Below are 72089 nucleotides of genomic sequence, written 5' to 3'. Positions count from 1 at the left end.
ATACTACGCTCTGTTGTTGCTTGGCTCGCTAACCCACCAGTGTGCTGTACTAGTGTACTACACTATACACTACACCATACACTACACTATACACTACCCTATATATACTACACTATACTATACACTACACTCTACACTATACACTACACTACTCTATACACTACACACTATATATACTACACTACACACTATACACTACACACTATATATACTACACTGCACTATATACTACACTATACTACTATACACTACACTATACACTACACTATATACTACATTATACACTATGACACACTACATTAGTAGGATCCGTCAATAATTGTTCACATTGTTTTGTGATGTTCTTCTGCCTGTTCACCCAGAGTCTTACCGTTTATTCATATTCTCTGGTTCTTTCAGTAAAATCACGTAGATAGAACAAATAAAGTGAATAAAAAATACCACGATGTTTAGATCGCAACACAGAGAGCCATCGACTCACACGGAGAGCCACAGAATCACAGAGACATAGACTCACACGGAGAGCCATAGACTCACACAGAGAGCCACAGAATCACAGAGCCATAGACTCACGCAGAGAGCTACAGACTCACACAGCTACAGACTCACACAGAGAGCCACAGAATCACAGAGCCATAGACTCACACAGAGAGCCACAGAATCACACAGAGAGCCACAGAATCACAGAGCCATAGACTCACGCAGAGAGCTACAGACTCACACAGAGCTACAGACTCACACAGAGAGCCACAGACTCACACAGAGAGCCACATAATCACAGAGCCATAGACTCATACAGAGAGCCACAGACTCACACAGAGAGCCACATAATCACAGAGCCATAGACTCATACAGAGAGCCACAGACTCACACAGAGAGCCACAGAATCACAGAGCCATAGACTCACACAGAGAACTACAGACTCACACAGAGAGCCACAGAATCACAGAGACATAGACTCACACAGAGAGCCATAGACTCACACGGAGAGCCACAGACTCACACAGAGCCACACAATGACAAAGCCATGGACTCACACAGAGTCACACAATGACAGAGCCATAGACTCACACAGAGAGATACAGACTCACACAGAGAGCCACAATCACAGAGACAAACTCACACGGAGAGCCACATAATGACAGAGCCACACAACGACAGAGTCATAGACTCACACGGAGAGCCATCGACTCACACAGAATCACAGAGCCATAGACTCACACAGAGAGCTACAGACTCACACAGAGCCATAGACTCACACGGAGAGCCATAGACTCACACGGAGAGCCATTGACTCACACAGACAGCCACAGATTCACAGAGCCATAGACTCACACAGAGACCCATAGAGACCCATAGACTCACACAGAGACCCATAGACTCGCACGCAGCCAAAACAAACTACAAAACAATTCACGGCCAAACACATCCGAAGAGAGGCGCCCGACAGACACCCGAATTTGATTCCCGCTCACGGATGCGCCCTACCCAACACCATCAAAGACGTAACCGGTCAAACTGGGGGGGGGGGGGGAGACAAAGGCGGCCGGGCGTGGTTGCTGGCCCACACCCCCGTCTTGTGTGACGTCTTTAAATGCAAAAGCGCTGAAGCTGGCGCGTGTCTTGACAATGGCGCCCTCTAGTGGCTGCTCACGCGTGGAGATGGCGCTTGGTTGATAAATTAGAGACAACGATCCCCCGCGCCCCCCCCCCCCCACCGGAGGGGAGGCGGTGGGCGGGTCTCGTGATGGGGGGAGGGGCAGTCACGTGCCTATGGGTGGGGGTGGGCGGGTCTCGTGATGAGGGGAAGGGCAGTCACGTGCCTACGGGTGGGCGGGTCTCGTGATGGGGGGAGGGGCAGTCACGTGCCTACGGGTGGGGGTGGGCGGGTCTCGTGATGGGGGGAGGGGCAGTCACGTGCTTATGGGTGGGCGGGTCTCGTGATGGGGAGGAGGGGCAGTCACTTGCCTACTTGTGTGGGGGTGGGGAGTTTGGTGATGTGGTGTGACGAGAAGGGAGTGATTTGAGGTGCGGAGTTTAGGCGAGAGAGAGGAGGTGTGGCGAGAGAGAGGCGTGAAGGGGCTGAAATCCGGCAAGTGGAGGGAGCCACATTGCATTCATGGCTTTTATTTTGGTGATTTCGAAAACGTTTTTTTTGGTTTTGGCCATGTTTTTGTTTATTGTAGTACGGAGTTAGACTGATGGCCTTAATCTTAGTTGTCTTGTGGTTGTTGTTATTTGACTTGCATTCCACTGGGATTTTTGCACACAGCGTTGGTGTACGGTGCTATTTCAGGAATATTTTGCTGTTTTTCCCTGGATTTTCTGTTTGCACAGTCACACAAAGTCACTTCAAGATGTTTTCTTGTTCATGTTTGTTTTGTTTGTTGCGATTGCACCCGATTCAAGAGCCGAATGGCTCACAGGGCTATACCAAAATAAATGAAACTATGAACTAACTATGAACTATGCTTCGTTGTTCTTACCCTCACCGCGATCACGGTGGCAGCAAGCAGCGGCAAGCAGGGGCGGCACCGCTCCCCCATCGCCATGAGCCTCCTCCACTCAAGCCGCCGGCCGCGCCCGCACCGCCTCGTCCAGGCCCCGGCGTGGCTGGCGCCGCGCGCCACGCTGCGGTGCGATCCCCGCTGGGCCAGGACACTCCGCGGCTCCGAGCTGATGGAGGCGCCGCGGTTCGCGTGCGGCACCGACGGCTTCTACGCGGCGCGGCGGGGCGAGGGCCGGGGCGCCGGGGGCGCCGGGGCGGGCGGCGTCGTGGACGAGTGCCGCTTCCGTTGCCGCTCGCCGACGCGACCGGAGCGGTACTGCGCTCCGCCTCGCGGCACGGGGGGGGGCCTCGAGGCATGGGGGGGCCTCGAGGCACGGGGGGGCCTCGAGGCACAGGGGGGCCTCGAGGCACGGGGGGGCCTCGTGCAGGCTGCTGTTATGCTTCATGGTGGGCAGCTCTATCATCTTAATGCTCCTGCTCTCACCATAATCCTCACAACTCACATGGTGGAAAGCCCTCATCCAGTGGTGAATTAATAAAGTGATGTACAAATATACGACAACGGTCTGATTTGCTCCCCAAAAAGGTAAGATTAAATCCCCATTAGCCTAATAAACTTAAAAAGCAATGTTTAAACAACCAAACTCGTAATTTGTTATATTGCTGGGGAGATGCTTTATCGCTAGCCATGCTATCTTAATGTTTTACAGCTGTAATCCTCTTGTTACGTGTGTAAAGTCACGTAAATGGCAACATGTAGTGTAATTTAAGGTGAATAACGTTAGTATCAATATTATGTACGAGAAGTAATACCCACTGTAGATTGTAGTCTGTTTTTTTATCGTAGCGAGTGTGTAGATTCCTATGTTAACTTATTCTTGTTTCGATTTAAAGCTTTCGTGACTGCAAGGATTCATCTTCTTTGGTTCTTTCGGTAAAGTCACCACGTAGAATGAGAATAAAATAATAAATTGATAAAATAAAATAACAATAAAATTCTCACGACGTTTCGGCCACAACACAAGCGGCCTTCATCATGTGAAGGGACGAGACTGTCTGGGGGACAGCGCTGGAGCGAACACAGCCAAGCTCAGACCGCGACCTTTAAGCTGTGTGAGAAGAAACAGAGCGCCTTGACAAAGGAATTAGCATTTGGTATTACCTTAGAGTCGCGGCTTTAAATCTAAATTTAACCGCCTCTATGGGGAGGGATTCCACATAACCTTAAGATCATTCAACAGACTCCGGGATAAGAAGGCTCAACTAATCGAGTCTCTCACCTTTCTGAAGAGATGCCGCGACTTATTCTTGTTGCTGAGTTTTGTCCTATTTCGTCTGATGTAAGTGTGTTTGTTCTATTTTATTGTGGTGATGAGATGTCTCATCAAGGCCTGGCTCCTTCCTTCGCGGTCGGGTGTCGCCTTTGTCTATCTCGGTGGGAGTCGTGTTCTCTCCCTTTGTCGTTTTATTGCTACCGCATGTGGCTAGGAGACAAGGCGGCCGATAGGCTTCCTCTATGGAATCCTTTTCTCTCGGTCCCGTGATCAACCCATCTCGCTCCATCTCCTCTGGGTGACCCTTGGCTTAACTCTAATAATCATTATTTGCTTTATGTTTTCCAAGATTCATCTTTAATTTTTAATTTGTTTACCCACCTAAGGTGTTGTTAACAACTTCACTGATTTTGATTTAAAGCTGTCGTGACTGCAGGGATTCATATTCTTGGTTCTTTCGGTAAAGTCACTACGTAGAAGGGAAACAATCAAATAATATTGTTTTATATTGAGTATAATTTTGTTGTTTCCCTTCTACGTGACTTTACCGAAAGAACCAAGAATATAACTTCACTGATACCGAGATGTCTTCGATGGCAGATTATCAGTCATCTTTAAGTGCAATAACCTCGACTTAAAGCTTTCCTGACTGAAGGAATTAATATTCTTCTGGTTTTTCGGTAAAGTCACGTAGATAGGTTCAACGAAAATAACAAAAATATTTTTTTAACACAAAACATTTTTTTGTTATTTTCTTTGAACCTATCTATGTGACTTTACCGAAAGACCCAAGAATATGCAATGACCTCGTTTAATAATAATTATCATGACAGATTAAGAACAATAATGGTAACAATGATAACATTAACAATAATGAACAATAAGGATAACAAGGATAATTTTAACAATTTATGATAATCGTAATGATGATAGCAATGATACGGATACTGATAATACGGATGATCGTGATAAAGATATTATAACGATACAGATAATGACAATAATACGGATACGGATAATCGTGATAAAGATATTATAACGATACAGATAATGACAATGATACGGATACTGATAATATGGACAATCGTGATAAAGATATAACGATACAGATATTGACAATGATACGGATACTGATAATACGGACAATCGTGATAAAGATATAACGATACAGATAATGACAATGATACTGATAATATGGATAATTGTGATAAAGATATTATAACGATAATGACAATGATACGGATACGTGGCTGTGTTCCACTCCAGCGCTGTCCTCGAGAAAGTCTGGTCCCTTCACCTGATGAAGGCCACTTGTGTTGTGGCCGAAACGTCGTGATTTTTGTTTTATTTTTTACCTACGTGACTTTACCGAATAGAACCAAAGAGTATGATAATAACTCTTATATTTTATTTTAAACAAACCCCCCGCCCCCCAGGAAAGAGAATGCCGTGAATGTTGAAGCAATGGATCTCCCAAACGACGTGGAGACTCACCACGTCGGCGGCGGTGCTCACACCCAGCTCCACTTAGCCCAGCGGAGCATTACCTTGGAAGGGCTTTGTGTGGTGGTGGAGGAGAAAGAGGAGGAGGTGGAGGACGAGGCAGAGGAAAAGGAGGAGGGACAGCAGATGGAACGTGACCCGTGGGATGAGTTAGACAAGCTGGAGTGTGCCTCGTGGGATGAGTTCGACAAGCTGGACGATGAGGTGCAGCGTATCCTGTGTGATGAGTTAAACGAGGTGGGGGAGCGTGTCCTGTGGGATGCGTTTGACAAGGTGGGGGAGCGTGTCCCATGTGATGAATTAGACGAGGTGGGGGAGCGTGTCCCGTGGGATGAGTTAGACGAGGTGGAAGATGAAGTGCAGCGTATCCTGTGGGATGAGTTTGACAAAGTAGGGGAGCGTGTCCTGTGGGATGAGTTTGACAAGGTGGAGGAGTGTGTCCCGTGTGATGAGTTAGACGAGGTGGGGGAGCGTGTCCCGTGGGATGAGTTAGACGAGGTGGAAGATGAAGTGCAGCGTATCCTGTGGGATGAGTTTGACAAGGTGGGGGAGCGTGTCCTGTGGGATGCGTTTGACAAGGTAGGGGAGCGTGTCCCATGTGATGAATTAGACGAGGTGGGGGAGCGTGTCCCGTGGGATGAGTTAGACGAGGTGGAAGATGAAGTGCAGCGTATCCTGTGGGATGAGTTTGACAAGGTAGGGGAGCGTGTCCTGTGGGATGAGTTTGACAAGGTGGAGGAGTGTGTCCCGTGTGATGAGTTAGACGAGGTGGGGGAGCGTGTCCCGTGGGATGAGTTAGAAGAGGTGGAAGATGAAGTGCAGCGTATCCTGTGGGATGAGTTTGACAAGGTGGGGGAGCGTGTCCTGTGGGATGAGTTTGACAAGGTGGAAGAGCGTGTCCCGTGTGATGAGTTAGACGAGGTGGGGGAGCGTGTCCCGTGTGATAAGTTAGACGAGGTGGGGGAGCGTGTCCCGTGTGATGAGTTAGACGAGGTGGAGGACGTAGGCTACAAGTGCTCTCCCATGGAGTCGATTGGAGACGAGGCTTTGCCGTGTTCCGACGGAGGGGACCCCTGGGAACGGATCTTTGACGTCGCCTCCGCCGTGACCTCCTCCACCGCCTCCACTTCGACGTCGTCGACTCTCGGAGGTCTCCCCTCGGAGGCCATCGACGACGCGACCCGAGGGGGCTCCTCCTGGACAGAGTCGGATCTCGTTATTTTCAAGCTGATAGAAAACGCCCGGCGTGGCGGCGGCGGGGACGACGACGATAGCCCCGGGGAGGTCGCGGCCGCGTCTCTCTGCGGCCCCGGCGCTCCGGGCGAGCCGTTTGAGGACGCTCGGCGGGGCACCTCTTTCCGCGGGGAGGACGCCCACGCCGAGGAGGAGGCCGGGGTCGGCGGCGCTTGTCGTCTCGCGGCCGCCGCCTCGGGCGCGAGGACGCGAGCGGCGGGCCGACCTCCCCCTCGGCGGAACCTTGGTGGGCCGCGACTGGACGCCGGCCGGGCCTCCGCCGCGGAGCTCGCGAGCCGAGGCGGAGCTCCGCCGGTCCACCCTGGCGCGAGCTCGGAGCCGGCGCGGCCCATCGTCGGCGGCGTCCGTCAAATCGTGCGGAACCCGTGGGGCGCGTTTCTTCCCGTCGGCCCGGCGGGGTGCGGTCTCTCACGATTCGACGACGCGGAGGCCGCCGCCGCCGCCTCCTCGTGGCGCTCGCCCGACGCCGGCCGGCAGCGCCGGCGGCTTTGGGAGGAGTTGTGCCGGGCGACGCGGGGCCCGCCGCCGCCGGTGCCGGCCGGTCTCCCCCCCGCGCCCCCGAGCCAGCCAGGGACGCACGCTGGGGGGCGGCCTGCGGATGACAGTCCCCGCCGAGGCTCTGGGGAGGTTGCAGCCGAGGCCGCGGAGCCGCCCAAGGAGAGAAAACAGCGAGCCAGGAGCGTCTTCACTCGGCGTATGTGTACACGGTGACGGTAGCGGTCGCAGCGACGGCGTCGGTTGTTTTGGCGGTTTCCGTTTGACTCGGGGTGCAAGATGGAGGAGAAGTGAAGCCAATCACCAAGGCAGGGAACTCCTCTGCTTACAAACATCACTTCAGATAATCCCCTACTTATGAACGTTACTGCGAGGACTCCCCTACTTACAATCATTACCGCAGATACTCCCTTATGAGCATCGCCAGAGGGATTCTTCTATTTACTATCACTGCTGCAGGGATTCCCTTACATTACCGCAAGACGCCCCTGTTTACAAGCATTAATGTAGAGACGCCCCTACTTACGAACATTACTTCAGAGATTCCCATACTTGAGAGCGCTACGACGTGGATTCCCCTAGCTACGAACATCACAGCATGTACTCTATGTACGAACATTACTACAGGGACTTCCTTACTTATGAACATTCGACTTACGAACTTTCAGAGATGCGAACAAACCTGGTCCGTATGTCTACTTGCAGCTGCTCGTACCGAGAGTCGTAAGTTCAACCGGCGCGCAACAGATGGTGGTGGCATCTACAGTGAGGGAAAAAAAAAGTGTTTGATCCCTTACTGATTTTGTACGTTTGCCCACTGACAAAGAAATGATCAGTCTATAATTTTAATGGTAGGTTTATTTGAACAGTGAGAGACAGAATAACAACAACAAAATCCAGAAAAACGCATGTCAAAAATGTTATAAATTGATTTGCATTTTAATGAGGGAAATAAGTATTTGACCCCCTCTCAATCAGAAAGATTTCTGGCTCCCAGGTGTCTTTTATGCAGGTAACGAGCTGAGATTAGGAGCACACCTGTCCACAGACGCAATCAATCAGATTCCAAACTCTCCACCATGGCCAAGACCAAAGAGCTCTCCAAGGATGTTAGGGACACGATTGTAGACCTACACAAGGCTGGAATGGGCTACAAGACCATTGCCAAGCAGCTTGGTGAGAAGGTGACAACAGTTGGTGTGATTATTCGCAAATGGAAGAAACACAAAAGAACTATCAATCTCCCTCAGCCTGGGGCTCCATGCAAGATCTCACCTCGTGGAGTTGCAATGATCATGAGAACGGTGAGGAATCATCCCAGAACTACACAGGAGGATATTGTCAATGATCTCAAGGCAGCTGGGACCATAGTCACTAAGAAAACAATTGGTAACACTACGTCGTGAAGGACTGAAATCCTGCAGCACCCACAAGGTCCCCCTGCTCAAGAAAGCACATATACATGCCCGTCTGAAGTTTGCCAATGAACATCTGAATGATTCAGAGGACAACTGGGTGAAAGTGTTGTGGTCAGATGAGACCAAAATGGAGCTCTTTGGCATCAACTCAACTCGCCGTGTTTGGAGGAGGAATGCTGCCTATGACCCCAAGAACACCATCCCCACCATCAAACATGGAGGTGGAAACATGCTTTGGGGGTGTTTTTCTGCTAAGGGGACAGGACAACTTCACCGCATCAAAGGGACGATGGACGGGGCCATGTACCGTCAAATCTTGGGTGAGAACCTCGTTCCCTCAGCCAGGGCATTGAAAATGGGTCGTTGATGGGTATTTCAGCATGACAATGACCCAAAACACACGGCCAAGGCAACAAAGGAGTGGCTCAAGAAGAAGCACATTAAGGTCCTGGAGTGCCCTAGCCAGTCTCCAGACCTTAATCCCATAGGAAATCTGTGGAGGGAGCTGAAGGTTCGAGTTTCCAAATGTCAGCCTCGAAACCTTAATGACTTGGAGAAGATCTGCAAAGAGGAGTGGGACAAAATCCCTCCTGAGATGTGTGCAAACCTGGTGGCCAACTACAAGAAACGTCTGACCTCTGTGATTGCCAACAAGGGTTTTGCCACCAAGTACTAAGTCATGTTTTGCAGAGGGGTAAAATACTTATTTCCCTCGTAAAAATGCAAATCAATTTATAACATTTTTGACATGTGTTTTTCGGGATTTTTTTGTTATTCTGTCTCTCACTGTTCAAATAAACCTACCATTAAAATTATAGACTGATCATTTCTTTGTCAGTGGGCAAAGGTACAAAATCAGCAGGGGATCAAATACTTTTTTTCCCTCACTGTACATCTGTAGAACGTGAATAACCAGTGACATCTACATCTGTAGAACATGTAAAACCAGTGGCATCTACATCTGTAGAACATGAAGAACCAGTGGCATCTACATCTGTAGAACATGAAGAACCAGTGGCATCTACATCTGCAGAACATGAAGAACCAGTAGCATCTACATCTGAAGAACGTGAATAACCAGTGGCATCTACATCTGCAGAACGTGAAGAACCAGTGGCATCTACATATGTAGAACGTGAAGAACCAGTGGCATCTACATCTGCCGAACGTGAAGAACCAGTGGCATCTACATCTGCAGAACATGAAGAACCAGTGGCATCTACATCTGTAGAACATGTAGAACCAGTGGCATCTACATCTGCAGAACGTGAAGAACCAGTGGCATGTACATCTGCAGAATGTGAAGAACCAGTGCTATCTACATCTGTAGAACGTGAAGAACCAGTGGCATCTACATCTGTAGAATGTGAAGACCAGTGGCATCTACACCTGCAGAACGTGAAGAACCAGTGGCATCTATATCTACTGAACATGAAGAACCAGTGGCATCTACATCTGCAGAACGTGAAGAACCAGTGGCATCTACATCTGTAGAATGTGAAGACCAGTGGCATCTACACCTGCAGAATGTGAAGAACCAGTGGCATCTACATCTGCAGAACGTAAAGAACCAGTGACATCTACATCTGCAGAACGTGAAGAACCAGTGGCATCTACATCTGCAGAACGTGAAGAACCAGTGGCATCTACATCTGCAGAACGTGAAGAACCAGTGGCATCTACATCTATAGAATATGAAGAACCATTGGCATCTACATATGTAGAATATGAAGAATCATTGACATCTACATCTGCAGAACACGAATAACCAGTGGCATCTACATCTGCAGAACGTTAAGAACCAGTGGCATCTACATCTGCAGAACGTGAAGAACCAGTGGCATCTACATCTGCAGAACGTGAAGAACCAGTGACATCTACATCTGCAGAACGTGAACAACCAGTGGCATTATGAGACCTCCTTTGCCAGTAACAAGATATAGAAATAGGTGTTACCCTTTTAACTGGCACAAAAACTGACACCTTTATTCAAGGCATCATCTTTGCAATAACCACAACACAAGCAGTCAAAATACAAACAAAAAAGACAACTCTGATAATATGCACTGTCCTTGAATTTGATTGGTCCACACCCGAGACGGCTTTTCTTAGAGCCTAGTCTCCATTGGTGTTGGACCAGAAGACGCAAAAAGGCGTACAACTCAAAAACAGTGCATTATCAGAGTATTGAGGGCTCGGGGTGAGCATTTACATTATGAGACCTCCTTTGCCAGTAACAAGATATAGGAATAGGTTTTACCCTTTTAACTGGCACAAATAACCACAACACAAGAAGTCAAAATGCAAACAAAAAAGACAACTCCGATAATAATATGCACTGTCCTTGAATTTGATTGGTCCACACCCGAGACAGCTTTTCTTAGAGCCTAGTCTCCATTGGTGTTGGACCAGAAGACGCAAAAAGGCGTACAACTCAAAAACAGTGCACTATCAGAGTATTGAGGGCTCGGGGTGAGCATTTACATTATGAGACCTCCTTTGCCAGTAACAAGATATAGGAATAGGTTTTACCCTTTTAACTGGCACAAAAACTGACACCTTTATTCAAGGCATCATGTTTGCAATAACCACAACACAAGAAGTCAAAATGCAAACAAAAAAGACAACTCCGATAATAATATGCACTATCCTTGAATTTGATTGGTCCACACCCGAGACAGCTTTTCTTAGAGCCTAGTCTCCATTGGTGTTGGACCAGAAGACGCAAAAAGGCGTACAACTCAAAAACAGTGCACTATCAGAGTATTGAGGGCTCGGGGTGAGCATTTACATTATGAGACCTCCTTTGCCAGTAACAAGATATAGGAATAGGTTTTACCCTTTTAACTGGCACAAAAACTGACACCTTTATTCAAGGCATCATGGTTGCAATAACCACAACACAAGAAGTCAAAATGCAAACAAAAAAGACAACTCCGATAATATGCACTATCCTTGAATTTGATTGGTCCACACCCGAGACAGCTTTTCTTAGAGCCTAGTCTCCATTGGTGTTGGACCAGAAGACGCAAAAAGGCGTACAACTCAAAAACAGTGCACTATTAGAGTATTGAGGGCTCGGGGTGAGCATTTACATTATGAGACCTCCTTTGCCAGTAACAAGATATGGGAATAGGTTTTACCCTTTTAACTGGCACAAAAACTGACACCTTTATTCAAGGCATCATGTTTGCAATAACTACAACACAAGCAGTCAAAATGCAAACAAAAAAGACAAATCTGATTAATAATATGCACTGTCCTTGAATTTGATTGGGCCACACCCGAGACAGCTTTTCTTAGAGCCTAGTCTCCATTGGTGTTGGACCAGAAGACGCAAAAAGGCGTACAACTCAAAAACAGTGTACTATTAGAGTATTGAGGGCTCGGGGTGAGCATTTACATTATGAGACCTCCTTTGCCAGTAACAAGATATGGGAATAGGTTTTACCCTTTTAACTGGCACAAAAACTGACACCTTTATTCAAGGCATCATGTTTGCAATAACTACAACACAAGCAGTCAAAATGCAAACAAAAAAGACAAATCTGATTAATAATATGCACTGTCCTTGAATTTGATTGGGCCACACCCGAGACAGCTTTTCTTAGAGCCTAGTCTCCATTGGTGTTGGACCAGAAGACGCAAAAAGGCGTACAACTCAAAAACAGTGTACTATTAGAGTATTGAGGGCTCGGGGTGAGCATTTACATTATGAGACCTCCTTTGCCAGTAACAAGATATAGGAATAGATTTTACCCTTTTAACTAGCACAAAAACTGACACCTTTATTCAAGGCATCATGTTTGCAATAACCACAACACAAGCAGTAAAAATGCAAACAAAAAAGACAACTCTGATAATAATATGCACTGTCCTTGAATTTGATTGGTCCACACCCGAGACGGCTTTTCTTAGAGCCTAGTCTCCATTGGTGTTGGACCAGAAGACGCAAAAAGGCGTACAACTCAAAAACAGTGCACTATCAGAGTATTGAGGGCTCAGGGTGAGCATTCACATTATGAGACCTCCTTTGCCAGTAAAAATATATAGGAATAGGTTTTATCATTTTAACTGGCACAAAAACTGACACCTTTATTCAAGGCATGATGTTTGCAATAACCACAACACAAGCAGTAAAAATGCAAACAAAAAAGACAACTCTGATAATAATATGCACTGTCCTTGAATTTGATTGGTCCACACCCGAGACGGCTTTTCTTAGAGCCTAGTCTCCATTGGTGTTGGACCAGAAGACGCAAAAAGGCGTACAACTCAAAAACAGTGCACTATTAGAGTATTGAGGGCTCGGGGTGAGCATTTACATTATGAGACCTCCTTTGCCAGTAACAAGATATGGGAATAGGTTTTACCCTTTTAACTGGCACAAAAACTGACACCTTTATTCAAGGCATCATGTTTGCAATAACTACAACACAAGCAGTCAAAATGCAAACAAAAAAGACAAATCTGATTAATAATATGCACTGTCCTTGAATTTGATTGGGCCACACCCGAGACAGCTTTTCTTAGAGCCTAGTGTCCATTGGTGTTGGACCAGAAGACGCAAAAAGGCGTACAACTCAAAAACAGTGTACTATTAGAGTATTGAGGGCTCGGGGTGAGCATTTACATTATGAGACCTCCTTTGCCAGTAACAAGATATAGGAATAGATTTTACCCTTTTAACTGGCACAAAAACTGACACCTTTATTCAAGGCATCATGTTTGCAATAACCACAACACAAGCAGTAAAAATGCAAACAAAAAAGACAACTCTGATAATAATATGCACTGTCCTTGAATTTGATTGGGCCACACCCGAGACAGCTTTTCTTAGAGCCTAGTCTCCATTGGTGTTGGACCAGAAGACGCAAAAAGGCGTACAACTCAAAAACAGTGTACTATTAGAGTATTGAGGGCTCGGGGTGAGCATTTACATTATGAGACCTCCTTTGCCAGTAACAAGATATAGGAATAGATTTTACCCTTTTAACTAGCACAAAAACTGACACCTTTATTCAAGGCATCATGTTTGCAATAACCACAACACAAGCAGTAAAAATGCAAACAAAAAAGACAACTCTGATAATAATATGCACTGTCCTTGAATTTGATTGGTCCACACCCGAGACGGCTTTTCTTAGAGCCTAGTCTCCATTGGTGTTGGACCAGAAGACGCAAAAAGGCGTACAACTCAAAAACAGTGCACTATCAGAGTATTGAGGGCTCAGGGTGAGCATTCACATTATGAGACCTCCTTTGCCAGTAAAAATATATAGGAATAGGTTTTATCATTTTAACTGGCACAAAAACTGACACCTTTATTCAAGGCATGATGTTTGCAATAACCACAACACAAGCAGTAAAAATGCAAACAAAAAAGACAACTCTGATAATAATATGCACTGTCCTTGAATTTGATTGGTCCACACCCGAGACGGCTTTTCTTAGAGCCTAGTCTCCATTGGTGTTGGACCAGAAGACGCAAAAAGGCGTACAACTCAAAAACAGTGCACTATTAGAGTATTGAGGGCTCGGGGTGAGCATTTACATTATGAGACCTCCTTTGCCAGTAACAAGATATGGGAATAGGTTTTACCCTTTTAACTGGCACAAAAACTGACACCTTTATTCAAGGCATCATGTTTGCAATAACTACAACACAAGCAGTCAAAATGCAAACAAAAAAGACAAATCTGATTAATAATATGCACTGTCCTTGAATTTGATTGGGCCACACCCGAGACAGCTTTTCTTAGAGCCTAGTGTCCATTGGTGTTGGACCAGAAGACGCAAAAAGGCGTACAACTCAAAAACAGTGTACTATTAGAGTATTGAGGGCTCGGGGTGAGCATTTACATTATGAGACCTCCTTTGCCAGTAACAAGATATAGGAATAGATTTTACCCTTTTAACTGGCACAAAAACTGACACCTTTATTCAAGGCATCATGTTTGCAATAACCACAACACAAGCAGTAAAAATGCAAACAAAAAAGACAACTCTGATAATAATATGCACTGTCCTTGAATTTGATTGGTCCACACCCGAGACGGCTTTTCTTAGAGCCTAGTCTCCATTGGTGTTGGACCAGAAGACGCAAAAAGGCGTACAACTCAAAAACAGTGCACTATCAGAGTATTGAGGGCTCAGGGTGAGCATTCACATTATGAGACCTCCTTTGCCAGTAAAAATATATAGGAATAGGTTTTATCATTTTAACTGGCACAAAAACTGACACCTTTATTCAAGGCATGATGTTTGCAATAACCACAACACAAGCAGTAAAAATGCAAACAAAAAAGACAACTCTGATAATAATATGCACTGTCCTTGAATTTGATTGGTCCACACCCGAGACGGCTTTTCTTAGAGCCTAGTCTCCATTGGTGTTGGACCAGAAGACGCAAAAAGGAGTACAACTCAAAAACAGTGCACTATTAGAGTATTGAGGGCTCGGGGTGAGCATTTACATTATGAGACCTCCTTTGCCAGTAACAAGATATGGGAATAGGTTTTACCCTTTTAACTGGCACAAAAACTGACACCTTTATTCAAGGCATCATGTTTGCAATAACTACAACACAAGCAGTCAAAATGCAAACAAAAAAGACAAATCTGATTAATAATATGCACTGTCCTTGAATTTGATTGGGCCACACCCGAGACAGCTTTTCTTAGAGCCTAGTCTCCATTGGTGTTGGACCAGAAGACGCAAAAAGGCGTACAACTCAAAAACAGTGTACTATTAGAGTATTGAGGGCTCAGGGTGAGCATTCACATTATGAGACCTCCTTTGCCAGTAAAAATATATAGGAATAGGTTTTATCATTTTAACTGGCACAAAAACTGACACCTTTATTCAAGGCATGATGTTTGCAATAACCACAACACAAGCAGTAAAAATGCAAACAAAAAAGACAACTCTGATAATAATATGCACTGTCCTTGAATTTGATTGGTCCACACCCGAGACGACTTTTCTTAGAGCCTAGTCTCCATTGGTGTTGGACCAGAAGACGCAAAAAGGCGTACAACTCAAAAACAGTGCACTATTAGAGTATTGAGGGCTCGGGGTGAGCATTTACATTATGAGACCTCCTTTGCCAGTAACAAGATATAGGGATAGATTTTACCCTTTTAACTGGCACAAAAACTGACACCTTTATTCAAGGCATCATGTTTGCAATAACCACAACACAAGCAGTAAAAATGCAAACAAAAAAGACAACTCTGATAATAATATGCACTGTCCTTGAATTTGATTGGTCCACACCCGAGACGGCTTTTCTTAGAGCCTAGTCTCCATTGGTGTTGGACCAGAAAACGCCAAAAGGCGTACAACTCAAAAACAGCGCACTATCAGAGTATTATACTCTGATAGTGCGCTGATATACTCTGATAGTGCGCTGTTTTTGAGTTGTACGCCTTTTGGCGTTTTCTGGTCCAACACCAATGGAGACTAGGCTCTAAGAAAAGCCGTCTCGGGTGTGGACCAATCAAATTCAACGACAGTGCATATTATCAGAGTTGTCTTTTTTGTTTGAATTTTGACTCCTTGTGTTGTGGTTATTGCAACATGATCCCTTGAATAAAGGTGTCAGTTTTTGTGCCAGTTAAAAGGGTAAAACCTATTCCTATATCTTGTTACTGGCAAAGGAGGTATCATAATGTAAATGCTCACCCCGAGCCCTCAATACTCTGTATCTACTTTATGTATTTTTGGTAAGCCGTATAATCTTGGTGGCCTGGCAGCAGAAGGTTTCAACGAAAACTGTTTAGATTGATCAATTAATGCGGTTGAATCAGAAATTATTTTGTTGGTTTGTGTGACGAGGCTGTTGGTGGGATCTCTTTATTTTTGTAATACATTTTATTTATTAAAACATTTCATTTAATTTAACGTAGGTATAAAATAAAATTAATTTAAATAAAGTAATGTAATATATTTTAAAAATAAAATTAAACGTAGGTATTAAATAAAATAAATTTAATTTAAATAAAATATATTTAATTTATTAAACATTTGAATTTAATTTTACGTAGGTATGAAATAAAATAAATTTAAATAAAATTTTATTTATTACTAAATTAAATTTAACGTAGGTATAACATAAAATTAATTTAATTTAAATTATAAAAAATATTCATTTATAAAAAAATACGTAGGTATAAAATAAGTTTCAATTAACTTAATTAAAATTTAAAATTAAATTTAACGTAGGTATAAAATAAAATGTATTTAAATTATAAAAAATTATTCATTTATAAAAAAAATACATAGGTATAAAATACATTTTAATTGAATTAAAATTTTAAAATAAAATGTAATTAAATTTAATAATAAATAAATTTTATTTTCTACCTCCGTGACTTTACCGAAAGAAACAAAGAGTGTGGACCCACGTGACATCAAGGCTGTCCTAGTCTAGGCAAGGCCTCAGGGTGTACCGGGCCTTTCATAACAACAGCCGCAGCAGCAACAACGGTTCTCTTGAGAAAACGCTTTAAAAAAAAAGTCAACGTAGCTTACCTTGACACTCGCGAACTTTAATGATTAAAATAATTAAAACTAAACTAAACACTCACACGCACATGGGCGCGCGGTGGTCAGCGTGTAGGGCATTAAAATGGTAGCGTCCTCCCGTGATCTGATTGGTCGCCGCGTGCCAAAGTGGGTAGGGGGGGAGGGCCAGCGATCTGATTGGTCGAGAGGAAAACCTGGACGCGTCTCCAGCGATGGTGCGCAGCGATTGGTCAACGGTTGTCCTATGCTAATTTTGGTATGCTAATTAATGTTAATATGAATGCTAATGCGGAATATTTATCCATACTCATTAAGTTTAATGTTTATCCTAAATTAGTTAAAAATGTATGCTCATTTAGTTAACATTCTATGATAGTATCGTTATATTTTTTTTATGCTATGATAACAGCAGTGCATACTGACTGTGGTGGTACCTGCTATGATTACAGCAGGCATACTGACTGTGGTGGTACCTGATATGATTACAGCAGTACATACTGTGGTGATACCTGCTTTCACTACAGCAGTACATACTGAACGTAATGGTACCTGCTATGAATACAGCAGGTATACTGACTGTGGTGGTACATGCTATGATAACAGCAGGCATACTGACTAGTGGTACCTGCTATAATTACATCAGTGCATACTGTGGTGGTACCTGCTATGATTACAGCAGGCATACTGACTGTGGTGGTACCTGCTATGATAACAGCAGGCATACTGACTAGTGGTACCTGCTATAATTACAGCAGGTATACTGACTAGTGGTACCTGCTATGATTACAGCAGATATACTGACTAGTGGTACCTGCTATAATTACAGCAGGTATACTGACTAGTGGTACCTGCTATAATTACATCAGGGCATACTGTGGTGGTACCTGCTTTCACTACAACAGTGCATACTGACTGTGGTGGGTACCTGCTAAGGTTACAACAGTGCATACTGCTTAAATGCTTCATCACGTGTCGTGAATGTGATCGTTTCATCCCAGAAATGGTGTCCTTGACCGGCCCAGAGCAGACATTTCACTTTGCCTTAGAACCTGAGGTGGCACAGCATTAGCAATTCCAAGTTCTTTATGTGACCAATAGCGACGAATTATGTGGCAAGCATTTGAAATGAGTGGGTTATGACGTACTGTACTTCACTCTTATCGACCATTAACATAAGTCTGTGTTACTGGCATTGTGCTGCCTCGGCTGGTACCAACTTCTTCTTTGACCACGTGGACCACGCGGATGAATGGTCCACGCGAGTTGAGCGACCGATGGAGAAGACCTATGGGGGCACGCGGCGGGAGACTCTCAGGCGAAATCGTGGAAGTCGCGTGACAGAAACCACGCGTGGAGGATAGATGCATGCTGGCGAGACGTCGTCTTCAGTTTAATTTAAGTTTCATGTGTAGAGCCCTGTGAGCCGTGCGGCTCTTGACTCGGGTGCAACCGCAACAAAACAAAAACGTGAACAAGAAACATCTTAAAGTGACTACGCGCAAACAGAAAAATCCAGGAAAAAACCAGCAGAGTCTTCCAGAAAAAAACAACCATATTTCAACGCTGCGTGCAGAAATCCCAGTGGGATGCAAGTCAAACAATAACCATAAGACAATTTAGATTAAAGTTATCAGGCTAACTCTGTACTACAACAAACGTTTTCAAAATCACCAAAACAAAGCTACAAAAAACAATGTAACAGTGATCGACATAGGCGAGGCCATTACCGATTCAGACAATCGTCACCGGTCTTTGCCGTGAGCGGGAAATCCAACTGGTTGGCCGACTTCGTGGCGAAGTGTGTTCATCACGACACTACCGCTTCCCACATTTACACACTCACGCAAAGACAAATATCCCGCAGCACCTGCCCCGAGCACCTTAACAGACTGTTGGGGCAGGTGCTGTTAGCAAGCACCTGCCCCCGACAACCTTAACAGACTGTTGGGGCAGGTGCTGTTAGCGAGCACCTGCCCCGAGCACCTTAACAGACTGTTGGGGCAGGTGCTGTTAGCGAGCACCTGCCCCGAGCACCTTAACAGACTGTTGGGGCAGGTGCTGTTAGCGAGCACCTGTGCAGGCCAGCACGGCTTGGTGAATGAGTTATTGTGTGTGTGAGAACTTGAGAGGGTGGGTAGGTGGTTTTGTGAGCGATTGATTGGTATAAATAAATATTCTGATGAATTTGCAACTTGGTATCTGAATTCAATATTTGGACGGCAGAACGTGTATTTACATTCGTATTCATGCGTGTTATGTATGAAGTGTATTTGTTGGGGTGTGTGTGTGCACCTTCTACCAACAGTCTGTTCAGAAGGGTGCGCGAGGCACGTGCTAGTGGTTCGTGTGCTGGGCTCCTCTCTGATTCGTGCGCCACGGAGCACGTGACGTGCCGTGCCGTCAGCCAAATAGCCGCGTTCTTGCGACGCTCAAGATTCCTGAAGAATGACCTCGTACAAGAAGATTGCACAGAAAGACATAGACATGGCGAGTGGAGCGAGTGTCGCTGTGTGTGTGTAGATTCCCGTGTGGGGAGTAGGCAGGGCTGTTGCGTCGCTAGAGGAATAGCGCAAATTTATATTCCAGTTGTTGAGTTCTTTTTTTAAAAGGTCATGGGCCTCCTCTACATCCACTCAGACTCAAAACGATTGCAGCATCTGATTCAACGTGTTAAAACATTACCAATGTGGAGACCTCCCCTTGAAGGCATCAGCGTAGGGGAGACAAAGGTGGCCAGGCGCGGTGTGCCGTGCTGGTCTTCAGCACAGCTCTGGCCCAAGGCTACCAGGGGGGGATCTTCGTCTCTGCAGCTGTACGTGAGGAGCGTGCTTAGCGACACGCTTCACAATTTTTTTTTCCTCCGCCCCCGGTTCCCTCCCTTTTGACTCCGGATTCTGAGAAGCCTGCGAGGTCCTCATCCACAGCCGCTTGGGCCGAAGCGGTCGCGGTCTACGAGGCGAACCAAGGGTACTGAACATCTGCGAGAACGAGCTTTATAGTTCATCGTATTCCTCCAGTGTGAATATTGATTGAGATTCTGATTATGACCAAAGGCAAGGACAGAAACCCCCCCCGTGTAGCCATAACAGACTTGGGGCAGGTGCTCATCGCGAGTAACCAATCAACACCCACCACTCACTTGCTTCAGTGGGAAACAACTTGGACGTGCCCGCCCTTGCTCGACACTAAACAATGATTTAATAGCGACGACGAGTACATTCATACGTAGAGTGACGCACCTTGAATGACGACATTCAAGGTGCGTCACTCTTCGGCCTGTGGCCGTATCTCCCAGCAATTTGCCTCTTTGGTTTCTCCTCTTAAACACCTGGCGAGTTGCTATCTCTTAAACAAGTAATTTGGCAAGGATAGTCTCGGTAACAATAAGTAAATCAATGGTAAACGAGCGCTAATTTAACAAGTGTAGAGGATTCTCACGACGTTTCGACTGCAACACAAGCAGTCATCATCAGGTGTGAAAATCAACGGCAAGAAACATTTGAGAGAAGTGGCGGTTTGTATTTATTTATTTTCTTGAAATGAAAGATGTCGAGCATCCTGAGCTAGCTAACACTGAGTGGCTCCTGAAGTTGTACTATCTTGTGGACATGACTGGACATCTGAACCAGCTCAATGTGAAAATGCAAGGCATTGGAAATACAGTCTTATCCCTTCAACAAGCAGTGTTTGCATTTGAAAACAAGCTGGAACTCTTCATCGTGGATATTGAAAAAGGTCGTTTACTGCACTATGAAAAACTGAGAGAATTTAAAGATGCGTGCACAGCAAGTGACCCCGTTTAACATTTTGATCTCCAGCAGCTAGCTGGCTTCACATCTGATCTCCAGCAGTCATTCAAAGCACGCTTTGGAGAATTTCCTGAGCACACTCGTCTTTTCAAGTTCATCACTCATCCACACGAGTGTTCAGTGGACAAAGCCGACCTGAGTTACATCCCTGGTGTCTCCATCAGAGATTTTGAGCTGGAAGTTGCTGACCTGAAGGCTTCAGACATGTGGGTGAATAAGTTCAAGTCACTGAATGAAGCTTTGGAAAGACTTGAATAGCAAGCAGAGCTGGCGAGCACACACAAGTGGACAGAAATGAAAAAACTTCAACCTGCAGACCAGCTGATTGTCAAAACATGGAACGCGCTTCCTGTCACATACCACACACTGCAGCGTGTGAGTATTGCTTTATTGACCATGTTTGGTTCTACGTATTCATGTGAGCAGTCGTTCTCACATCTAAAAAACATCAAGACCAACCTACGATCCCGTTTAACGGATGAAAGCCTCAACGTCTGCATGATGCTTAACCTCACCACGTAACAACCAGACTACAAAGCCATCAGCAAAACAATGCAGCACCAGAAGTCGCATGAATGGTAAGAAGTATTTTATTTATTACTAGTTGTTGGTATAACGTTATTAAAAAGGATACATTCAGAGACTTATTATATTCTAAAATTGGTGGTCTTAGTTAAAAATACACGCATTTAGTTGTATTCAGTGTTAAAAAAGTATATGGCTCTCACGGAATTTTATTTTAAAATGTGGCTTTCATGGCTCTCTCAGCCAAAAAGGTTCCCGACCCCTGGTGTAGTGTATAATAGTGTATTGTATAGTAGTGTATATTGTAGTGTATAAGTGTATAGTGTAGTGTATAATAGTGTAGTGTATAATAGTGTAGTGTATAGTGTAGTGTATAGTGTATAGTAGTGTATAGTGTAGTGTATAGTGTAGTGTATATTGTAGTGAATAAGTGTATAGTGTAGTGTATAATAGTGTATATTGTAGTGTATATTGTAGTGTATAAGTGTATAGTGTAGTGTATAATAGTGTAGTGTATAATAGTGTATTGTATAGTAGTGTATAGTGTAGTGTATAGTTGTATATATTGTAGTGTATAAGTGTATAGTGTAGTGTATAGTAGTGTATTGTATAGTGTATAATAGTGTTTAGTGTAGTGTATAGTGTAGTGTATAGTAGCGTAGTGTATAGTGTAGTGTATAGTAGTGTAGTGTATAGTGTAATGTATAGTAGTGTAGTGTATAGTGTAGTGTATAGTTTAGTATAGTGTTGTGTATAGTGTAGTGTATAGTAGTGTAGTACGCACACTGTTGCACATGGTTTGCTCATGTGGGTGTGTAGTGGAACGCACTGCTCATTAGAACATTGCCTCGTTACGCGGTAAATGCTGCGGCACAACAGGAGGGAACTGCAGGGATGAGGCTCTCCGCTCTTTGTGCTGTGAATTAAAACAGCGCCAGGGTGGAGCGTCCCGTCCCTACAGCTCATAGCTGTGACGGAGCGAGAGTGATCAGCGGACAGCCACCATGGTTGCCAGGTAAGGGGAGACTTCACCCGGAACTCTCCTCCACACGTGTTCCCTATGAACATTGTCGCAATAAACGTACGATCAGGAATCTTTAAAATATCAGACCTTTGTTGTTCCGCAAGAATATTAACGCTCAAACTCGTATCGAACTCTTCATTAATTCACTTGGTCAAACAGTTCAGGTACTCGGCAAAGCATTTCACCACCCGGTATGCAACAGTTAAACAATCTACTCCAAATGAACACCGAAATGTCAAATCATCATCCACCATTGACTTCCACATCGATGGAAGCCGTTTGCCACGACGTCCAAGCCATTAAACACCGGAACAATGCACGTGCCATTCAAGTACATCTTGAAACCCATTATCTGAAGTAGTTGGTATTAAACAACAATAACTAAATAATAGAAACACGTTTACAATATTGAGCGAAGTTATAGTCACGGACTCTTTCCAACTTGATCTCAACAGGACCACAAAAGCTCAGATATGTGTTGCATAATAATGAATCAATCTGATTTAAATCATCAAACACTTTCCGATTTCAACATCACCTTATAAAAGAATAACATTTTAAATATAAGCGCACAACTTTATCTATCTGTGATGAGCGCTGCACTTTCCGTTGTTTTCATGCAGGGGGCGCTGCAAACCTACGCGCCCCCTGCATGGACGACGGAGGCGCAGGGACAGACGTTCGATTACGTTGGAATCGATCTGCAGACGGCGGTCTTCTCGCACGGCCAGCTCCGTGTCGCCTTATCTCGATCCCGCAATCCCAACCAGGTAAAGGGCCGCATCGAACCGAACCCCCGGCAAGACCGTCTACTTAACGACGAGAGAAAATTCACACGAAATGTCCTTTTCAATGAAGTCTTCCAGATGTAAATTGAGACAAGCTTTTAATGAAGAAATACAATTATCTAATTCAAAACACAACACAATTCAAACATGCTTCATTTTAAAACTTCAAAACGGAGCATGGGGTACTTGCGTGAATGCGTCCTTCGTGTGCCGTAAATGTTGTGACTTTCCTGGCCTGAAGGCCGTCAATGTGTTGGACCATTATTGGTGCACAGCGTTTCAACAACAGCAGTGGGGTTTGCTTCAAACGATAGGTATGAACATCCAGACGTGAATCAGCAAGGTGCATTTCTAGTCCTAGTTAGACAAAATCTACGTCAACACGTAAGACAAAACTACAATTCGTGTTGTAGAGAATGTACCTCCTATACGTGTAACTTTTAAGTGGTATGCCTTGTAACTGATGAATGATCCGAGCGTGCTACCTATTTCAAAGACAATGAGTTGCTCCAGATGCTTCGTGGAACACAAAAGTACCCTTTGACCTGTATCACAAGAACAACGGGTCTCACCTGAGTAATCTGTACAGGTTACTTTCAAACACACACACACACTTTGTCCTAACATCACTTAATCAATGTTTGACCCTTATAGATCAAATGTTACAAGTATGCACAAAACCAGACAAGTATACATTCTAAATTATTGACAGGCATATTAACAAAATTGGATTACTGCAGTGAAATATACTGCATCACGTTACATCATATTAACAAGAAGCTTTTTTAAAAAGTTGCACAGTCTGCTTCACCGTGTATGTAAAACATACTATTGTGTCATTCAAAACGAGTAGGCCATTGCATGCTGGCGTCTGAGTGAAAATGTAGCAAATTCTAAACATTACCTACAAACCACACAACTGAGATGACACATCAATCATCGCCCCCTACTGACAGGCTCTTGTCCACATGCAGGCCGGTGCAGGGCCACCACCTTGTGCCACACAGGGGCAGCTGCTACTTGAGGATGCTCTTTGAGTGTTTAGGTGAGGTACGACACAAAACTCCGAGTTGCTGAGGCGATTAAGCAAGCACCGTGTAAAAGCAATTATGATAACATAGTGAATGCTTGGGAGCTTATTGGCTCTTGCTCCTGGTTAGAGATCTACCCAACCCACGGGCCCACAAAGTGTTCAACTTCACATTGTCATTAAAGGCTTGTGACAAAGGTGCATCTATTGTAGCGACATCGTCTCTGGCTTACACATCTACCGGGTCTCCACTTGACTTTGGATTGTCTCGGAGGAAGTCCACCTACACCTCCACTTCCACAAACTGCTGGGAGTTGCCTCGCTCTGCCTCACAGTCAGAATTCTCCTTCTGCTTTACGTTGCCTCCATCGATGTGAAGGTCCCATTTTGGAGTTGAATCTTCATCTTCACATTTCACCTTCACTTCTTCCCTCTTCACCATCACTTCTTCCCTCTTCACCATCACCTCTTCATATTTCACCTCGATACCTTTAAAAGTTTTGATTTAAAGCTTTCGTGACTGCAGTAATTCATATTCTTAGTTTTTTCGGTAAAGTCACGTTGAAGAGAAACAACAAAATAATAAAATATATAAACCAATAAAAAATTCTCACGACGTTTCGACCATAACTCAAACGGTCATCTTCAGGTGTGTTGGTTTGCATAAATGTATTTTTAAACGGCGCATTTATTTAATTATAAAAAACGTTGGCTTCACGCGCAGCGATTTGGCAGTTTGCCCAGGACTAGTCCATCTATTTTTTTTTTAAAAGAGGAGGGGGGAGACGAAATTTTTTATAATGTATGCTGTCTGAAAGCCACTGTAAGCGTGAACAATTAAGAACTGAAATGGTTTATCAAATCTTTCCAATGATTGCTAAGATAGAATCCATCTTCTCGGTTGAAATTGTCTCTGTGCTTGTATATGTGGATAGCCTCATGAACGAATCTCTCATGCAAGCCAGATGGCTTGCAGAGAACCTCTGTCTTGGAGAAGTCAATGTCATGTGAGCCTACTGAATTATAACAGTGATCTGCCACGGCCGAGGTGTTGGTCCTACCGTGTTTAAGGTCTGCTTTATGTTCACGAATGCGGTCCGAGACATGGCGTTTGGTTTCTCCAATGTAACTACTACCACAGAGGCAACTTAGTTTGTAGACACCAGGGTATTGTATGTCCGGAATCACATCTTTTACAGACGGAACCAGATCACGGATTTTATGTAATGTGTTGAAACGGACCTGGATCTTGTGTTTATTCAAGATTTTGGAGATCTTTTTTGTGATCCCAGCAATGTAGGGTAAAGTGATGGTTTTTAAAGGCTCCTCAAGAGGGTTCTTCTTCATGGTTTGAGTGATAGCTTTGCGGATTGTATAGTCGGAGTAACCATTAGCCCTAAGAACACTGAGGTACCCCCCCTGGTGAGACACTGTTTAACCAATACATACTTCATTTGGAATGGAACTTTCTACAAACAGAGGGCACCCCAATGGGTTCCCCCCTTTCTCCAGTTATAGCTAACATTTTCATGGAGAAATTTGAGACTGACGCCATCCAGACTGCCACTCTGCGCCCAACCTTATGGAAGAGGTACGTGGATGACACTTTTGTCATCTGGCCACATGGCCGGCCTGCTCTAGACCAATTCTTCGACCACATCAATTCCATACACCCAGCCATCAGATTTACCATGGAAGTCGAAATAGATGGCAAGATACCTTTTTTGGATGTCCTAATTAAAAAGAGACCTGATGGTTCAATGAGCCACTCTGTCTACAGGAAAGCTACCCATACGGATGCTTATCTGAAACCGGATTCCCACCACCATCCATCACAGAAGAATTCTCTCATCAAGACTCTGTATCATAGAGCCCAATGCATATCCGACCAGGAACACATAAGCAGTGAACTCAAGCACGTACACCAAGCTCTTAGGGCTAATGGTTACTCCGACTATACAATCCGCAAAGCTATCACTCAAACCATGAAGAAGAACCCTCTTGAGGAGCCTTTCAAAACCATCACTTTACCCTACATTGCTGGGATCACAAAAAAGATCTCCAAAATCTTGAATAAACACAAGATCCAGGTCCGTTTCAACACATTACATAAAATCCGTGATCTGGTTCCGTCTGTAAAAGATGTGATTCCGGGCATACAATACCCTGGTGTCTACAAACTAAGTTGCCTCTGTGGTAGTAGTTACATTGGAGAAACCAAACGCCATGTCTCGGACCGCATTCGTGAACATAAAGCAGACCTTAAACACGGTAGGACCAACACCTCGGCCGTGGCAGATCACTGTTATAATTCAGTAGGCTCACATGACATTGACTTCTCCAAGACAGAGGTTCTCTGCAAGCCATCTGGCTTGCATGAGAGATTCGTTCATGAGGCTATCCACATATACAAGCACAGAGACAATTTCAACCGAGAAGATGGATTCTATCTTAGCAATCATTGGAAAGATTTGATAAACCATTTCAGTTCTTAATTGTTCACGCTTACAGTGGCTTTCAGACAGCATACATTATAAAAAATTTCGTCTCCCCCCTCCTCTTTTAAAAAAAATAGATGGACTAGTCCTGGGCAAACTGCCAAATCGCTGCGCGTGACGCCAACGTTTTTTTATAATTAAATTAATGCGCCGTTTTAAAATAAATTTATGCAAACCAACACACCTGAAGATGACCGTTTGAGTTATGGTCGAAACGTCGTGAGAATTTTTTATTGTTTTACATATATTTTATTATTTTGTTGTTTCTCTTCAACGTGACTTTACTGAAAAAACTAAGAATACCTTTAAAAGTGTCCAAGCTGCGATTTTCGTCCGGTTCTTGTTTCGTGAGGGATGGGCTTATTGTGGCACTTTGACTTTCACAAGCTGATTTCAGATTCCACTCCTTGAAGATCTTCTGATGCTTCCGTGTTTTCTGGTGTACTTGAAGATTTTATGAATGTGCAAACGCCTTCCCGCAGAGTGCACCTGAAGGGTTTCTCTCCCGTGTGTGTTCTCTGGTGTACTTTAAGATGTGATGACTGTGCAAACATCATCCCACACAGAGTGTACCTCAAGGGTTTCTCTCCTGTCTGTGTTCTCTGGTGTACTAGAAGATTTGATGAATGTGCAAATGCCTTTCCGCACACACTGCACTTGAAGGGTTTCTCTCCCGTGTGTACTCTGGTGTTTTTTAAGATTTGATGACTGTGAAAATGCCTTCCCACACACACTGCACTTGAAGGGTTTCTCTCCCGTGTGTGTTCTCTGGTGTGATTTAAGACCAGATGACTGTGAAAATGCCTTCCCACACACAGTGCACTTGAAGGGTTTCTCTCCCGTGTGTGTTTTCTGGTGTGTTTTAAGAGCAGATGACTGTGAAAATGCCTTCACACAGTGCACTTGAAGGGTTTCTCTCCCGTGTGTTCTCTGGTGTTTTTAAAGAGCAGATGACCGTGAAAATGTCTTCCCACAAACACTGCACTTGAAGGGTTTCTCTCCCGTGTGTGTTCTCTGGTGATTTTTAAGAGCAGATGACCGTGAAAATGCCTTCCCACACACAGTGCACTTGAAGGGTTTCTCTCCCGTGTGTGTTTTCTGGTGTGATTTAAGACCAGATGACTGTGAAAATGCCTTCCCACACACACTGCACTTGAAGGGTTTCTCTCCCGTGTGTGTTTTCTGGTGTGTTTTAAGAGCAGATGACCGTGAAAATGTCTTCCCACAAACACTGCACTTGAAGGGTTTCTCTCCCGTGTGTGTTCTCTGGTGTGTTTTAAGAGCAGATGACCGTGAAAATGCCTTCACACACACACTGCACTTGAAGGGTTTCTCTCCCGTGTGTGTTTTCTGGTGTTTTTTAAGAGCAGATGACCATGAAAATGTCTTCTCACAAACACTGCACTTGAAGGGTTTCTCTCCCGTGTGTGTTCTCTGGTGTGTTTTAAGAGCAGATGACCGTGAAAATGCCTTCACACACACTGCACTTGAAGGGTTTCTCTCCCGTGTGTGTTCTCTGGTGTGTTATAAGAGTAGATGAATCTGAAAACGTCTTCCCACACACACTGCATTTGAAGGGTTTCTCTCCCGTGTGTGTTCTCTGGTGTGTTTTAAGAGCAAATGAACTTGAAAATGTCTTCCGACACACACTGCACCTGAAGGGTTTCTCTCCCGTGTGTGTTCTCTGGTGTTTTTTAAGAGTAGATGAATGTGAAAATGTCCTCCCACACACACTGCACTTGAAGGGTTTCTCTCCCGTGTGTGTTCTCTGGTGTGTTTTAAGAGTAGATGAATCTGAAAAAGTCTTTCCACACACACTGCACTTGAAGGGTTTCTCTCCCGTGTGTGTTTTCTGGTGTGATTTAAGACCAGATGACTGTGAAAATGCCTTCCCACACACACTGCACTTGAAGGGTTTCTCTCCCGTGTGTGTTTTCTGGTGTGTTTTAAGAGCAGATGACCGTGAAAATGTCTTCCCACAAACACTGCACTTGAAGGGTTTCTCTCCCGTGTGTGTTCTCTGGTGTGTTTTAAGAGCAGATGACCGTGAAAATGCCTTCACACACACACTGCACTTGAAGGGTTTCTCTCCCGTGTGTGTTTTCTGGTGTTTTTTAAGAGCAGATGACCATGAAAATGTCTTCTCACAAACACTGCACTTGAAGGGTTTCTCTCCCGTGTGTGTTCTCTGGTGTGTTTTAAGAGCAGATGACCGTGAAAATGCCTTCACACACACTGCACTTGAAGGGTTTCTCTCCCGTGTGTGTTCTCTGGTGTGTTATAAGAGTAGATGAATCTGAAAACGTCTTCCCACACACACTGCATTTGAAGGGTTTCTCTCCCGTGTGTGTTCTCTGGTGTGTTTTAAGAGCAAATGAACTTGAAAATGTCTTCCGACACACACTGCACCTGAAGGGTTTCTCTCCCGTGTGTGTTCTCTGGTGTTTTTTAAGAGTAGATGAATGTGAAAATGTCCTCCCACACACACTGCACTTGAAGGGTTTCTCTCCCGTGTGTGTTCTCTGGTGTGTTTTAAGAGTAGATGAATCTGAAAAAGTCTTTCCACACACACTGCACTTGAAGGGTTTCTCTCCCGTGTGTGTTCTCTGGTGTGTTTTAAGAGCAAATGAATCTGAAAATGCCTTCCCCCACACACTGTACTCGAAGGGTTTCTCTCCCGTGTGTGTTCTCTGGTGTATTACAAGATTACATGACTGTGTAAACGCCATCCTGCACATCGTGCACCTGAAGGGTTTCTCTCCTGTGTGTGTTCTCTGGTGTTTTTTAAGAGCAGATGACCATGAAAATGCCTTCCCACACACAGTACATTTGAAGGGTTTCTCTCCTGTGTGAGTTCTCTGGTGCCGTGTCAAATTTCCAGTCCGATCCGTGCTGTATGCACGCTGGTCGCATTGTTGACTTGTCGTACCGAGCTGCGCTGAGTGCCTTTGCTCCATCAGACCAAATCTGCAGAGGAAGCGTCAGCTGCAGACAGAAAAAAAGAATATCCACACCATCTACACGTCAGGCACAGAGGAATGCACACGAGACTTACACATCTATACTTATTAATATATTCATGATGTAGTGAAAAAGTTTCCCAAATTAATCAAATTTGATGAACGTGCAAACGCCTTCCCGCACAGAGTGCACCTGAAGGGTTTCTCTCCACGGGCTGTGATGGCACACAGTGAGAGGGCAAATGTCATTAATATGCCTGGAAGCCTTCATATCTTCAAGATGAATGTTAACCCAAAACTCTAAGCACACAATTCCATTTCTGATGGTCTGAAATCCGTTTTAGCTAAAGGTCTAAACTTTGCTGTCACACCGAGACACTTACCGGTTAATGATATCATTGCCCATGTCGACGTTGCACTCAAGGGCTTGAGTCACATCTCTGCAGACGTAGCAAGATCTGAAATCGCTGCAACCCTCAAAAACGCTAAGTTGCCACCTAGCAACATCAGCAAAGACGAACGTTTTGAATTATCTCAATTAAAAAAGAGGGATGATATTGTCGTTCTCTCAGCCGACAAAGGCAATGCCACTGTCATCATGGACAAAACAGAATATAACAACAAAATTCAAGAACTACTCAACGATGGCAGCTATACAAAAATAAAAAGAGATCCCACCAACAGCCTGGTCACCAAAACGAACAAAATTATCTCTGATTCAACAGCATTAATTGATGAGAACAAACAGTTCTTGTTGAAACCCTCTGCTGCCAGACCACCAAGATTATATGGCCTTCCAAAGATACACAAAGAAGATACACCCCTTCGTCCCATCGTCTCTACTATCAGCTCCCCCACCTACAAACTGGCACGTTTTCTGGCTGATATACTGCGACCTTTCACTGGAAAAACCACCTCTGCGGTACTAAATTCTACTCACCTGGTATCGACAATCAAAGACATTTCCCTGTCCCCAAGCGACCTGCTTGTCAGTTTTGATGTGGTGTCCTTGTTCACCAAAGTCCCGGTACCTGACACCATCGCTATCATTGAAGACCTGGTTCATCAAGGACTGCATACTGATGTACCCCCCCTGGTGAGACATTGCTTAACCAACACATACTTCACCTGGAATGGAACTTTCTACAAACAAACTGAGGGCACCCCAATGGGCTCCCCCCTATCTCCGGTTGTAGCCAACGTATTCATGGAAAAATTTGAAACTGACGCCATCCAGACTGCCACTCTACGCCCGACCTTATGGAAGAGGTACGTTGATGACACCTTTGTCATCTGGCCACATGGCCAGCCTGCTCTAGACCAATTCCGCGACCACATCAATTCCATACACCCAGCCATCAGATTTACCATGGAGGTCGAAAAAGATGGCAAACTACCCTTTCTGGATGTCTTAATTAAAAGGAGACATGATGGTTCAATGAGCCACTCTGTCTACAAGAAAGCTACCCATACAGATGCTTACTTGAAACCGGATTCCCACCACCATCCATCCCAGAAGAACTGCCTCATCAAGACTCTATACCATAGAGCCCAATGCATTTCCGACCAGGAACACATTACCAGTGAACTCAAGCACGTACACCAGGCTCTCAGGGCTAATGGCTACTCCGACTACACAATCCGCAAAGCCATCACTCCAGTCATGAAGAAGGATCCTCTTGTGGAGCCACTCAAAACCATCACCTTACCCTACATTGCAGGGGTCACTAAAAAGATCTCCAAAATCCTGAATAAACACAAGATCCAGGTCCGATTCAACACAGTACACAAAATCCGTGATTTAGTTCCATCTGTAAAAGATGCTCTTCCAGACATACAGTACCCGGGCGTTTACAAACTACAGTGCCTCTGTGGTAGTAGCTACATTGGAGAAACCAAAAGACATATCTCGGACCGCATCCGCGAACATAAAGCAGACTTGAAACACGGTAAGACGAACTCCTCTGCCGTGGCAGATCACTGTTACAATTCAGTGGGCTCACATTGTTTTATTGTCAATATTCACGCAGTTTTTATTTTCTTTTGTTTTCACCAGGCCAAGCCCGCTTGAGCTGCTATACCGCTCTTGTTATCAGAAGCGACCTGCCCACAACAACACAAGGTGAGGCTTTGTCAACGTGTGTGAATGTTTTGACTTAAAACTTTGGTGACTGCAGGAATTAATATTCTTGGTTCTTTCGGTAAAGTTACGTAGATAGAAAACAAAATGAAAATAACATAATAATTTTTTATTTTTTTAAATGAAGCAAAAAACCCCACAACGTTTCTATGGCAACATTAATGTTGAAGATGCGCGGGCTTACAGGAATATTTATGACATTTGCCCTCTCATTGCGTGCCATGACAGTGCTGTTTGCACAGTCACATAGTCACTGTAAGATGATTTTCTTGGTCGTGTTTTTGTTTTGTTGCTTGTTGTGATTGCACCCGATTCAAGAGCCGAATGGCTCACGGGACTATAACCAAAATAAATCAAACTGAAAATGAAAAAACTGAAACCGCGTGATGAATTTTAGGAAAGTTTTTCACTGCATCTCCAAATATATATAAAAGGCAAAGTTGTGATTGTGTGTGTTGTCTGTTCAAAATGTTTAGCGTACTTCCCGACATGCAACAAACTGGAAATTTGCCATGTGGGTACTTTCCAGACTGTACACCATACAAACATTATACAAATACACTTTTGGTTTTCATTGGGGGGGGGGGGGGGAGCTCAATAATGCATAGATTTTTTGCACGGCAAGTGAGCTGTGACGTCAAATCTGTCACGTGACCCTCGCATGTGGAAGCGTCCCGCATTGTAGTGTAGTGGTTAGCGTTGTCTGTGTGTCTGTGTGTGTGTCTTGTGTGTTTGTGTCTGTGTTTGTGTCTGTGTGTGTGTCTGTGTGTGTCTGTGTGTGTGTCTGTGTGTGTGTCTGTGTGTCTGTGTGTGTCTGTGTGTATCTGTGTGTGTCTATGTGTGTCTGTGTGTGTCTGTCTGTGTGTCTGTATGTGTGTCTGTGTGTGTGTCTGTGTGTGTGGAAGAGTAACGCATTGTAGTGTAGTGGTTAGCTCTGTCTGCGTGTGTGTGTCTGTGTGTGTGTGTATATCTGTGTGTGTGTCTGTGTGTGTGTGTGTCTGTGTGTGTCTGTGTGTGTGTGTCTGTGTGTATCTGTGTGTGTGTCTGTGTGTGTGTCTGTGTGTGTATCTGTGTGTGTGTGTGGAAGCATAACGCATTGTAGTGTAGTGGTTAGCGCTACGCTACGAACCCGGCGACCCCAGTTCGATTCCCGCTCACGGCCACCACCGGTGATAATTATTTCAACCGCTTCTGGCCCTTCCCTAGGTCGACTCAGCCTTAAACGAGTAACTGTTGTAGTGTGAACATCGCCACTGGGGAGACAAAGGCGACCAGACGTGGGGATCCAAGTCCCGGGCGAAGCTGGGTAGTACAGGTAGTCATGAATATATGAATGAATATAGACGTGTAAGTCACGTGTGACTGTATATATTAATTCCTCCATGGCTCGATACTGACGTGTAGATGGTGTGGATATTCTTATTTTCTGTCTGCAGCTGACGCTGGTCTGATGGAGCAAATGCACTCAGCACAGCAACTCGGTACGACAAGTCAACAATGCGACCAGCGTGCATACGGCACGGATCGGACTGGAAATTTGACACAGCACCAGAGAACTCACACAGGAGAGAAACCCTTCAAGTGCACTGTGTGTGACAAGGCATTTTCAGATTCATCGACTCTTAAAAAAGACCAGAGAACACACACGGGAGAGAAACCCTTCAAGTGCACTGTGTGTGGGAAGCCATTTTCAGATTCATCGACTCTTAAAAAACACCAGAGAACATACACGGGAGAGAAACCCTTCAAGTGCACTGTGTGTGGGAAGGCATTTTCACAGTCATCTGCTCTTAAAATTCACCAGAGAACACACACGGGAGAGAAACCCTTCAAGTGCAGTGTGTGTGGGAAGACATTTTCAGATTCATCTGCTCTTAAAACACACCAGAGAACACACACGGGAGAGACACCTTTCAAGTGCAGTGTGTGTGGGAAGGCATTTTCACATTCATCTACTCTTAAAAAAGACTAGAGAACACACACGGGAGAGAAACCCTTCAAGAGCAGTGTGTGTGGGAAGGCATTTTCAGATTCATTTGCTCTTAAAACACACCAGAGAACACACACGGGAGAGAAACCCTTCAAGTGCAGTGTGTGTGGGAAGGCATTTTCAGATTCATCTCATCTTCAAAGACACCAGAGAATACACACGGGAGAGAAACCCTTCAAGTGCAGTGTGTGTGGGAAGACATTTTCAAATTCATTTGCTCTTAAAACACACCAGAGAACACACATGGGAGAGAAACCCTTCAAGTGCAGTGTGTGTGGAAAGGCATTTTCAGATTCATCTCATCTTCAAAGACACCAGAGAACACACACGGGAGAGAAACCCTTCAAGTGCAGTGTGTGTGGGACGGCATTTTCAGATTCATCTACTCTTAAAAAACACCAGAGAACACACACGGGAGAGAAACCCTTCAAGTGCAGTGTGTGTGGAAAGGCATTTCAGATTCATCTCATCTTCAAAGACACCAGAGAACACACACGGGAGAGAAACCCTTCAAGTGCAGTGTGTGTGGGAAGACATTTTCAGATTCATCTATTCTTAAAAAACACCAGAGAACACACACGGGAGAGAAACCCTTCAAGTGCAGTGTGTGTGGGAGGACATTTTCATATTCATCTAATCTTAAAAAACACCAGAGAACACACACGGGAGAGAAACCCTTCAGGTGCAGTGTGTGTCGGAAGACATTTTCAGGTTCATTTGCTCTTAAAAGACACCAGAGAACACACACGGGAGAGAAACCCTTCAAATGCAGTGTGTGTGGGAAGACATTTTCAGATTCATCTACTCTTAAAACACACCAGAGAACACACACGGGAGAGAAACCCTTTAGGTGCAGTGTGTGTGGGAAGACATTTTCATGGTCATCCGCTCTTAAAACACACCAGAGAACACACACGGGAGAGAAACCATTCAAGTGCACTGTGTGTGTGAAGACATTTTCAGATTCATTTGCTCTTAAAACACACCAGAGAACACACACGGGAGAGAAACCCTTCAAGTGCAGTGTGTGTGTGAAGGCATTTTCACGGTCATCTGCTCTTAAAACACACCAGAGAACACACACGGGAGAGAAACCCTTCTTGTGCAGTGTGTGTGGGAAAACATTTTCTGATTCATCTGCTCTTAAAAAACACCAGAGAACACACACGGGAGAGAAACCCTTCAGGTGCAGTGTGTGTGGGAAGACATTTTCAGATTCATCTACTCTTAAAAAACACCAGAGAACACACACGGGAGAGAAACCCTTCAAGTGCAGTGTTTGTGGGAAGACATTTTCACGGTCATCTGCTCTTAAAACACACCAGAGAACACACACGGGAGAGAAACCCTTCTTGTGCAGTGTGTGTGGGAAGACATTTTCTGATTCATCTGCTCTTAAAAAACACCAGAGAACACACACGGGAGAGAAACCCTTCAGGTGCAGTGTGTGTGGGAAGACATTTTCAGATTCATCTATTCTTAAAAATCACCAGAGAACACACACGGGAGAGAAACCCTTCAAGTGCAGTGTTTGTGGGAAGACATTTTCACGGTCATCTGCTCTTAAAAAACACCAGAGAACACACAGGAGAGAAACCCTTCAAGTGCAGTGTGTGCGGGAAGGCATTTGCACATTAATCAAATCTTCAAGTACACCAGAGAAGACAGACAGGAGAGAAACCCTTGAGGTACACTCTTTGTGGGATGATGTTTGCACAGTCATCACATCTTAAAGTACACCAGAGAACACACGGGAGAGAAACCCTTCAGGTGCACTGCGGGAAGGCATTTGCACATTCATAAAATCTTCAAGTACACCAGAGAACACGGAAGCATCAGAAGATCTGCAAGGAGTGGAATCTGAAATCAGCTTGTGAAAGTCAAAGTGCCACAATAAGCCCATCCCTTATGAAACAAGAACCGGACGAAAATCCCAGCTTGGACACTTTTAAAGGTATCGAGGTGAAATATGAAGAGGTGATGGTGAAGAGGGAAGAAGTGATGGTGAAGAGGGAAGAAGTGAAGGTGAAATGTGAAGATGAAGATTCAACTCCAAAATGGGACCTTCACATCGATGGAGGCAACGTGAAGCAGGAGGAGAATTCTGACTGTGAGGCAGAGCGAGGCAACTCCCAGCAGTTTGTGGAAGTGGAGGTTTGGGTGGACTTCCTCCGAGACAATCCAAAGTCAAGTAGAGACCCGGTAGATGTGTAAGCCAGAGACGATGTCACTACAATAGATGCACCTTTGTCACAGGCCTTTAATGACAAGAATGTGAAGTTGAACACTTTGTGGGCCCGTGGGTTGGGTAGATCTCTAACAAGGAGCAAGAGCCAATAAGCTCCCAAGCATTCACTATGTTATAATAATTGCTTTTACACGGTGCTTGCTTAATCGCCTCAGCAACTTGGAGTTTTGTGTCGTAACTCGCCTGAAACACGCAAAGAGCATCCCCAAGTAGCAGCTGCCCCTGTGTGGCACAAGATGGTGGCCCTGCACCGGCCTGCATGTGGACAAGAGCCTGTCAGTAGGAGGCGATGATTGATGTGTCATCTCAGTTGTGTAGTTTGTAGGTAATGTTTAGAATTTGCTACATTTTCACTCAGATGCCAGCATGCAATGGCCTACTCGTTTTGAATGACACAATAGTATGTTTTACATACACGGTGAAGCAGACTGCAACTTTTTCTAAAAAGCTTGTTAATACGATGTAACGTGATGCAGTATATTTCACTGCAGTAATCCAATTTTGTTAATATGCCTGTCAATAATTTAGAATGTATACTTGTCTGGTTTTGTGCATACTTGTAACATTTGATCTATAAGGGTCAAACATTGAATAAGTGATGTTAGGACAAAGTGTGTCTGTTTGGAAGTAACCTGTACAGAGAACTCAGGTGAGACCCGTTGTTCTTGTGATACAGGTCAAAGGGTACTTTTGTGTTTCACGAAGCATCTGGAGCAACACATTGTCTTTGACATAGGGAGCACGCTTAGATCATTCATCAGTTACAAGGCATACCACTTGAAAGTTACACGTATAGGAGGAGGTACATTCTCTACAACACGAATTGTAGTTTTGTCTTACGTGTTGACATAGATTTTGTCTAGCTAGGACTAGAAATGCTCCTTGCTGATTCACGTCTGGATGTTCGTATCCATCGGTTGAAGCAAACCCCACTGCTGTTGTTGAGACGCTGTGCACCAATAAGGGTCCAACACATTGACGGCCTTCAGGCCAGGAAAGTCACAACATTTACACACGAAGGACCCATTCACGCAAGTACGCCATGCTCCGTTTTGAAGTTTTAAAATGAAACATCTTTGAATTGTGTTGTGTTTTGAATTAGATGATTTCTATTTCTTCATTAAAAGCTTGTATCAATTTACATCTGGAAGACTTCATTGAAAAGGACATTTCGTGTGAATTTTCTCTCGTCATTAAGTAGACGGCCTTGCCGGGGGTTCGGTTCAATGCGAACACAGTGTATACACACACACAGTGTACAAACACACAGTTTACACACACAGTGTACACACACACAGTGTATACAAATAGTGTACACACACAGTGTACACACACACAGTGTACATACACAGTGTGCACACACAGTGTATACACACAGTGTACACACACAGTGTACACACACAATGTACACACACAGTGTACACACACAGTGTACACATACACAGTGTATACACAGTGTACACACACAGTGTACACACACACAGGGTATACACAGTGTACACACACAGTGTACACACGGTGTACATACAGTGTACACACACAGGGTACACACTGTATATATACACACACACAGTGTACACACAGTGACACACAGGGTATACACAGTGTACACACACAGTGTATACAGTGTACACACAGTGTACACACACACAGTGTACACACACAATGTACACACACACAGTGTACACACACTGTACACACACAGTGTACACATACGCAGTGTACACACACAGTGTACACACACTGTACACACAGTGTACACATACGCAGTGTACACACACACAGTGTATACACATAGTGTACACACACAGTGTACACACACAGTGTCTGTACACAGTGTACACACACACAATGTCCACACACACATAGTGTACACACACAATGTACACAATGTACACACACAGTGTACACACACACAGTGTACACACACAGTGTACACACAAACAGTGTACACACAATTTATACACACAGTGTACACATACGCAGTGTACACACACACAGTGTATACACATAGTGTACACACACACAGCGTACACACACAGTGTACACACACACAGTGTACACACACAGTGTATACACAATGTACACAATGTACACACACAGTACACACACAGTGTACACACACAGTGTACACACACAATTTATACACAGTGTGCACATACGCAGTGTACACACACACAGTGTATACACACTGTGTACACACACAGCGTACACACATAGGGTACACACACAGTGTATACACACACAGTGTACACACACACAGTGTACACACAGGGTATACACAGTGTACATACACACAGTGTACACACACACAGTGTACACACACACACAGTGACACAGTGACACACAGTGTACACACAGTGACACACACACAGTGTATACACACACAGTGTATACACACAGTGTACACACACACACTGTATACAGTGTACACACACAGTGTACACACACAGTGTATACAAATAGTGTACACACACAGTGTACACATAGACACCTGGGAGCCAGAAATCTTTCTGATGGGTCAAATACTCATTTCACTAATTAAAATGCAAATCAATTTACAACATTTTTGACATGCGTTTCTCTGGATTTTGTTGTTATTCTGTCTCTCACTGTTCAAATAAATCTACAATTAAAATTATAGACTGATCATTTCTTTGTCAGTGGGCAAACGTACAAAATCAGCAGGGGATCAAAATATTTTTCTTTATTATTTTATTGTTTCCATTCTACGTGGTGACTTTACCGAAATAACCAAGAAGATGAATCCCTGCAGTCACGAAAGCTTTAAATAGAAATTTGAATTGCAAGTGCTTTGAGTGTGCACGTGCCGTGTGGAAACAAATTGTACGATACGCTTATGTTGGATATGATTAGGTAATATCGTAGTGTCGCCATATCGCGATAACTTTCGGAGTTAAATGTTTGTACAATTCTGCAAGAGCGTTCCGAACTTTGATCCCGTTGTGTGAACGTCATCATTTGGAACGAACCAACTTACCGCTTTAAATAGGGGGGGGGGTCGCAGACGCGGTAATATTTTTTAAAATATATAAATATATACATCTACAACAGCAATACAATGACGGAGCGACCGTGACTATCACAGTAGATCATTCAGCATATATTGTTTGAGTAAATACGATTCAAATTATGTGATGGAAGTCAAAGTATAAGATTGATAGTTTGAGCGTCAACCCTTCGCTGGGAGTGGTAGCTCCCAAGTGCCAATGGCTGACGCCTCAAGCGCGGCTCCCAGGACGCTTCTAAACTGTTCGGAACATAACGACTCCCCACCCCCACCCACCCCACCCTAAACTTGCACGAACAATTCCTCTCGCCCCTTAAAACTCGTGAGCAGGATTGAACTCACGCGAACCGGTAAGTGGGTGTTTTGGTTTTAAAATTTTGACCACAAAAAAAAATCCGGTGTTGTGTGACCCCCTTTGCGGCGGTGACACCGCAGGCTGTGGTTGCTCCCCGCCGGGGAAGGCGTCTCCTTCTCGGTAGGCAATCCAGGCCATTCAGGCCCTCCCTGGCGTCTCGGGCCTAGTCTGTCACAAAGAAAATAAACATTTATACATGCCTTGTGGAACTGTTTTCACAGTAAGATACACAGGCAGCAGTCGTAAGAAGAAAGGCTGAAATACAATCGTCAGTCACAGAGGCGTTATGAAAAAGGGCCATTGCCCGATTATTTACTACCGTATTTACTTTTAAGGGCAGTGTTATTGGTAAATATGTAGGGGTTTTTTCTCTCGTGATATACCCGTCTTTGGGTTTTGGGCTGTTCCACGCGAGTTTGAAGCCTTTGGTTAAACGAGGTAACACAACCACTGGTCAAGTTATCTTTTGATGCATCACAGCTGTCATAACCCGTACGGTTTACCCCGTATTCTTCTACAGAGACATTGAGTTTTCACGACCATACGGGGTACAGCCGTTTCAATACGGGCAAAAAAAAAACATTCTTTAGTAACAATATTGTCTGTTTGTTTGTGTTTCTACATTGTGATGGGACTCCGTAGGACGAACGTTGATATTTATAAAGACACGTGGTGGCAGATACGGTCTGAATTGATCTGTAATAAGGTAGGGGCACTGATTGATAGTGGGTTGACAGCTACGTGGTGGTGAGTGTACTCGAAGTGAATCTCTATTTGTGTGTTTCTCCCTTGTGATGGGACTTTGTTGTTGTTGTTGTTTTAGGCGGCTGCGGGACTGTGCAACGTTGGTGAGCGGCATAGGAGCGGTGGGGGCAACATCCATTGTAGAGTACAATGTCACTACGCTCCCACGTCTGCGCTACCCTCCTCCACCAAGCCGCCACACGGACGAGCGTGGTGAAGTATGGTCAAATCACGACCCGGGGCGGCGTGGGGAGACCCTCGTCCGGCAATGGATTAACAAATTGGCTCTTACTGCATACCTCCATATATATAAAATTATGCAAGGTTGTGATTGTGTGTGTTGTCTGTTCAAAATGTTTAGTGTACTTCCCGACATGCAACAAACTGGAAATTTGCCATGTGGGTACTTTCCAGACTGGACACCGTGTAAACATTATACAAATAAACTTTTGTGTTGTTTTTGGGGGGGGGAGCTCAATAATGTATAGATTTTTTGGACGGCAAGTGAGCTATGACGTCAAATCTGTCACGTGACCCTCGCATGTGGAAGCGTCACGCATTGTAGTGCAGTGGTTAGCGTTGTCTGTGTGTGTCTGTGTGTGTGTGTCTGTGTGTGTGTGTCTGTTTGTGTCTGTGTGTGTGTGTGTCAGTGTGTGTGTGTCTGTGTGTGTGTGTGTCTGTGTGTGTCTGTGTGTGTGTATCTGTGTGTGTCTGTGTGTGTCTGTGTGTGGAAGCGTAACTCATTGTAGTGTAGCGGTTAGCGCTACACTACGCTACGAACCCGGCGACCCGAGTTTGATTCCCGTTCACGGCCACCACCGGTGATGATTATTTGAACCGCTTCTGGGCCTCCCCTAGGTCGACTCAGCCTTAAACGAGTAACTGTTGTGGTGTGAACATCGCCACTGGGGAGACAAATGCGACCGGACGTGGGATCCAAGTCCCAGGCGAAGCCGGGTAGTACAGCTAGTCATGAATATATGAATGAATATAGACGTGTAAGTCACGTGTGACTGTATATATTAATTCCTCCATGGCTCGATACTGACGTGTAGATGGTGTGGATATTCTTATTTTCTGTCTGCAGCTGAGGCTGGTCTGATGGAGCAAAGGCCCTCAGCTCAGCAGCTCGGTACGACAAGTCAACAATGCGACCGGCGTGCATACAGCACGGATCAGACTGGAAATTTGACACAGCACCAGAGAACTCACACAGGAGAGAAACCCTTCAAGTGCACTGTGTGTGAGAAAGCATTTGCATGGCCATCAGTTCTTGAGACCCACCAGAGAACACACACGGGAGAGAAACCCTTCAGGTGCACTGTGTGTGGGAAGGCATTTTCACAGTCATCTGCTCTTAAAACACACCAGAGAACACACACGGGAGAAAAACCCTTCAAGTGTAGTGTGTGTGGGAAGGCATTTTCAGATTCATCTACTCTTCACAGACACCAGAGAACACACACGGGAGAGAAACCCTTCAAGTGCAGTGTGTGTGGGAAGGCATTTTCAGATTCATCTCATCTTCAAAGACACCAGAGAACACACACGGGCGAGAAACCCTTCAAGTGCAGTGTGTGTGGGAAGACTTTTTCAGTTTCATCTGCTCTTAAAACACACCAGAGAACACACACGGGAGAGAAACCCTTCAAGTGCAGTGTGTCTGGGAAGGCATTTGCAAATTCATCAAATCTTCAAGTACACCAGAGAACACACAAGCATCAGAAGATCCACAAGGAGTGGCGTCTGAAATCAGCTTGTGAAAGTCAAAGTTCCGCAATGAGCCCATCCCTCATGAAACAAGAACCGGAAGAAAATCCCAGCTTGGACACTTTTAAAGGTATCGAGGTGAAATGTGAGGAAGTGATGGTGAAGAGGGAAGAAGTGATGGTGAAGAGCGAAGAAGTGAAGGTGAAATGTGAAGAGGTGATGGTGAAGAGTGAAGAAGTGAAGGTGAAATGTGAAGATGAAGATTCAACTCCAAAATGGGACCTTCACATTGATGGAGGCAACGTGAAGCAGGAGGAGAATCCTGACTGTGAAGCAGAGCGAGGCAACTCCCAGCAGTTTGTGGAAGTGGAGGTTTGGGTGGACTTCCTCCGAGACAATCCAAAGTCAAGTGGAGACCCGGTAGATGTGTAAGCTTGAGACGATGTCGCTACAATAGATGCACCTTTGTCACAGGCCTTAATGACAAGAATGTGAAGTTGGACGCTCAGTTGCTAGGTTCATCCTGCAGAGTAAGAGCGGCCAGTCTTTGTGGACCTGTGGGTTGGGTAGATCTCTAACCAGGAGCGAGAGACAATAAGCCCCCAAGCATTCACTATGTTAGCATAATTACATTTACACGGTGCTTGCTTAACCGCCTCAGCAACTCGGAGTTTAGTGTCTCGTCTGAAACACTCGAAGAGCATCCCCAAGTAGCAGCTGCCCCTGTGTGGCACAAGGTGGTGGCCCTGCACCGGCCTGCATGTGGACAAGAGCCTGTCAGTAGGGGGCGATGATTGATGCGTCATCTCAGTTGTGTAGTGTGTAGGTAATCTTGATTCGAAGCTTTCGTGACTGCAGGAATCCACACTCTTTAGTTATTTCGGTAAAGTCACCACGTGGGTAGAAACATAACAGATCACGGCGTTTAGATCACAACACAAGCAATCGTCATCAGGTGGAACAACCACAGAAAGAGTAACTGCTGAAGTAGTAGGCGCCTACTCCAGCAGTTTCTTCTTATTGCTGCTGTGCTTGTCCCACCTGATGATGATTGCTTGTGTTGCCATCGAAACGCCGTGATCCATTATTTGTAGGTAATGTTTAGAATTTGTTACATTTTGACCCAGACGCCAGCATGCAACGGCCTATTCGTTTTGAATGACGCAACAATAGTACGTTGTACATACACTGTTAAGCAGACGGTGCGTATTTGTAAAATAACTTCTTGTTAATACGATGTAACGTGATGCAGTCAATTTCGCTGCAGTAATTCAATGTTGTTAATATGCCCGTCAATGATTTAGAATGAATACTTGTCTGATTGTGCGCGTGCATGTAACATTTTGTCTGAGGGTCAAACATTGAATAAGTGATGTTAGGACAAAGTGTGTGTGTGTGTGTTTGAAAGTAACCTGTACAGAGAACTCAGGTGAGACTCATTGTTCTTGTGATACAGGTCAAAGGGTACTTTTGTGTTTCACAAAGCGTCTGCCTCTGGAGCAACTCATTGTCTTTGAAATAGGGAGCACGCTCGGATCATTTATCAGTTACAAGGCATACCACTTAAAAGTTACACGTATAGGAGGAGGTACATTCTCTACAACACGAATTGTAGTTTTGTCTTACGTGTTGACGTAGATTTTGTCTAGCTAGGACTATAAATGCTCCTTGCTGATTGACGTCTGGATGTTCGTACCTATCGGTTGAAGCAAACCCCACTGCTGTTGGTGAGACGCTGTGCACCAATAAGGGTCCAACACATTGACGGCCTTCAGGCCAGGAAAGTCACAACATTTGCACACGAAGGACGCATTCACGCAAGTACCCCATGCTCCGTTTTGAAGTTTTAAAATGAAGCATCTTTGAATTGTGTTGTGTTTTGAATTAGATGATTTTATTTCTTCATTAAAAGCTTGTATCAATTTACATCTGGAAGACTTCGTTGAAAAGGACATTTCGTGTGAATTTTCTCTCAACGTTAAGTGGATGGCCTTGCCGGGGGTTCGGTTCAATGCGGACACAAACAGTGTACACACATAATAAAGGTTTTTGGGTTAGATCGCGTTTATTTATAAATGTGTCGTAACCCTCCACCACCCGACACGGCCAATCAGCAAAGAAAAGTGTCACGTTGACAAAAGACAAATAATTCACTACTTCAGCCCACCGGTGTGTTGAAGAGTTAATCCACATTTACAGTTTGAGTACGACGTTTCGCTGGTAAATACTTCCAGCATCATCGGGCAATTCGCCAGAATGGTAAAGCCCTCGCTTGCTCCCGGTTTTATATAGAGCAGAAGAGTGACGTCATCACTTAACTCATCAGGTGCAGTGATTAGAGGCGGAGGGGGGGGGTAATGTAATTATATAATCGATTAGTAATCAGTCATTGGTTATGATTAGTAATGAGTTGTAGATTAGTAATTCTTTAAATCAAAATGTAATGTGTATTATTTAATAATACGCTTCCAGGCCGCACTGAGCCGGTAGCTGTCAGAGCGATTAAAGTTATTCTTGTTCCTCTCAATTTCAATGGATTCTCTAATTAGTCTTTGCCAGTAATAATTAGTTTTACACACCACTGCAACATTGTCAAAATCAATTGAGTGTCCTTGTTGACAAGCATGTTCTGCCACTGCCGACAGTTGTGTTTGAGATAATTTAATATTTCTCTGATGTTCTTTTAGTCTTACGCTGATGTTACGTCCCGTCTGCCCAATGTAGCAGCTGCCACATGAACAATTAATCCGATATACACCTTCTGTTGATAGTTTAGGTAATGCGTCTTTAGTGCAAGATACTAGTTTTTGAATTTTGTGTACTGTACCAAATCTTACTGTAATGTTTTGCTTTTGCAAAACGCGGGCTAATTTGTCAGTTACTCCTGAGATATATGGAATTTTTATTGTTTTAACAATCTGGTCGCTTTCAGTAGTATTGCTTTGCGATCGTGATTTGGCATTCAGTGCTCTGTTAATTTGAGCATTATTGTAGCCATTCTGTCGTAGTGCGTCTTTAACGTGTTTAATCTCTCTCACTAGACTCTCACCATCTGACACTGTTTTCGCCCGATGCACGAGCGTCTTAATAAGAGAGGATTTTTGAGCTGGATGATGATGTGATTCTGCATTCAGATAGGCATCAGTGTGCGTTTGCTTTCTGTAAACGCTGTGTGTTATTTTACCGTTTAGGCCATGTCCAAGCAAAATATCTAGGAATGGGAGTGTATTATTCACCTCCATTTCCATGGTGAACTGGATGGCCGGGTTTTGTGCATTGAGATGATTTAGAAAATCATTAAGTGTATCTTTACCATGTGGCCAGACAACCAAAGTGTCATCCACATACCTAAACCAAAAGGATGGTTTTAATGTGCTCGAGGCAAGTGCTTTTATTTCAAAGTTTTCCATGTACAAATTTGCTATAGCAGGGGATAAAGGAGAACCCATTGCTGCTCCTTCCTTTTGTTTAAAGAAATCCCCTCTCCATAAGAAGTAAGTGTTATTTAAGCAATGGCCAGCAAGTTTCGGAATATCTTTTTGTAAACCGGTATTCTTTACTAGTGTATCAAGTAATTTAAGCGATTCGTCCACTGGAACCTTAGTGAATAGAGAAATCACATCAAAGCTTACCAGAATATCATCAGGAGTAAGTTTAATATCTTTAATCACATTCACAAGATGTTCTGAATTTTTTATGAATGAAGATGTCTTACCGACGCACTACGACAGAATGGCTACAATAATGCTCAAATTAACAGAGCACTGAATGCCAAATCACGATCGCAAAGCAATACTACTGAAAGCGACCAGATTGTTAAAACAATAAAAATTCCATATATCTCAGGAGTAACTGACAAATTAGCCCGCGTTTTGCAAAAGCAAAACATTACAGTAAGATTTGGTACAGTACACAAAATTCAAAAACTAGTATCTTGCACTAAAGACGCATTACCTAAACTATCAACAGAAGGTGTATATCGGATTAATTGTTCATGTGGCAGCTGCTACATTGGGCAGACGGGACGTAACATCAGCGTAAGACTAAAAGAACATCAGAGAAATATTAAATTATCTCAAACACAACTGTCGGCAGTGGCAGAACATGCTTGTCAACAAGGACACTCAATTGATTTTGACAATGTTGCAGTGGTGTGTAAAACTAATTATTACTGGCAAAGACTAATTAGAGAATCCATTGAAATTGAGAGGAACAAGAATAACTTTAATCGCTCTGACAGCTACCGGCTCAGTGCGGCCTGGAAGCGTATTATTAAATAATACACATTACATTTTGATTTAAAGAATTACTAATCTACAACTCATTACTAATCATAACCAATGACTGATTACTAATCGATTATATAATTACATTACCCCCCCCTCCGCCTCTAATCACTGCACCTGATGAGTTAAGTGATGACGTCACTCTTCTGCTCTATATAAAACCGGGAGCAAGCGAGGGCTTTACCATTCTGGCGAATTGCCCGATGATGCTGGAAGTATTTACCAGCGAAACGTCGTACTCAAACTGTAAATGTGGATTAACTCTTCAACACACCGGTGGGCTGAAGTAGTGAATTATTTGTCTTTTGTCAACGTGACACTTTTCTTTGCTGATTGGCCGTGTCGGGTGGTGGAGGGTTACGACACATTTATAAATAAACGCGATCTAACCCAAAAACCTTTATTATGAATAATATTGGTCGCGAAAGCCTACGTGTTAAAGTGTACACACACACAGTGTATACACACATACAGTGTACACACAGTACACACACACAGTGTACACACACAGTGTATACACAGTGTACACACACAGTGTACACACACACAGTGTACACACACAGTGTACACACACACAGTGTATACACACATAGTGTACACACACACAGTGTACACACACAGTGTACACACACACAGTGTACACAAACACAGTGTACACACACAGTGTACACACACACAGTGTATACACACAGTGTACACACACAGTGTACACACACAGTGTACACAAACAGTGACACAGCGACACACACAGTGACAAAAACAAAGATACAAAGATCCCCCATATAGCCTTAGACTGTAGGGGCAAGTGCTGTTAGCGAGCACCTATGAAGGCCTGAACGGTACACGAGGGGGTGGGTGGCCAGCACCACGCCCGACCGCCTTTGTCTCCCTAGTGGCAATGTTTACACACCGCACCAGGTACTCATTTTAGGCTGAGTCGACCTAGGGGAAGCCCGGGACCGGTTCAGATAATCGTCACTGGTGTTGGCCGTGAGCGGGAATCGAACCCGGGTCGCCAGGTTCATAGCGCAGCGCGCTAACCGCTACACTATCGCTCCCCACACACAGTGACACACAGCGACACACACACAGTGACACACAGTACATCACACAGTGTACACACAGTGACACACAGTACACACACACAGTGTACACACACACAGTGTACACACACAGTGTACACACACACAGTGACACAGTGTACACACACACAGTGTACACAAACAGTGACACAGCGACACACAGTGACACACGTGGTGTCAATAAAGTTACAGACACCACGTGGTGTCAATAAAGTTACAGGAACCGCGTGGTGTCAATAAAGTTACAGCGGCCTAGAGGGGCGGACCGCGAAGCCTCGGCGAAAACTTCGTGCCAGTAAAACCCCTCACACCCCCTAGGCAGGGATCCCCTTGACCCCTCACACCCCCTAGGCAGGGATCCCCTTGACCCCTCACACCCCCTAGGCAGGGATCCCCTTGACCCCTCACACCCCTAGGCAGGGATCCCCCTATGGGCAGTGTTGAGTCTATGGTGTAGTGCTGAGTCTATGGTGCAGTGTTGAGTCTATGGTGCAGTGCTGAGTCTATGGTGCAGTGCTGAGTCTATGGGCAGTGTTGAGTCTATGGTGCAGTGTTGAGTCAGTGGGCAGTGTTAAGTCTATGGTGCGGTGTTGAGTCTATGGTGCAGTGTTGAGTCTATGGGCAGTGTTGAGTCTATGGTGCAGTGTTGAGTCTATGGTGCAGTGTTGAGTCTATGGTACAGTGCTGAGTCTATGGTGCAGTGCTGAGTCTATGGTGCAGTGTTGAGTCTATGGTGCAGTGCTGAGTCTATGGTGCAGTGCTGAGTCTATGGTACAGTGCTGAGTCTATGGTGCAGTGTTGAGTCTATGGTGCAGTGCTGAGTCTATGGTGCAGTGCTGAGTCTATGGTGTAGTGTTGAGTCTATGGTGCAGTGCTGAGTCTATGGTGCAGTGCTGAGTCTATGGTGCAGTGTTGAGTCTATGGTGCAGTGTTGAGTATATGGGCAGTGTTGAGTCTATGGGCAGTGTTGAGTCTATGGGCAGTGTTGAGTCTATGGTGCAGTGTTGAGTCTATGGTGCAGTGTTGAGTCTATGGTGCAGTGTTGAGTCTATGGTGCAGTGTTGAGTCTATGGGCAGTGTTGAGTCTATGGTGCGGTGTTGAGTCTATGGTGCAGTGCTGAGTCTATGGTACAGTGTTGAGTCTATGGTGGTGCAGTGTTGAGTCTATGGTGCAGTGTTGAGTCTATGGGCAGTGTTGAGTCAGTGGGCAAACGTACAAAATCAGCGGGGGATCAAATACTTTTTTCCCTCACTGTAGTAGAGACGATGGGACGAAGGGTGCTACTTCATGTATTTTTGGTAAGCCGTATAATCTTGGTGGCCTGGCAGCAGAAGGTTTCAACGAGAACTGTTTGGTTTGATCAATTAATGTGGTTGAATCAGAAATGATTTTGGTTTGTATGACGAGGCTGTTGGTGGGATCTCTTTTTATTTTTGTATAGCTACCATCATTGAGTAATTCTTTAATTTTGTTGTTATATTCTATTTTATCCATGATGACAGTGGCATTGACCTTGTCGGCTGAGAGGATGACAATGTCATCCCTCTTTTTTTAATTCATATAATAATCAGATTTCATTATTTTTATTTATTTATTCTTATTTAAATATAATCAAATTTGATTAGTTAAATTTTAAACGAAATTTTATTTACTTATTATTTAAAATAATCAAATGTGATTATTTGTAAGTTTTATTTATTATTATTTTAAAATATAAAAATGTGGTTATAAAGAAAGGCTAAATTATTAATTAAATATTTCTGCCTTTACTTATTATGTAAAAGTGATCGAAATACGTCAATTATTTTATTATTTAATCATTATTTAAAAATAATCCAATTTGATTATTTTAACTTATAATGTATATTTCTTTATTATTTAAAACAATCAAATTTTATTATTTTAATGTATGTTTTTTATTTATTTAATCTTATTTTAAAAATAATAAAATTTGGTTTTTATTTATTCTTATTTAAAAGTAATAAAATGTGATTATTGGATTTTTTTATTTATTTATAATGATTTTACAATAATCAAATTTGATTATTTTTATTTATCATTTATTATTTATCATTTATTATTATTTATTTAATATTATAAAAATATAATCAAATTTAATTGTAGTCCGAGTCCGACCTAGGGGGAGGCCCACGACTGCTTCAGATCTCCGTCGCCGGCCCCAGTCGGCCGAGAGAGGCATCACGTGACGAGTGGCTGTGGGGTCACACCAAGCCGCGCGAACATCGCCAGAGGCCACATCGATCCGAGAATCGATGTCACGCGTTGGAATCGCCCCGCCGCCGCCGCCCGCTGCTGCCGCTGACGCTCGGCGATCCGCGCGGGCATCGTTTTTGAGCGACAGGATCGCGAATCGATTCCCTCCGGCGCTCCACGCCATCACGATGTCGACCACCGCCGCCGCCTCCGCCGCCCGGCACGCGGCCAAGCGCCTGGGAGTCAATGGCGAAGGCAACGACCGCGTCCAGGCGGGCGCGATGGTGAGCGTCAGTGACGAGCGACTTGACGAGGTGTTTTTTATAACGAGAAGATGTTTATTTTACGCCTCCTCGCCCAGAGCCTCGTTGTGAGGCCTGGGCCAGAGGCTTCACTCAGGCGACGTGCCACCACCACCACCAGCCGTGTTTATATTATTTAACGTGATTGTTTAGCTTTGTAACTCGCAGATTCCAGTGCCGTTGCGAAGAGCTTCTTGGTGTTGGGGATGGACCACGCGGACCACAGCATCGCTAGGCTCTGCTTACGTTCAGTAAAACGCGTTTTGGTAAACGTGGATTTCGTGTTCGTTAACACTTTGGGCTATTTCCAGTGTAATTTTTTTAGACGGCGTTTTCTCTTCTAAGGGTGTGTATTCTCTTTGCACTGAACTAAAATAATAAAAATATGAAACAATAAAAACATTACTCATTGTTTTTTTCGGTAAAGTCACGTATGTAGAAATACAATAAAATTATATTAAAACAAAAAACAATCACGACGTTTCGATCACAACGCAAGCGATCTTCATCAGGTGTCAAGAACAAATCACGGAGGTAAATACAGCAAAAGATGAGAGACGAGAATTCAACAAACCTGAAACAACATTACGTGAAGCACATCCAGTCAGGCCAACGACACAGTTAGACACTTCCTGGCGGACCACGAATAAAAACATTGCCTACCAGGAGAGATTCGTTCATGAGGCTATCCACATATACAAGCACAGAGACAATTTCAACCGAGAAGATGGATTCTGGCTTAGCAATCATTGGAAGGATTTGATAAACCATTTCGGGTCTTAATTGTTCACGCTTACGGTGGCTTTCAGACCGCATCCATTATTTTCGTCTCCCCCCTCCTCTTTTCAGAACATAGATGGACTCGTCCATCTGAACAAACTCTCAAATCGCTCTCCGTGGTGCTGACGTTAAAAAAACGCCACTTTTATTCAAATTTTCTTGCTGTGGTTTTCACACCTGACGATGATTGCTTCTTGTGTTGCAGTCAAAACGTCGTGAGAATTGTATTGTTTTATATTTTTATTATTTTATTGTTTCTCTTCTACGTGGTGACTTTACCAGAAGAACCAAGAATATTAATCCCTGCAGTCACGAAAGCTTTAAATCAAAAGTTAAAATACTAATTAAGTTAAAATACCGATGTGTTAAATGTCCCACGCGATGGCGTCGTGGGGTAGCTCTTCGACCCTCCCCAATGTGATTAAAAACTTTGCGGAATAATAAAACTTTACAGCGTCTACAAAAGCGCACCTGGCGGTGGGGGATGCGAGTTCCAGAGTTTGTAACTCGAGGGCCGTTTAGATTTAAAGTTAAACTCGCGAACGTTCTTAGCGATTACTGAAATGATGGCACTGAGCTATGGCCATTTTTTGCCAAACGGATGCAGATTTAAAAACCCTTTTAATGCAAGTGTCTGCATCTGCTCCGATATCACTTGCCGGCGATGTTAGCCGTGGCTTTATTTTGATTTTGAAAAAGTTTTATGGTTTGGCCATGTTTGTTTTGTTGTAGTACGGAGTTAGACTGATGGCCTTAATCTAAGTTGTCTTGTGGTTGTTGTTGTTGTTTGACTTGCATCCCACTGGGATTTTTGCACACAGCGTTGGTGTACGGTGCTATTTCAAGGATTATTTTGCTGTTTTTTCTTGGATTTTCTGTTTGCACAGTCACATAATCACTGTAAGATGTTTTTCTTGTTCATGTTTTTGTTTGTTGCGGTTGCACCCGATTCAAGAGCCGAATGGCTCACAGGGCTATACCAAATAAATGAAACTGAAAACTGTCTTCTCGGTATAGGAGGAAACAACAGCTTTGCACAATAGTCGTGTTGAGTTTGCTTCCTTGCCGACGTGCACAGGACACGTTTGAGGACCCACACAAGCCCCCACCGTCGGGTGTGGTTCACGTGCGGGGACTCTTGGACACAGCCCTCGAGTCGGACCTCGTGGAGGCCGTGCGGCACTTTGGCCTAGTCAGGTGACCAGTCGGTGGTGACCGTTGCCCGCATGGGGAAGGAAGCTGTATTATTATTGTTATTATTGTTGTTTACCGAAAACACCAAAGATTAATTCCTGCAGTCACGAAAGCTTTGAACCAAGTTTAAACCGCCTCTACGGGGAGGTATAAGGTCTGTATCTTTGTGTCTGTCTTTGTGTTGTCTTGTGTTGTCTGTGTGTTGTCTCTGCTTGTGTATCTGCCTTTGTGTCTGTGCTTGGATTTGTTTCTCTGTGCTGTCTCTGCTTGTGTGTCGGTCTTGGTGCTTCCGAATGTTTGCTGCCGTGCTCCACTTTGCTCTATGCATACCTCATGCTAAAATGTCCCATTGTCTCTCAGCCTTGCCTTCTCATGCTAATATGTCCCATTGTCTCTCAGCCTTGCCTTCTCTGCCTATTTAAGGCGACTTCACTGTGTGCTTGTACCTGTGCTGGTCCGCTCTACTTGAATGTCTATGTGTGTGTGTGCCGTCTGTATCTTAAATTTCATACTTAACTTGCAATTTAGCAATCTTTGAAATAACGTAATCAACCAGGCTTTGCGTTAATTGTGTTTTGACCGACCGTCTGTGTTGCTTTATTTGGTTTCCAAATTCTGCTAAACTCTTGTCTGTTTGGTATGCTTCTCTCTCTGTGTCCCCTATTGTGTCGGTGTTAGTTCCCCCCTACTTGGGTGTCTGTATATACATCTGAGGTTATGTGTCTCCCCTCTCTCGTAAATTTAGCTCTTCTGTACCTGATGATGGCTGCTTGTGTTGCAACCGAAACGTCGTATGCTATTATGTTATTTTATTATTTCTTATTTATACGTGACTTTACCGAAAAAAACAAAGATTATTGTTATTATAGTTGTTATTATTATTGGTGTTATTATTGTTGTTATTATTATTGTTGTTATTATTATTGTTATTATTGTTGTTATTGTTATTATTGTTGTGGTGGTGGTGTTTGCGGACGTGGAGTGAACGTAGACCTTGGAAATTCGAATATTACCGATTTTCGCTTCGACAACTCAAGAAATTGCATAACACGAAAATACTCGATGGTTCTTAAGCACGGGGTGGGAGATGCCCTTTCTGGGGGCGCAAGACATGCCAGATTATTTTTAACAAGGTAAATCATCGAAACACATTGAGCACGGGCACGTAAGCACTGCTACTTTGTTCCATCAAACCTCTAAATTAATAAACATTGTACGTTTGAAAAAAAATATTGAGAACCAAAGGGGGGTGGCAAGGCTGCAGGTTAAAGCTCAAGAACCACTTCCGTAAATAAAAAGCCGTGGCCGCGTGTGGCGGTGGACGAGAGGGCGCGGCGTTGCCCACGTCACGGCGTGATCGGCGACGCCGTGCGTGGCTTACTCGGGGCCTTTACAGCCTGAAGTGACCAACCAAAAACCGCTTCATCTTCTTTGGGGTTCTTTCGGTAAAGTCACCACCGCGTAGAATGAGAATAAAATAATAAATCGATCAAAATTAAAATAACACGATAAAATTCTCACGACGTTTCGGGCTACGACACAAGCGGCCTTCATCAGGTGAAGGGACGAGACTGCCAAACTGAAATGGGACAGTCTCGTCCCTTCACCTGATGAAGGCCACTTGTGTTGTGGCCGAAACGTCGTGAGAATTGTGTTATTTTATTGTATTATTTTATTCTCATTCTACGTGTTGGTGACTTTACCGAAAGAACCAAAGAAGATTAATCCTTGCAGTCACGAAAGCTTTAAATCGAAACAAAAAACCGTTTGTTTTTCAATTTTCCCAAGTCACGAATTCCCTCCGAATTAAAGTGCCGCTGCTGCTTTTGTTGTGCCATCTGACAAAAGCGGCACACGTTCAAATGTGATTAGTAACCGTGTTAAAAATTAATATCTTGTATTGAAATGGTGCACACATACCTTGTTTATGTACGTTTGAAGAGGCTTCCTTTATCAGGTGATACATCGATAGAAGAAGACTACATTACCCTCAAGATGTATTCTAAATCTAATTATATTGTTACAGTACATTCAATTCCAACGCACTACACTGCCAAACTGAAATGGGACGTGGCATCTAACCTGCATCCAACCAGTCTCCACTCCGTTGCATGCATTGAAACATTTCTTGAGATCAAATGAGGTGACTTGGAGCAGACCAACCTCGTGTTTAACATCAACAACAACAGGCACGCGTTTTAAAGTCGGCCACATCTTTGAATAACGGCACTCGTTTGAATCGCTCCCTCCGTGCAGCTACGCGGTGATGATGCCCAAGACGCGGCAGGCACTGGTGGAGTTTGAAGACCCGGAGAGCTCCCGCAGCTGCGTCGACTACTCGTCCACGGGCTCCGTCTACGTGTGCGGGCAGCCGGCCTATTTTAACTTCTCTACCAGCCAGAAGCTTTGGCGCCCTGGCGTCCCGGGGGATAACGGCAACAGCAACCACGTCCTGCTCTTCACCATCCTCAACCCCATCTACCCCATCACCACGGTGGGCATTGTTACGCTCACAGCAGCTAGACATTCACGCGTGAATAATTTGTCGGGTGTGCCATGCGCACACGCGCGCACACACACGCGTGTTTCATTTTTACGAGTGAAATTATATCCGTTTTGGATTACAGTGAATGGCTTTTTCTAAGGAAATTACATCGATCCTTTGGTTCATTTGAGGCAATTGAAGTCGTGTTTTTTGTTTGTGCTTTGAAGTCTACCAATGGCATTGAATAAAAAAAAATAGACCTAATGTTGATTTTGGAAAGCGTTGATGTCCTGTATGGCTCGATCTTAAAAATTCACTGGAAAAAAAGCTTTTCAAATTTACTTGGTAATGCGTGCAAAATCACCTCGCTGCGTTTGTGTGCTCCATGTGGTCCTGCAGGATGTGCTTTACAACATTTGCAAACCATTTGGGCCTCTGCAACGCATTGTGATCTTCAGGAAGAATGGCCTGCAGGCCTTTGTGGAATATCCTTTCAACGAGATGCATAACCGTAACGACACGTCCGCCATTCACGTAATTTTACGTGTTATTTTGGAGATGCTAAATGTATTGTTTTTAAAATGAAATGGTCGTGTTTTCCTTAATTTTTGGCCACGTTTGTTTCGGTTGAGAGCGCCGAGAGAGCGAACTCATCTCTGAATGGAGCAGACATCTATTCGGGCTGCTGTACTCTTATAGTGGACTATGCGAGGGCAAGTACAACTGATACTTTGTACATTCACAAGTGTGTGCACCACAACCTGGGTTTTTTCACCCGCAGACCAAAGATTAATTTAATATTCTGAATTGACCACTTTGGTGAGCAAATAATGCTGAATACACACGGCAATTCATTGCCAGATGAGGGCTTCCGCACTCGACGCCTGTTGTGGGGTTATTTGACTTGTGTGCGGGGTAAAGGAGTGTAGCATATTTTGTGGCAGCATAGAAATACAATGCACCCAATGGGTTTTACAGCTGCCCACCACACAGCCCCACAACCTACAACAACCCATTGTGCATGACGGTCATCCTTGCCGTTGTCTAAAGTCAAACTTTTCCCAATTGATATTACCGTGAGGGTGGTTCTCATCTGAGCCAGTGCCCTGAGCCAGTTAGTGGAAAATTCGCATCCAGTGGGAAGGGTAGAGTTGGTTTTTAATTCAATTTTATTTGGTGACGGGTGATTAACATTCAGCCATAGGCTGCTTTGCGAGACCTGCAGAGTACCTGAGGGGAGATGTTACATTGTTAGCAGGAAATAAAATTACAGAACAGTAATAACGAATGCATCATTTTCATAACGGGGTTATGGCACTTCAACATTTTTGAGGTATACGATCAAGGCTAATGCTTCACAGTACACGAGGAACACCGCGAATAAATAATACCAAGTTAGGCAGAGCATGCCAAACTTATGTGCAATTAAACAAGTTTGGAATTTAAATAGGCCACCGAGGGTTAGCGATTTTTATCTGCAAACACGAAGGGAGCTTGTTCCAACGAAGAGGGATAATCAACACGTGATCTTAAAAAAAAACGGTGGCAGAATGGCCACTGTTTCCCACAACTCCGATAAGCACGCTTTTATTTCGATTTAAAGCTTTCGTGACTGCAAAACCAAAGAAGAAGCACGCTTTTGCTACGTACGGCGCGAAAGTTTAGCTTACCGTTGACTTCCTACGTGTGGCAGCTCTTATTCATTCATCTCCCAGGAGGTGAAGGGTTGCGTTAAGTACCTCGGTTTCACCGCAAGTTGCGTGCCGTAATTGTCTCGGGGGTAATGACTTGCTTAATAATTATTATGCTTGTACATTTTAAATGGTTCTAAAGTTTCGATTTAAAGCTTTCGTGACTGCAAAGATTCATCTTCTTTGGTTCTTTCAGGTAAAGTCACCACCACGTAGAATGAGAATAAAATAATAAAATAACACAATAAAATTCTCACGACGTTTCGGCCACAACACAAGGTCGGGACGACAGGTTTCTTCCTTTCACCTGAAGAAGGCCACTTGTGTTGTGGCCGAAACGTCGTGAGACTTTTATTGTTTTAGTTTATTATTTTATCCTCATTCTACGTGATGACTTTACCGAAAGAACCAAAGAAGGTTCTAAAGTTATATAATTTTTTTCCGAGCATCTATGCCCTATATGCTGGCCACGAATAATGTTTATCTTTTCCCCCTGCTGTGTCCTCTTTACAGGCGACGCGTCTGAATGTGTTTAAAAATGACTCTGAGACCTGGGACTTCACCAACCCTGGCCTCAAGCAAGGTAAGACCAATATTGAGCATACCAGAGCCGCGCTCTCTCGACAGCTGGTGGTGGTGAGCCCTCGGTGTGTGGGGGGGGGGTGACGTTTTTAACGCAAGGGATGGGGGGTGTGCACGGCGTGATGAAACAGGCATTGACTATTTCTGTACGCAGCCGGCTTTGCCGTGTTATACTTGAAGATCCGTGGCCAAGTAGAGGGGGAAGTTTGGAGCGTTCTCAAGAGGATAATGCAGCTTCTGCACTTGAGATTTTGGTTGCAGAAAAATGTCACACCTGCAGACACTTGGTTGTCTTGAAGCACATTGGTGTACTGTTTACAATCTACAGAACTTGGTCGATGTCACAGGAAGTTATTTGAAACGCCACTCCCCTCTTCTGTATCAAACATGCAATCACTGCAATTGTGTAGAGCTGGTCAAGGTTATTTTCGTTTATACCTATCTTCTCCATATATATAAAAGGCAAAGTTGTGATTGTGTGTGTCTGTTCAAAATGTTTAGCGTACTTCCCGACATGCAACAAACTGGAAATTTGCCATGTGGGTACTTTCCAGACTGTACACCGTGCAAACATTACACAAATACACTTTTCTTTTTTGGGGGGGGGGGGAGCTCGATAATGCATTTATTTTTTGCACGGCAAGTGAGCTGTGACGTCAAATCTGTCACGTGACCCGTAGTGTAGCGGTTAGCGCTACGCTGCGCTACGAACCCGGCGACCCAAGTTCGATTCCCGCTCACCGCCACCACCGGTGACGATTATTTTAACCGGTCCTGGGCCTCCCCTAGGTCGACTCAGCCTCAAACGAGTAACTGCTGTGGTGTGTGAACATCGCCACTGGGGAGACAAAGGCGGCCGGGCATGGTGGATCCAAGTCCCGGGCGAAGCCGGGTAGTAACAGCTAGCGCAACATATAACTAAATAATCTTTGTGTTTTTTTAGCCCATGCTAAGCTTGCGTAGTTTACTCTGGGCAGATTGGTTTTAAACTCCTGCCCGTGTACTTTGTTTTTCTAGTTAACCCTTCACAACAATGTGGCAGTTTAAGTGAATGTTGTGAAGAACAGGATTCACAAGGAGGCATGTGGCTGTTGGAGTGTTCAATAATCCATTGGATTAGTTTTTTTGTTACCATTAAAGCTGTTGCCCTGGTACTGGACATGCGATAGACATTGCCATTAAGTTGGTGGCGTTTTAGATTTTGATCAGCTTTGAAGATTTTCCCAACGTCAAGTGCATGTGGCCCATAGGCGGGTACTCGGTTGTTCGGGTGTATCAAGGCTGGTCATTTTTACACTACAGTGTAAAACCTTGCATTACGAGCATAATTTGTTCCGGGAACGTGTTTGTAATCCAAAGCGCTCGTACATCATAACACTCGTCTATCAGTTGTGTGATCACGTGACTCACGGCAGTACAAAGCGTGTCTACACGTCTACCAGTTGTGTGATCACGTGACGCTGGGCAGTACAAAGCGTGTCTACACGTACACTACTCGTATTGCAAGACCTCGCTCGTTTATCAAGTTAATATTTATTTACAATTTTAACTCGTCTTGCAAAACACTCGCAGACCAAGTTACTCGCAATCCAAGGTTTTACTTTGTATTTAGATTTACCAGGGTGTGTGTCTGTTGGATCAGAAGTAGATGCCAACTTTCACTGGCATATTTGAGGTGGACATTGCACGTTGCGTTTTTATATTTTGTAGGGTTGAGAAACCTTGACTGCATTATGTGGTGTCTGGATACTAAGCGGAGAAGCTTAGAGGATGTCAGAAAAGCCGATATTTACGATTGAAAATATCACTTATTATAAAGTAACCCTTTTAATTTGGTACGATTGAGCCTGAACAGGAAAATGTATCTTTGTCCCGAGTACATTGTGCGTACGCACAGATATTAGTTTCCGAAGAGGTAAGTCTCGCCACTTTATCAAGGGAGCTTCAGGGACACGGTGCGGTTTGATTTTATCGCCAAATTTCCGTAAACGCTTCGAAGAGTATTTTCCTCACTCCCAACATCAACGCTACAAGGAGCATCTGCGAGCATTGCCGCACACAGAAGCACACGGAGGCAATTTGCAAGCAACACACGAGCAATAAAGCGCCCGGCAGCCAACAGCCACCGACGTGAACGGCGACGACACGAACGGCGACATTGGCGACATCCTCGTCGGCACTTGGGAGGCACCGGGGACCAAGCAACCAACACGCCGCCGCCGCTGTGACACGCACGGCCGACCCGCGCCCCCCACGCCTGCAGCGCAGCACGCCGCGTCCGCTGCACCGCAACCGCCACGTGCCGCTTGGCAGAGGCCATCGGATAACCCACGTCCAGCCGCAGGCACCGGGGGACACGGCGCTGACAGACCGGCAAAGCACCAGAACCGCCGCGAAGAAGCCGGGAGCGACGAAAGCCCGCATTCACCGCGAACGGGACTTGGAAATAAGCCAAACGGAACGCGTGCCGATGCGTTTGGGGCTTAAAATCGCTCCGTTGGTGAGAATTTACCTCCACGCTCGTACGTTTAGACTGCCTTGCTAAAGTTTTGTTTGCAAACGAGGCTTTTGACATTGCTGATGCCAGACAACGCATTTCGCATCGGTTTATAAGCGGCGATCTTTTTCATTTTAAAGGTTCGTAAGGCCCCGTCGCCCACTTCAAGCGTCCCAATTTTAAGCCCCAAACCAAAAAGGGTCGCCGGAGAGCGAGAGGTGCGGTGGCACGGACAACGCGGGGGGGTCCATTTGTGCCGAGCGTGACTGCTGTTGGCGCAGGAAAGAAGGCGCCGGCCTTTCTGTTGCATCCTCCTCGCGATGGGTCGTCAGCCGCCGCCCGACTCTGGGCAACTTTGTGTTCCCGTCGAAGCGTAGACTGGGTAAGAAACGAGCGGGCATCGCAGGCGGCAACCACGGACACTCGCTGACGCCGCACCTCGGAACAATTTGTCGCGTGCATCTGTACACCTCCAATAAATTTTGTTTTTTCTTCTTCTTGCGATGAGCGTTTCTTTACGCGCTGTATTTTGTATGGTGCTCGTTATTTATGTTGCGCCATGTGAAATCTGCATTTTAAAAATACCGCCAATTGTTTTTATCGACAGACGCAGCGCACCCCCGTGTGGAGTGTGCCCGGAATTTCTTAATGTGTTGGTCATGTGAATGTTCTGGGTGCAGAATGCATTTTTTGGATTGTCCTTATTTTGTGCAGCAATGAGCGCTTATGTTTCCCGTGGGTGAATTTGGTGATCGTTTTTTTTGTTGTTTTCAGAGGACAATGCAATGATGCCAGCGAAGCAAACGTCTCTCCTTGGCGACCATCCCAAAGCACACGCTTGCGGTGGTGGCGACTGTGGAGGTAATCCCCTTGTTGCGAATGCTATAATTTCGGTTTCCTTCAGCTTGCTGTCAGATTGAAAGAACCTGCTGCCTGTTGAGAACATTTCTTATTTGGAATTAGTGTTAAGGTGCATCCTAAAAACCTTTTTTTGCGATTAACAATTGCAACGTATGAGTTGCTTTGTGTTTTAAGAGACGATATTTCCAATAGCTATCAGATGTATTGGGTATTTAAAACAAGCTATGCTGAATAAGAGCTCTAGCTTGGTGGCCCTCAACCTAAAATAAAAACTAGTTTAGTCTATTCCCTAGGCAACTGAGTCTTCTGGACCAATGTTTTCCAGTGTCTCCAAGGAGTAGAGTGGTGATTCCTGGGTTACCTGACCTTATAGGAAAGGGCACACGTGTGTAAGATGATGGTTGTCATAAATCTGTTTTTCAGAGAAGTTTAGAGAGTTTCAGCTAGTTCACTATGCGTTTCCCCCTCTTGTGTGTTTGCGTCACAGGCCACCAGCAGCCACCACCACCGGGCGTCGACTACGGATCTGGCCGCGACGGCATGGGCGGTGGGGGAGGAATGGGCATGGGAGTAGGCATGGGCAACCAGGTTGGGCCCCAGGGTGGTACCCAGGGCCAGCACGTGCAAGCCATGATGAACCAGCAGGCCGACAACAAGGTCCTCATTGTGTACGACTTGGACGCCGAACGCTTCAACTGCGACCGCGTGTTTAACATCCTCTGCCTCTTCGGCGACGTGGAGAAGGTGCCTTCGCTGGGTGTTGCGCGCACCTGCTTTGAAATGAGTCCCTGTTTTTTTTCTTCCAAAGGTTCAACCGCGGTGCAATGCGTACGCACGCGTGTGGTGCACGTCGTGCGCTGATCGTGTTATATAAAGTGGGAGATTCACACGACCAAATTTGTTCACCGATTGACAACATACACATTTGGTCATTTTCTTTACAAAAATGTACCCAATGCGAAGTGTTCTTTGTGCATGTTTTCTAATGGCCCCTCGGCCAACACTTCACATTTCAACAATGCGTTACAACGAAACTTGTAGATATTTTCGTGCAAGATTGCGCGATGCTGAACCGTCTTACGGGTTGTTATTTTTGTAGGTTAAGTTCCTGAAGAGCAAGCCGGGAGCCGCCATGGTCGAGATGGGAGATCAGTACGCCGTGCACAGGGCGGTTTTTCACCTCAATATGTCTCAGATCTTTGGAAATAAAATCAACCTCTGGTGAGCCTTTTTGTTCCCGTGTTAAATTGGTAAATGTAACTCGTCATATCCTGTTAATGTAATTGGATACTGCTTTCCATTTAGAGAAGACAACTTTAGTAAATATTTAGTGCAAGTGACTAAATTTTAGGACGGTGAAAAAGAGAGCTGATGAATACCGTGAACGAAACACTCGTCACAGCTCACGAGGACCCCGGTGACTTGCTGTCCAGAGCCTTTATTGAAGTGGCGAACATGAAATTTAGATTCTAGATTTGAAGCTTTACGGGGAGGGCCTTTATTGAAATAGCGAACGTGAAATTTGGATTCTAGATTTGAAGCTTTACGGGGAGGGCTTTCACCTATCTGTTAGAGCTTTCAACAGACAACGGGACAAGAAGTCAAAGCTCATCGAGACGCTGACCTTCCTCAAAAGATGCCGCGATCACAAGCTTAAAGGACGCGACCTGGGCTTGCTGTCTTCACTCCAACGCTGTCCTCTGGACAGTCCGGTCCCTTCACCTGATGAAGGCCACTTGTGTTGTGGCCGAAACGTCGTGATTTTTTGTTATTTTATTTTTTACCCACGTGACTTTACCGAATCGAACCAAAGAGCACGTGAAATTTGGAACGTGATAAAATAAAAACTAAAAACAGTTTCTTCGCGCTATTCCCTCCCTTCCGCCCTCGTCTCGGCAGCGTGTCGAGGCAGCGGTCGATTGTGCCGGGCCAGGCGTTCGAGCTGCCGGACGGCACCGACAGCTACAGGGACTACGCAGGTTCTCACAACCACCGCTACGCCGACAGCGAGAAGGCGGCGAAGAACCGCAACCAGCGTCCCACCGCGGTGCTGCACTTCTTCAACGCGCCCACGGACATCACGTCCGAGATGTTCGCGCAGGTTCGTGCCCCCGCCGCCCCTTCAGCCTGCTGCCAGCAGCGCAGAAGGGGAGCGCGTTCGGTTTCTTTAAAAGTTTTCCCAGGTGAAGCTTTTATAAATATTCAAGTCCAAATTTTGCACATGAAACAATCGTGGGTTTTTAAGATGAGCCTATTGATGTTGTGGAGTTTGTGGTGGCCAATGACACGTTTCCTGTGACGGGACAAATGTAAAATGGTGTAATGTAGTTTCCTTTCAGCGCTTAAAACATAAGATGTATAAATAATGCAGTCGATGTTCCAAAGGGACTTTTTTGTTACAGACTAGACAACACCTCGCGTTAATTTGTCCTGTTTAATACATTACGATTCATATTCGTATTCGAAAGGTTTACATTTCAGTCTTTGGACATTGTTTCTGCAAATGGTTGCATTCCCCCTGAGTCTATGCTTGGTGTTCACAATAATCTGAGCACTTTGAAAGACTGCTCCAAAGCTGGCGAATGTAAATTAAAAAATGGACAACGGGATTTGTGCCTGCAATTAAAATGACATCTCCCGAATGCTTTACCGGTGCACGTTAACTGTTACCAACTATAACGTGAACGCCGCCCGTTCTGTCCCCGCAGCTGTGCGACGAAATGTCGATTGCGAGGCCCCGCTCTTTCAAAGTGTTTTCTGGAAAAAGTAAGTCCCGCAAAGTATGTTTATTATTTATCTTACGTGTCATGGCACAGAATAAATCGTGTACTGTATTCTCCATGCAATCGTCGCTTGATTTACAGCACGACACCAGATGATCTGCAACGTGTGCTATGAGGCCATGCTCAAGAAACCCTGTGAGAAATTCTCTCCCGAGAGCAGTCCTTGCTATTCACTCGCGCCCAAGCTGACTGGACCGTGTTAGCGTAGCCAAGGCATCGGACTGAAGCCTTCCTGCTGCAGAAATTCACCCACGACTGGCACCACCCTTTAAACATGGCAAAGGGTTTCATATTCTTGGTTCTTTAGGTAAAGTCACGTAGAAGGGAAACAACAAAATAATAAATATATACAAACACAGACAATTTCAACCGAGAAGATTGATTCTGGCTTAGCAATAATTGGAAGGATTTGATAAACCATTTCGGGTCTTAATTGATCGTTCACGCTTACGGTGGCTTTCAGACCGCATCCATTATTTTCGTCTCCCCCCTCCTCTTTTCAGAACATAGATGGACTCGTCCATCTGAACAACTGCCAAATCGCTCTCCGTGGTGCTAACGTTAAAAATAACCGCCACTTTTTTAAAATTTTCTTGCTGTGGTTTTCACACCTGATGATGATTGCTTGTGTTGCAGTCGAAACGTCGTGAGAATTTTATTTTATATTTTTATTATTTTATTGTTTCCCTTCTACGTGGTGGTGACTTTACCGAAAGAACCAAGAATATGAATCCCTGCAGTCACGAAAGCTTTAAATCAAAATGGCGAAGGGTGTTGCGTTTTACACGACCCAAATGACTCCATGAGCGACGGTCCATCCACGTGTCCAGCCGATAGGAGCGTGTCCGGCCTGATGGAGTGGGAGACCAAGAACGATGCCATGGAGGCTCTGGCGTGCATTAACCATCACCCCCTGAAGAACGCAAGTAAGTTGTGGGGTGTTGGCCATTTGTGTTGGTGCGATGACATTGAAGCGGTGCTGCATTATCGGCAAATCTTTGGTCGTACGCTCTGTTGAGCACCTAATGTTCAGATTTGGGGGGGGCGCTTGTTATTACCATAGCACAGTGGTTCTTAACCTTGTTGGAGGTACCGAACCCCACCAGTTTCATATGCGCATTCACCGAACCCCTCTTTAGTGAAAAATAAAATGTGATTTTTTTCAAATTCAAGACATAGATATGTTTTTTACTGGTACACAAAATGAGCCGTGCATGAACATTACCTTGTTCAAAGAATAAAACCAACACAATGCATAAACTCACAACAAATTACATACCTGGAAATCAATGTGACTTCTGCTGTTGCCTTTGAGAGATCAGTTCAGATATGCGTGGCTTCACCTTGGCAAGTGCCACTCTCATGTCATTTTCACAGCAAAGTCTGTTCCTTTTCTTCGTTTTTATGTCCAGCATCCTCGAAAAGGATTGCTCACAAAGATATGTTGTAACAAATGGTATAAAAAAATCCAGGGCTTTCTTAGCAATAACTGGATACTTGTTCATTTGTCGACACCCAAAACGTTGAGAGCGTTGTTGTTCTGAAGAGTTGCTGTTGAACCTGGCTCTGCTGAATTTCAATGATTTAGTCGAGGAATTCATCATTGACATCTGCTGTTTCAACAGCAAACGTGAACGGCTGTCTCACCCATGCTGGATATGACTCTCTTGTAGGAAAATATCCGTCGAGAGACTTTGCAAGCTCATCTAAGTGCGTGGCAATTGTTTGCTTCAGTTCCGTGGATACAGAAATATCTCCGATTCCAGACACATCTTCGATCTTACTTGCAAAGTCGTCCAGAAGCGGGAAGTTTGCGAAGTTATTGTTCTCTGTTCGTCGTTTCCATAACGGTAGCTTTTTTTGAAAAGCCTTCAGGTGTTCTTCCGCTTCCATGATATTGACTCCACCACCCTGCATCTGCTGATTGAGATGATTGAGAGCTGCGAATATATCAGCCATGTACGCTAAAATGAGAATGAACTCAGGATTTTTGAAGCAATCTGCATGGCAGTGTTGGTGCTCTTGCAAAAACAGGGCTAATTCCACACGCATGGCAAAAACACGATTCAGCACCTGTCCCCGGGATAACCACCGAATATTAGAATGGAGCAGAAGTACCTCAAATTCAGAGCCCATTTCTTTACACAGCTCACTGAAGATGCGGTGCCTCAGAGCACTTTTTCGCACATAGTTCACACATTCCACCACAGTTTTTAATACTTCTGCCATTTTTGGAGGTAAGGTTTTTGTTGCCAACGCATGCCTGTGCAGAATACAATGCGTCACAATGATGTGTGGTGCATCGGCCTTTACTAGCGCACCAAAACCAGACTTTCTTCCCAGCATGACTGGAGCTCCGTCCGTACAAATTGCAGAAACCATATCCCATGAAAGATTGTTGTCTCTGAAGAAGTCATCCACAAGCTTCTTCACATCGGCTGCCTTCGTTGTTGTTGTAAGAGGCTTACAAAATAAAAACTCTTCTTTTATCATGTCGTCTTTCACATAGCGTACAAAAACAGCAAGCTGGCTTAGATCAGAAACGTCTGTGGTTTCGTCGAGTTGAAGGCTGAATTTTGCCGGGCTTGAAATCAGATCCGCGACTACTTGAGCCAAGATGTCTTTACTCATATCTTCTATTCTGTCACTGACGGTGTCATTTGAAAGGGGAATTTGGGATAATTTACCTTCGGCCGCTGTTCCGAGTATCAGATTCGCCATCTTTAATGCAGCTGGTTTCACAAGTGTTTCACCAATGGTGTGTGGCTTGCCCTGCTTTGCGATCAGGTAAGCAACTTCGTACGATGCTGTCAGGATCGGTTTGTTAACAGGTACAAATCCAAGAGCAGGCAGAGTGGCCCTTTCATCGAATCTGGCTCTCTTCACCCTGAATTCAGCAAGTGTTGTGTTCTTGTATTCCCCGTCTCCATGCAGCTTCAAGAAGTGTTCCTTTAGTTTTGCCGGTGCAAGACTAGAGTTGCTCAACTTGGCGTTGCAAATCATGCAGATAGGACGCTCACTCCCATCACGTTCCGTGATACATGAGAATCCATGTTGTACATATTCGTCCGACCACTTTCTTCTTTTGCCCGACATAGTATGGATAAAATATTAAAGAAATCACACGACGTACGACAACAACAGTCACACATTGACTACTGAGTACGCACTAAATTCCCCGCAGCGCTGATTGGCCAAGCAGTGTAGCATGATTATCTGCAGCCAGTGATGGCCAAGCGGGCCGTGTGTGTCATCACAAATTTACACAATAATTCAAGTGTGTCCGGACCTCCGTGGCGGGGGCTCTGCCGAACCCCTGAGATCGACTCACCGAACCCCTGGGGTTCGATCGAACCCAGGTTAAGAACCACTGCCATAGCACCATCTGTGTACACTGGCTGCCTAGCAGCCTTGGGTGAAATTGCAGGAAGCGAAAGCAGTTGTAGATTGTTGTATTATATATTAACAGGTTGTTATTTATGGGCGATTTGGATTTCGTTGTTTGCATGTACAGAATGGAATTGAAAGTTGACATAGCCAAGCACTTTCACTTATCACAACTCAACGTTATCTTAGCTCCCTGAACGAGTTTGTTGACATCGACAAAGACCCTCCTAAGAATCGCTTCATTGTTTTAAGTTTTTGTGTGCTCCAGTGAAGACGTCATGTGGCTCCCCTGTTTTTATTTTCTCAGATGTTCCATACCTCTACACCCTCAAACTGTGCTTCTCTACTGCCCAGCCTTCATAGAAGACAACTCAACATGTTTCATGCCGTATTGAACGTCGGTGTCAACATCATTGTCACTTTGTGTACTATTTGTGAATGTCCCATCACTCTTGTTGAAAGTTAACCGTGGGTATAGGTCGAAAGTGCAATTGACGCGTTTACATTTTAGTTGTCATTTTTTGGAGGATTAATTTAGATTTCTATATTGACTGCACCGAAAGATTTTAAAGGTCGCAGTGGAAATGAAGAATGTTGAAATTAAAATAATTATGATTAGTCTCCTTAACCTGCCGAGTTTGTCTGCCGTGTGCATTGCTATTTTGTCCATGAGCCCCAAACCAGATTTCACTTGGCAGTCCTCGGGTGCCGTAACTTTAGCGGCTCCAATTAATTTACAATTTGGGGGGGTTCTCAACTTGCTCATAGCCAAAGTTTTTGCTCCCACCACGAGTGATGCTCCTTTCTTGCTGTAGCCCATGGCACTAATATTGCCCATTTAATTTCATAACGGAGAGCTCTGAAATAAATGCCAAAGAGACCCTTTTGGGGGGGGCTGGTAAAAATATACCCCGACTCATTGAAAATCCCATTGAAAAACATGGGTTGGCATTCTGTACAGTGCGTGTATTTAGCAGGTTAATACGCTTGCAAATATAAACCCCAAGAGAAAATAGAACAGTGTTTGAAAATAAAAGTATGGAGAGATGCATGTTTGACATCGAACTGGAATCGATTGAACATGAGCGTGGAGACATGAAGGAAGTTGGGCATAGGGTAGGTGAGTGACTGAGTGTGTGGGTGGCTAGGTGAGTGACTGAGTGACTGGGTGTGTGGGTGGCTAGGTGAGTGACTGAGTGAATGAGTGTGTGGGTGGCTAGGTGAGTGACTGAGTGAATGAGTGACTGAGTGTGTGGGTGGCTAGGTGAGTGACTGAGTGTGTGGGTGGCTAGGTGAGTGAGTGAATGAGTGACTGTGGGTGGCTAGGTGAGTGACTTCGTGAATGAGTGACTGTGTGGGTGGCTAGGTGAGTGACTGTGGGTGGCTAGGTGAGTGACTGAATGAGTGACTAAGTGTCTGTGTGGGTGGCTAAGTGAGTGAATGAGTGAGTGTGTGGGTGGCTAGGTGAGTGACTGAGTGTTGGTGGCTAGGTGAGTGACTGTGTGGGTGGCTAGATGAGTCACTGAGTGAATGAGTGACTGTGTCTGTGGGTGGCTAGGTGAGTGACTGAGTGTATGAGTGTGTGGGTGGCTAAGTGAGTGAATGAGTGACTGTGTGGGTGGCTAGGTGAGTGTGTGAATGAGTGTGTGTGGGTGGCTAGGTGAGTGAGTGAATGAGTGACTGAGTGTGTGGGTGGCTAGGTGAGTGAGTGACTGAGTGTGTGGGTGGCTAGGTGAGTGAGTGACTGAGTGTGTGGGTGGCTAGGTGAGTGAATGAGTGACTGTGTGGGTGGCTAGGTGAGTGAGTGACTGTGGGTGGCTAGGTGAGTGAATGAGTGACAGTGTCTGTGTGGGTGGGTAGGTGAGTGACTGTGTGTCTGTGTGGGTGGCTAGGTGAGTGAGTGTGTGGGTGGCTAGGTGAGTGCGTGAATGAGTGACTGTGTGTGTGCGGCTAGGTGAGTGAATGACTTAGTGTGTGGGTGGCTAGGTGAGTGACTGTGTGGGTGGCTAGGTGAGTGAATGACTGAGTGTGTGGGTGGCTAGGTGAGTGACTGTGTGGGTGGCTAGGTGAGTGAGTGACTGAGTGTGTGGGTGGCTAGGTGAGTGTGTGTCTGTGTGGGTGGCTTATCAGGGATGGGTCCCGTGTGGCCAGTGGTCGAGACCTGTACCTTGGCTGGGTCAGGTCAGACTAGCCTCCCCTAGGACCCCCTTAGCCGGAGGACCCCGAGACCCTAGCCCAGGAATAGGGCGAGTTAGACCGAAGCCGTACCTCCTCAGCAGCGGGTGAAGGGGCCGTTACCCCTTCAAGTAGAAGGCTGTATTGTATTGTGTTAAGCACCTTTGTAATAAATAAGCATTGCCTCTACCGATTCGTCTCTACGCTGTCTTAAAGAACCCACTACACATGTACAGGCATAACTCTTACGTCTGTAACCATTGAACTTGTTTTAAATACATATAAAAACTCTAAACATTTATCATGTGTACAGTATCATAATTAAGGCGGGTACTGATACCCCAATAAAGTGCTCATATTTGGACAGAGGAAAACCAATGCTCATTCGGTAATGCATCTCCATTGGAAGCATGTTATGATGACCTCCTACAGCGCTGTTTCACGAAGTGTTCCGTTTATCAAGAACGCATCCTGGCTGCCATAAGAGGCACGCATAAAACTGAAGGCCGCCTGGGATCAAACTTACAAAATAAGCGGATGAGAGCAGATTGGTGCGCTTTCGGAAAATGTAACTTTATAATGAAACGCAAGACCCAATCTAGATGTGACTCACTTGCAGCACTCCACTGCCCCTACTCCACACCCCCTCCACTCTCTCCTCCCTGGCTCCTAAACCCCTCTCTTACCTACATAGCCTCTTGTCACAGCAGCCCTTTTGCCCACTTCAGCAATTGTTTTCTTGCTGTGGTTGTCCCACCTCACGGCGGACGCTTGTGTTGCGCCCGAAATGTCGCGGATTTAATTTATTTTATACCTACTACGTGACTTTACCAAAAGGACCAAAGAGCGAGGCCCAATGTTTAGAGAGTTAAAGGGTATGTAAAGCAAGGCCAAAGGCACGTAGAGGCACAACCATAAGATAACATAACAGATTCTCCTGCGGAGGGAGCTGGTAGTAGGAACGTTGGGCTGCTCGGTCAATGGCCAGGGTCAACGGCGGCACCACCACGTGGTGTATTCCGTAAATATGCTCGACTGTGTGGGCGGGCATGAGCCGGCGTGAGTAGGTTACACGTTGAGTTTTATAAGGGCACCACGGGGTGACCAGCCCCTCCCCACCCAGCCCCACCCATCCCCACTCAGCCCCACCCTCCCCTCCCTCCCCTCCCCACCCCGCCACACCCACCCCACTCAGCCCCTCCACCACCCACCCCACCCAGCCCCACCCTCCCCTCCCCACCCTCCCCTCCCCACCCTCCCCTCCCCACCCAGCCCCTCCCCACCCTCCCCTCTCCACCCAGCCCCACCCCTCCCATTTGTGGATGCACGACGGACGGACCCAACAATAATCCCCTGTGGGCTGGTGGTGTAATAACCAGGAGGTTCCTACCAGTATTAACTTTATAACCAAGTGTAAGCCCAGAGTCTCGATGTATTTTATTTCAGTGAGCCCTGGGTCAGCACTCATGAAACATCACGAAAGCACAGCAAGTACAAAGCAATTTTAAAAGCAGTTGCAGTAACAGCTAAGAATATATTAGAATACATTTCACAACATTTTACAATTAACATTGCCGAAAAGGTCTAACTAAAATCTGAAAACTCATACTATTTATGCAACAAAACTGAAAAGCGCTCAAATTTATAACATCCAATTATGGAATTAATAGCTTATTAAAAACCAATAAAATCCTAAGGTTGGGGGTTGACTCAGCCTATGAGCCCTCCAGGGACAATACAATTAGTACCACTAAGTAGGGAAGTAAACAGTGGTTGTCCTATGGGTCGACTCACACCCATCATTGAAATGTGACATTTATAAGACTGGTTAAGGGCCGTAAAAACACAACACCATTGCACATTTGAGCAGGAAATCAACTTTGACTTGACAATTATAAAAACTGAGTGGGCCAGGATCATGTTTAGATGTTATACAAATGTGATATAATTCCACGTGTGGAGGAGCGTTGTGAGTGAAGGATCAGCCAACAATTTGTATTTAAGTTTAGGAACCTGGCATATGAATGTTTTAAGTGCTGGTCTCGTGTAAGACCCCTGCCAAACACGCACATCTGCACCTCCACAAATGGTGGAGTCCTCCGGCTCGATTCCTCTATAGGGTTTTTTTTCCTCTGCCAGTTTTCTCCCATTACTCTGCACCTCGTTAGGCTCAAGTGAAGCCTCAATCCGGTACGAACTCAGTCAGAACATGGCATGGCCAATATGAACCCTGATGACGACCGCCGCTTGCGCTGCGATTGAAACGTCGTAGGTTTTATTTTTATTAATTTCCTTTTATTATTATTTCTATTTTACGTGACTTTACCAACAAATCCGTTGTCAATCTACCATGGGCGTTGTGAACTTCCTACATTGCTTTTTCTCTCTGTAAATAAATACCCCAGGGCTCATGTCTGACACGACCATTACTGACGCCCTCTAGGGACTCTGTTGTAACTGCATGATTGAGTCCAGGGCTTGCCACGAGGTGGCGAGGGCTACCTCTTGTTGTCGAGCTTGTTGCAGCACCGTCGCCATTTCCCCAAACTGCATGGTCAAGCGGATATTGTAGCCTTCGTGACGTGACATGACGGAGGAGCGGATAGCATCGCACACCTGAGACACCTACAGTGGGGGGAGGGGGGGGGGGGCGAAAGGGCAATTTTACAAGCAATAATGGAGGGAAATGTTTTCAATTCCTCATATGATCGTGTTTTGTTTTCGTGGAACTGAACACATTTAAAGGAACATTTTGCATCGGTTTGAAACATTCAGGCTGGCCTGCCTCCAATCCACCCTGCGTTTAACCAGGCTGTGTTGTGAGGAACTCACATGTTCTTGAAAGATCTGGACAAAGTCACACCAGTGACTTCCTCAATGAGGCTAGACTGTGTGTTAGCTGGGTCACATAGCCCACATGCCCAGCCACCGCATGCCCAATCAGTTTCTGTCTAGCCAGATAGAAAGGACTGAATGGTCATGGTACAAGCTACAAAACACAGGGGCTGCTGTGGTACAGGAGAATATAAAGCTGATTGGACTTGCCAAGGATTGGTACCAGCGTTGTCAAGATCGGCCTCTGTGGAGGAGGCTCATGAAGGATGCTACTGGGCAGTTGGAGGCAGTCGCTCTGCAAGCATCAATGTAGGGTGGAGGAGCGACGCTAAAGAGTGGAGCAGTGGGCGGCTAAAACACACAAGTTGGCACATTGGGGCTCACAGGCCGTGCATCTGCCATTTACCTCGGTCAGTTAACCCACAATGATCTGGGCCTGTCCAATGACCTCTTGCCTTCGAAATGGGCACCATGGATTCAAAGGCGCAAGCTATTTGGTGACATTACCACCATTTAGTGGCGGAGCGGTGAATGGCGGCAGTTGTTTTTTTCTTCAGATTTTTTTATGTGATAATTTCTGTACTTTCTTTGTTGCTTACTCTTTTGTCAACCTTGGACTCGGGGGATCGATTTTGAACAATGAGACTATCCTGGTCCCTTGAGTTCTCACCTTGTTAAACATTTATTTGAACTAAACTTGAGGGAAACACACATTGTCACGGTAAGTAAATGCGCAACTGGTGGTTCTGTAAGTCAAATGCTCTTGGAGTGTCCCACTGAGTGTTTTTTTGTTGTTAAATAGCTGGAGATAAGAGATAAAGCGTGATGACAGCCAAGCTCCCCCAAGACAGAGATAACGTGCGTGATGTCACGTGGCCTAATAGCCAACGTGAGGAATCCTGCCGTATGGTGAAAGAGTTGTGTCTAGCTCAGATGTGGGCAAAGTACGGCCCCCGGGCCGTTTAATTCGGCCCGCCGAACTTGTCCAAATATTATTATTAAATAGAATTTTCCCTTTCTCCTGTAATGCCCCCGTTTCCCCATTAGATGGTGCACTTTGACCGCGAGTTACGACACGTTTTTGTATTTCATATTCTTA

The 72089-nt window shown here is 44.8% G+C and overlaps 3 protein-coding genes and 2 pseudogenes across 6 annotated transcripts; 3 read left to right on the top strand and 2 right to left on the bottom strand.

The window, feature by feature from the left end:
* Positions 1-26920: 26920 nt before the first annotated feature.
* Positions 26921-28085, bottom strand: LOC142908813 (uncharacterized; annotated as a pseudogene).
* Positions 28086-28101: 16 nt separating this feature from the next.
* LOC142908812 (uncharacterized) lies at positions 28102-28869 on the bottom strand (the record flags this gene model as incomplete). Its single annotated transcript, XM_076059429.1, has 1 exon — positions 28102-28869. A coding segment is annotated over one exon (768 nt), but the record flags the coding sequence as incomplete, so codon positions are not given.
* A 4328-nt stretch (positions 28870-33197) lies between these two features.
* LOC142908821 (uncharacterized) lies at positions 33198-36208 on the top strand (annotated as a pseudogene).
* A 3006-nt stretch (positions 36209-39214) lies between these two features.
* Positions 39215-43702, top strand: LOC142908822 (uncharacterized). 2 transcript variants are annotated; one of them, XM_076059452.1, is made up of 3 exons: positions 39215-39376; positions 40205-40338; positions 41213-43702. In XM_076059452.1, the coding sequence occupies exon 3, from the start codon at positions 41227-41229 to the stop codon at positions 42265-42267; it is 1041 nt and encodes a 346-aa protein (XP_075915567.1). In that variant the 5' UTR covers positions 39215-39376; positions 40205-40338; positions 41213-41226; the 3' UTR covers positions 42268-43702. The 2 variants fall into 2 exon arrangements, with proteins under 2 accessions (XP_075915567.1, XP_075915568.1); XM_076059453.1 differs by having other exon boundaries at positions 40205-40343.
* A 5874-nt stretch (positions 43703-49576) lies between these two features.
* LOC142908814 (heterogeneous nuclear ribonucleoprotein L-like) lies at positions 49577-67031 on the top strand. 3 transcript variants are annotated; one of them, XM_076059430.1, is made up of 13 exons: positions 49592-49702; positions 51579-51697; positions 53951-54188; positions 54579-54664; positions 54796-54892; positions 56384-56453; positions 59724-59810; positions 60298-60554; positions 60910-61031; positions 61710-61911; positions 62519-62576; positions 63424-63519; positions 66288-67031. In XM_076059430.1, the coding sequence occupies exons 1-13, from the start codon at positions 49607-49609 to the stop codon at positions 66341-66343; spliced, it is 1584 nt and encodes a 527-aa protein (XP_075915545.1). In that variant the 5' UTR covers positions 49592-49606; the 3' UTR covers positions 66344-67031. The 3 variants fall into 3 exon arrangements, with proteins under 3 accessions (XP_075915547.1, XP_075915545.1, XP_075915546.1); XM_076059432.1 differs by lacking the exon at positions 51579-51697 and having other exon boundaries at positions 49577-49702; XM_076059431.1 differs by lacking the exons at positions 60910-61031; positions 66288-67031 and having other exon boundaries at positions 63424-63513.
* Positions 67032-72089: the final 5058 nt, after the last annotated feature.

This window comes from Petromyzon marinus, unplaced genomic scaffold (assembly GCF_048934315.1).
Source record: "Petromyzon marinus isolate PM22_M1 ecotype Great Lakes invasive population unplaced genomic scaffold, UKy_Petmar_22M1.pri1.0 PM_G_Scaffold_102, whole genome shotgun sequence".
NCBI classification, from domain to species: Eukaryota; Metazoa; Chordata; class Hyperoartia; order Petromyzontiformes; family Petromyzontidae; genus Petromyzon; species Petromyzon marinus.
Note: the sequence above shows the minus strand (reverse complement) of the source record. Positions and strands in the feature narration are given on the sequence as shown.

What these genes read in the sequence shown, in the direction of transcription:
- LOC142908814 (XM_076059430.1), top strand. Translation starts at nt 49,607, where the DNA reads ATGTCGACCACCGCCGCCGCCTCCGCCGCCCGGCACGCGGCCAAGCGC. An exon ending in GGAAATAAAATCAACCTCTG is followed by an intron (nt 61,032 to 61,709) that starts GTGAGCCTTTTT and finishes TCGTCTCGGCAG; the next exon opens with CGTGTCGAGGCAGCGGTCGA. An exon ending in CGTCCGAGATGTTCGCGCAG is followed by an intron (nt 61,912 to 62,518) that starts GTTCGTGCCCCC and finishes CTGTCCCCGCAG; the next exon opens with CTGTGCGACGAAATGTCGAT.
- LOC142908822 (XM_076059452.1), top strand. Translation starts at nt 41,227, where the DNA reads ATGGAGCAAAGGCCCTCAGCTCAGCAGCTCGGTACGACAAGTCAACAA.